The sequence below is a fragment of the Salvia splendens genome, chromosome 7 (genome assembly GCF_004379255.2).
Source record: "Salvia splendens isolate huo1 chromosome 7, SspV2, whole genome shotgun sequence".
NCBI lineage: Eukaryota > Viridiplantae > Streptophyta > Magnoliopsida > Lamiales > Lamiaceae > Salvia > Salvia splendens.
In genome coordinates this window covers 25,411,909-25,482,012 of record NC_056038.1, presented here as the reverse complement: position 1 = coordinate 25,482,012, position 70,104 = coordinate 25,411,909, and the positions used below count along the sequence as shown (strand labels likewise).

The following is a 70,104-nucleotide window of genomic DNA, read 5'->3' as shown; positions in this document are numbered from 1 at the left end:
GTTTTTCTTTTTAAGTTTCAGTTTTTCTTTTAACTTTTCGTATTGTTGTTATGAGTTGGTTTTTTGTTTAGGTAGTATAATTTTTGTTTGCGCGCAAACCCCACTTCATAACACTTAGCCTATTCCATAGTCTAAGTGTGAGAAGTTAAGGGTTTGTTTCTTTGGAGCATGTTTTCTTTGTTTTTGTTTGTTGTTTTCTATGTCGCATGCATGTTAGCTCACACTTAGCCCATTGCATGGTCTAAGTGTGAGGAGTTTGTATATATGTGTTTGTGGTTATGTTTTGTTGATCTCTGTATAGGTGATAAAACCTCTCTCACTTAGCCTATTCCATAGTCTAAGTGTGAGAAGTTTTTGTTTTAGTTTTGCTGTTTGTTGTCTGTGTGCCATCGTACTGGCCATTACCTTTTCCACTTCACAGCCTTATCTGAGGGCAGACACTTGTGAAGTGAGAGGGGGGACGCAATGGCCATTAGGATGTATGTTGTATGTATATATTGTAGTCTTTGTGTTTGTGCTTTTGTTTTGTTTTGTTAGTTCTAGTTTTATGTTGTGTGTGATTGGGCTTAAAACTCTACCGTCTTGAGCTGAAGGTGAGGGGAATTGAGGGAGATAGGACATGCTGGAAAACCTAAACCATCCCCGTTAGTACCTCCTAGTCAGGATAGATGAGGTGAGTATGAGAGAAAAGCCCATACTTAGAGCCAAACACGAAAGCCCTCTAAAAATGTGAGTTATAAGCCTTAAAGTGGAACCACTTTCCACATATATTGGAAAGAAAGAGAGGCTGCCACAATTCGCCTAGGGTGAAGTGATCACGGGTAGCAAATACTGAAGGCAGTAGGAACCCCCCCCCCCCCCGTTTTAAAAAAAAAAAAAACCGCCTTTTAAAAACCCTTTCTTCTTAACCTTTATATACCCAGATAACACCCCAGCCGACTGGGACTGTGTAAGGCATGAAACAAATGAGCTTACTGGCCAGGAAGAAGTGCGGAAAAGCAGAAACCAGCTGGGCGAAAAAGTTAGAAGAAAATCGACCAGGGAGTCATTCCCAGTCCAAAAAGAGAGAAGGAATAAGGGTGGCGAAGCCACGAAGGAACGAAAAAAAACAAAAGAGGAACCGAGAAAATGAAGAAAATGGTCAGAAAGATTTGACCACAAAAAAGAGATGAATGAAGGAATAAGGGTGGCGAAGCCACAAGATGCTACTGACCAGTGGAGACCAAAGCCAGAAGCGCCAACTAAAGAAAGCAACTGATCAAAGCCTATAGTAATACACAGTCCCCCCCCGCATAAATAAAAATAGAAATTTTGAACCTTAGAGCCTTAGGAACATCCCCGAAACATTACAAGCCAACAACCCCGTTACAAGCCTATAAGTCCTTCAGTAGCCGCTCGTGGAATCTAAGTCCGAAGCAATTGGTGTGTGCATAATGAGAATGCAGTCCTAACATTCCTTGGTGAGGTATGAGTGACTGAGCGAACCTAGTGTTGGGCGAGAGTGTGGGCGATCTTGACTTACAAACAGATATACTGACGTTGAAAGAAAAGGGGGGTGGCAGAAGTTCAAGGCTGTCTAAGGCCGGATGCACCTATCCAGAGGGGAGGGATGGTTGAAATATAGCCCCGATCTATGTGTTTTCAGTCCTTTTATTTGTTTATGTTTCTTCTGGTTTGTTTGTGTTTTCTTTGCGTCATAGTTTAGAGTCTAAGTTAAGTAGAGTCGGTCAGGGAGTAACCAAGCTATAATTCGACTTATTCTTTCTTTGTTTGTTCTTCACGCTTGAAGACAAGCCTGTGGTAATTGTGAGCATTTGATAAGTCGTATTCTAGGCCTTGGTTACGGGTCAGTATGATGTGCTTAATTGATTATATTTGCAAAACAGTTGTTTAAAGTGTGCAGGTTAAGCATTCTAGCCAGTAGGGAAGTTTCGGAATGTTCAGGTGAAGGAGGCGCCAGCATGATCTCATACTGATCAGTATTCGTGCTAAAACGGCTTGAGATGGAGAAGACGGATAGCTGGGACGGATTACCCACAATTAAGGGCAAAGAAGTCAAATTGCAACGAGGATTTACCCTAAAATCAAGGGTAGCCTCCCTATAAAAGGAAGCCAAATTGGAGAGAGAGATATACACATTCACTCATTCACCACCATCTTTAGGTAGAAAGTTTTCTCGGTAGTTTCAGTCTTTCAGCCGTGTCCCGCTTCTTGCCTCGCCGTAGCCATGATCACTTGACGTTCAGATGTTCCCAGAATTCCAGTCATCGTCCATTCCAGCCAGCAAGATCGTAGTTTAGAGTCTCATCGCCCGGAGTGGCAAAACACTTTTACATTGCTTTCGTAGTTTTAAATTTCTCGCTTTCCTTACGTTGGATCTTGTTTGCCTTTGGATATTTTCTGCTTTTGAAGTACTTTGTTGAAGATCCGAACGTGTTTATGCTATGAAGTTGATTTCGTTTCGTTTATTGTGGTGTTTCTTTATTTCCCTTGCCTAGTTAGCTTAGATCTAAAGTTTCTCGGTGTTTAAAGTGCTTGAATCTCTCAATTCCGTTTACGTAACAAATTTCTTAGGATAGATAAACAAGTACTGTTTGATCGGAAAGTAGATCGTTGCATGCAAAGCTTAGTTTTAATTTCTGAATCGTTCTTTCATGTTGACCAGTATGCAGAAGTCCAGTTTCAGTGTTTGATTTCAGATTTGATTTCTTAGTTTTGGATCTGTGTTTGTGAGTTGTTAATCTGAGTTTTCCGTGTTGAATCTGGAATTGTTATCTGAATTTTGGAAGTGTTTGTTGAAGAAGATGATGTCTATTTCAATTGGAGGGGACCACTTACTTTTCGAGATGCTTTTGCTTTTGTCCTTCACTTTTAGTTAAGCCCTGTCAGCCTAGTCATCAAACTTCCACTACACTCTGAATATTCTGTTTAGCCCAAAATAGAAACCCGTACCTTCCAAATATTTTCTGTTACAAAATTGTCTCCCCATTCCACGTACACAGTTACATTCCAAATGTTTTCCTTACCGTCTGACTAGTAGAACACCTCCTTTAAGTTCCAGCCTAGGTAGAAACTCAACCCAAGCGTGGTAGCTAACCAAATCTTCCAATTGTCACCGCGGTAGTTTAAGAACGCACCATCTCTGTGGGATTCGACCCTTACCACCACTATACTGATCAGTAGAAGTGGGTTGAGGAATCTTTGAAACCAAGGTCTAGGTTAGTTAGGATCTCTATCCTGATCAGTAGGATATATCCTTGCTTGAACGACACCTACGCACCCAGGTCCTTTCAAATGGCGCCGTTGCCGGGGATGGATAGCGTTATTTGCAATTACTGTGAGTGATACTTCGGTGTATATATTGTGCATAACCTTTCTTTTTTTTCTTTTCTTTTCAGTTTATGAGAAGCAGTTCGGCTCCTGACCAGTGGAGGCCGAAGATACTTCAGCGAGGATCGATACTCGTAACCACTCGATCCGGGTTGTCGACGGCTTTATCTGACTTAGGTTCGAGTAGCGACGAAGAGCAATACAACATAGAAGGACCAATACCAGAGGAGATACCACTGTTGGAAGGCATTCCAGTTCAGATGGCCGCCAACGGAGATGAGGATCCAGAGATCGATACCCTTAACGCGCATACCGAGGGAGAACCATCGCAAGCCATAGTCGTCACTCCAGGGCAAACCGCCTGCGATGTGAAGCCTCATGTGATCGCGATTCTGCCTACATACTGTGGGAAGAGCTATGAAGGGCCGTATGAGTTTCTGCATGAGTTTTGTAAAATTTGTAGGGCGCAGAGGAGACCAGCAGGAGCGAATGAGGATGATTATAGGTTGAAGGCCTTGCCATTTGTGCTCAAGGGGGAAGCCAACACCTGGTTCATGCGCCTGCCCCCCAACTCCATTGAGACTTGGGCCGATTTCAAGTCAGCATTCCTAGGCGAGTTTTTCCCGTCATCAAAGACAAGCGCGCTGAAAAGGGAAATAACTAATGTGAAGCAAGGGTATGATGAACCCTTGAGCGATTATTGGGCAAGATACATGGGTCTTTTGGAATCATGTCCCAACCATCGCATGGCGGACATTGAAGTGCATCATACTTTCTACGAAGGTATGAACGCGGTAACCAAGGATCTAGCAAATTCATCGTCAGGAGGAAGCTTCACACAATTACGGGTCAGCGAAGCGAAAGAGAGTCCTAAGGAAGCTACTGAATGCAAAGAAAGAGTATGACCATTCAAGGGAAGGATACAACCGAGAGCGGGCTGCTGTTGTCTCGTCTACTGATCAGGAAAATAAACTGGAGCAGAAAATGGACTTGAAGATGGATGAGCTGAAGAAGTCACTTCTGAGTGCGATCGAGAAAAGCACCCCACCACCTCCCCCAGCTGGGAATTACAAAGGTGCAGAACAGGGAAATCAAGGACCGAACTATGAACAGCCTAGTGACTACGTGAATATGGAACAGGTCAATGCTGCGGGGTACTTCAATTCCAGTGGGCATTGGATTCAGGGTAGACAACGGGATGCACCATGGAGGGATCATCCAAACTTTCGATGGGGAGACGGGGGCCAAAATCAGAACCAAGGACAGAACCAGTATAACCCCAATCCAAACCAAAACCCTAACCGTGGACTAGCAAACCCAGACTACCAGCCCAACTGGTCAGGAAGAAACCAACAAACCCAAAATCAAAGCCCACAAAGCCAAAACCCGAATCCTGTTTATGTACCACCCCACCAGAGAAACTTCCACAGTTTCCAAAATCAGCCAAATCATGGACCCCAACACCATCAGAACCAAAATCAGTTTCAAGCCCAGCACCAGAATCAATATCCTCAAGATCAGTACGTCCCTCCTGCCCAGTATAACCAATACCCGCCTAATCAAGGCCAGCAAAACTTCCAGAACTATCAACACCAAGGGCCGAATCATTTCCAAAATCCGAACAGGCCAAGGAGGTCCGTTGAGGACATGATGGGTGAAATGCTAGCGTCACAACAGAGCATCAAAGGAGACTTGCAATCCCATAACGAGGTCGTGCAGGGGATGCAAAATGCCCAGAAAGAACATAAGGCGAACATGGATATGATGAATAGGCAGTTAGCCCAACTGGCCAGTTCGGTGGGGGATTTGAAGGGAAATGCAGGTAAACTCCCATCTACAGTCCAAATGCCCGACAAGGCAAATGTGAGTAAGGTTACGTTGCGGACCGGAACTACTTATGACGCGCCTCAACCCAAACGACCTAGTGGAGGATCTAACGGAACGAAGATAGGAGGCGATACCGTTTCAGCGGAAGAACTAGGGAGGCCTATGCCTCAGATGCAGGATCCATTCTTCTTGGATGCTACACCAATTGTAGGAGATGAACCCGAAACCCTACTGACCAGGAAGGAACCTCATCGAGAGGAAGAGCCCAGAATGGAAGTCCAGACTCAGGAACTACCCCGGAAAGACTCCAAGAAGGTTGCTAAGGGACAAGTAGATGAGAAAAAAGGGAGAGAAACCATTCCCATTCCGATTTGTTACAAAGAGGAAGAAAGAGAACCCGGTTGACTATTTGTCGATTTTTGGGAAGTTGGATGTCACCATACCATTTCTCCAAGCCGTGAAACTATCCCCCTCTTGGGAAATTCATAAAGGACTTCATAGCCGGGAGAGCCCAGAAAGATGGCAAGATTATGGTGGAAGGGATAGCGTCAGCAATAGTGCAAGAGACGTTACCACCCAAGAGAGCCGACCCAGGTATGTTTACCTTACCAATAACTGTTGGAGATGTGAAGGTCGAACATGCAATGTGTGATTTGGGGGCGTCTATAAATGTCATGCCATTGTCTATCTATAACCGGTTGAAGGGAGTGAGGCTGTCAAGTACTAGAGTATTGATCCAACTGGCTGATAGGTCGTGCATAAGTCCGGAGGGAGTTTTAGAGAATGTATTAGTTAGAGTGCATGATTTTACATACCCTGCTGATTTTTATGTGATCAAAATGAGTGAGCATGAAGCGAGGGAGTCTAGTGGAGTCTTGTTAGGAAGACCATTTTTGAGAACGGCCAAGACGATCGTGGATATGGCTGAGGGGACTATTTGCATTGATTTTCATGGGGAGAAGTTTACCTTTGATATAAATGATGCCATGAAGAAACCTATTGATTCTGAAAATCTATGCTATGTTGATGTGATTGACCCTTTAGTCCAAGATTTTCTTGAGACCGAACTATTGCAGGAGAAACTCCAGGCTTTAGATGTTTATGAACAGGCTGACGTAGAAGCTGCTGCATGGTGTGATCTGATCAGTAGCCAGGGGTTGACCGATGAAGAAATTGAAGGAGCAATCAAGGATTTTTGTCAAAAGTCGGAGTTCATAGGAGCCGCAGGGGCTCAGCTACCAGTCAGTATAGAAGAACCATCAGAAGGAGATTTAGAAAAAGGGGAAGAGTCCGAGAAAAACCCCCTAACCGAAGACACACTTCCACCCCAAGTTGAGCTGAAGAAGTTACCCTCGAATTTGAAGTATGCCTTCCTCGGAGGTGAGAACTCTTATCCAGTGATCATCAGCAGCAGCCTTACGAAGGAACAAGAAGCTAGGCTACTGACCGTGCTGAGCAAGAACAAGAAGGCGATTGGATGGAGTCTTACAGATTTAGTTGGAATTAGCCCCGACGTCTGCATGCACCATATTAGGCTGGAAGAGGGAGCAAAGGCACATCGAGATGCCCAAAGGAAAGTAAACCCTAACATGCGAGAGGAAATATTGAAGGAAATCTTGAAGTTGTTGTCGCTAGGGATTATCTATTCAGTGCCAGACAGTGAGTGGGTCAGCCCGATCCACATGGTTCCAAAGAAGTCGGGAATCCAAGTCGTCCAAAATGAGAGGAATGAGCTGATTCCAACGAGGCTAGTCACGGGTTGGCGAATGTGCATCGATTACCGCAAGCTGAACAATGCAACAAGGAAGGATCACTTCCCTCTGCCTTTTATCGACCAGATGTTGGAGCGACTCGCTGGGAAGAAGTACTTTTGCTTCTTGGATGGGTACAGCGGATATTTCCAAATCTACGTGGATCCTGAAGACCAGGATAAGACCACCTTCACTTGCCCATTCGGAACTTATGCATACCGGCGCATGCCTTTCGGCCTATGCAACGCTCCAGGTACGTTTCAACGTTGCATGATGAGCATATTTTCTGATTTGATTGAGGATTGCATAGAGATATTCATGGATGACTTTACGGTCTACGGAGACTCGTTCGATTCTTGCCTTCATCATTTGGATATAGTTCTTGAGAGATGTCAAGCGAAGAGTTTGGTTTTGAACTTTGAGAAGTTCCATTTTATGGTCACCGAAGGGATTGTTCTGGACACGTGGTCTCGGAAAGGGGAATCCAGGTGGATCGAGCAAAGGTGGACGTTATATCTAAATTACCGTTCCCTACTGATCAGAAGGGGATTAGGGGTTTTCTGGGGCATGCCGATTTTATCGACGATTTATTAAGGATTTCTCCAAAATCGCCCAACCCCTTACCAGGCTACTTCAAAATGACGTGGAGTTCGTTTTTGATGAGCAATGCAAGGCTGCTTTCAATCTTCTCAAGGAAAAGCTGATATCCGCACCTATCATACGGGCTCCTGACTGGGACCATCCTTTCGAAGTAATGTGCGACGCCAGCGACTTTGCGGTAGGGGCCGTGCTGGGTCAGAAGATCGATGGGAAGAGGTACGTAATTTTTTATGCGTCCAAGACTTTGAATCAAGCCCAGCGGAATTACGATACCACTGAAAAGGAGATGCTGGCAGTGGTGTATTCTTTCGAGAAGTTCCGGCCATATTTGTTGGGATCCAAGGTCATAGTATATACTGACCATGCAGCCATTAAGTATCTGATTGCCAAGAAGGAATCCAAACCACGCTTGATCCGATGGGTACTCTTGTTACAAGAATTTGATTGGGAGGTGGAAGATAAGAGAGGAGTCGAGAACAAGGTGGCAGACCATTTGAGCAGAATAATGCAAGATGGAAACAGTGACGAAGTGCATGATAAGTTTCCAGAGGAACATTTATGTGAGGTGATTTTTGCGCCCAGGAAAATTGATTGGGAAGAAGTGTACAAACTTACTGGTCAGAATGATACAGCAAAAGGAAAGGAGAAGGTAGGGCAGGAGCCATGGTATGCGGACCTGGCCAACTACCTAGTAACTGGAGAACTTCCAGAAGCACCAAGTGTTACCAAGGCACAAAGAATGAAGATCAAGAGTGAAGCAAAATACTACTTTTGGGACGACCCCTACCTATGGAGGGTAGGATCCGATCAAGTGATAAGAAGGTGCATTCCTGACTGGGAGCAGCGGGATGTTCTAACCCACTGCCATTCGTTAGCATGCGGAGGACATTTCGGATCCAAGAAGACGGCAAGGAAGATTATGGATAGCGGCTTTTATTGGCCAACACTCAACAAAGATGCGTACGAGTTCTGCAGAAGTTGCGAGCGTTGCCAACTGACCGGTGGAATATCTGCCCGGGACGAAATGCCGCAGGTACCCATAATAGTTTGCGAGCTATTCGACATATGGGGAATGGATTTCATGGGGCCTTTTCCTTCGTCCTATGGCAATATGTATATCCTAGTCGCGGTAGATTACGTCTCCAAATGGGTAGAAGCCAAGGCCACAAGTACGTGTGAAGCAAAGGAGGTGGCCAAGTTCTTAAAGAGTCATATTTTCAGCCGGTTCGGAGTTCCAAGGGAGATCATATCAGATCAAGGTACACACTTCTGTAATCGCACAATTGAAGCCTTAATGAAGAAATACGGTGTGCACCATAGACTTTCCAGCCCGTACCATCCGCAAGCCAATGGTCAAGCGGAGATCTCTAACCGTGAGATAAAGAAGATTTTGGAGAAGACTGTGAACACTTCGAGGAAGAGACTGGAGTGTGAGGTTAGAGGATGCTCTCTGGGCGTATCGAACAACCTACAAAACCCCCATAGGCATGTCCCCTTACCGGATCGTTTTTGGGAAGATGTGCCATTTACCGGTTGGGATCGAGCATCGAGCATACTGGGCAGTACAGAAAGTGAATATGGATGCTACAGCCTGCGAAGAGGAAAGGAAGCTGCAGCTGCAGGAGCTTGAGGAACTTAGATTGGAGTCATTCGACTCAGCCATGTGGTACAAGGAGCGAACCAAACTGTGGCATGATCGAAATCTGAGAACTAAGGAGCTCCACGTTGGCCAGAAAGTACTACTCTTCCAGTCAAGATTGAAGCTTATGCCAGGGAAACTCAAGTCCAAATGGACAGGACCTTACATCATAACTGCACTCAGATCCAATGGAGCAGTAGAAATTTCAGGGAGTTTTCCTAACTCGGAACCTTTCATAGTAAATGGACATAGGTTGAAAATATTCAGGGAGAATAGCGAAGTGGGTGTAGTGGATGAAATTCCACTGCAAACACTTACATCGGTTTCATACTGATCAGTAAGATAGGAATTTGGAATTCCACATGGCTAGTTTCCATTTTGATAATTTTCTGAGTATACTGGCCAAGTAGGATTCCAAATTACCCAAGAAAGGTGTAAATATTGTAAATACGTAATTAGTCTTTGCATGTCAGATAATTTCTAAGAAAATCCAAAAATATTTTCGGGCCTTAAATTTAATTTGGAGTACACATTGACCAAGAGACTACCTATTTGGTGCTATTTCAATTCTAATTTAAGAGCCCATTTGAATTATTTCCCTTATTAGGCAAGTAATGGTAGGTTTCGAGAAAAGACGAAATTTTGAATTAAGACTTATGCAGCTTTTGCAGGGTGGCAGCGGCTGGAGTGGCGTGGAGCAGAGAGAGTAGACGCGATAGCCAATCAGAGGCCAGCATTCCTAACCGCCTTCCGTCCAAGCGTCGCGACCGGCAACTCCCTATAGCCGGTTGTAACCACCTGCAACTGCTATCTCTCGCCTAAATTAAACGACCGTCCCAAACTTTATCCCTCACAAACCCTCATTTTCAAATTCCCTTTTTTTCAAGAGATATTATCCCATACTCTCTCAAGAAAGCGTAAATCACAAACCCTCATTTTCTTCCATTTTCTCCCAGATATCAAGACCAAATTCCACTCTTTACAAGCCCTAATTTTCAGCCATGGGGAAGAAAGCATTTGCTACCAAAATCAAACCGCCCTCAAAGAAAACCAGTGAGGAAGGAAACCTTGAAATACCACCACCACTAAACCCACAACGTCCCGCGCCAACACAACAAGCCCCGCCGATGGTCTCTCTGGATGCAATGGCGGAGTTTCTCCGATTGCAGGATCCGAATAGGAATTGGGCAGCGGAGTTAGAGTATTTTAACCAAGGTAGAGGGCAAGGGAGCGGAGCCGGAGCAACTCATGCGGCAACCATGCCAGTAACCACTACGCAACCCTTGACCCCTATTTCATCTACATTGCCGATTCCGTCGATGATTCCCCAAGAAAGCAACCCCCCAACTGAAGCCGAAATGACAGAGACGGAAGGAATTTTTCCGACGACCCAGGAAGCCGAACTTGAGGATCTCGAGGCCATTGCGGCTTATTATGCCTCTGATGAAGAAGAAAGAGCGGAAAGGCTGAGAAGGGAGCAACAAGACCAGGAAGGGGGAGAAGGAATTGAGGAGACGCCAGAAGTGGAAGCGGTTCGCCAAGAAGTAATTAGGGAGGAGATCTGCCTGAATAAGTCAGCCCAAAAGCGCGGCCTCATGACGGAAACGGAGTTTGAATCAATAGTGGAAGAGGTGAATCGCAGGGAAGATACTGCTCTAATGGCTGAGGGTCTAGACCTCGCATCGAGGGCAGTAGGAGAGGATGAACTAGCTTTTACAGAACCCATACCGAAGGATAAGGCATCCCAGTCAGTAGGGGAAGAGGAGAGGGAAGAACAGAGTGAAGAGAAAGGGCCAGAGCCAGTTGATACCCAAGTGGAAGCAGGGGATGATCGAATGCAAGTAGATGAGGAGAGACCAACCGTAGACACTCAAGTACCGGAAGCTGTGGCGCCTCCCGTCTTAAAACCCCACCCAGTGAAGCGGCAATTGGTTCTGAAGATGCGGGTATCTCAGCGATGCCTGGGCAAAAGAGCAGCCAGCAAGGCCAAGACAAGCACGGCTGAGAACCCAGTAGAGATCGAGAGCGAGGAAGAACAAGCCACTCCAACGAAGGCAGGGGGTGAACCTGCACAGCCTACTGCTCAGGAGGAAGAAGCACAATATCAGCGAGCCAGAAAGAGGAAAGGGAAGGCTCCAATCCAGAAGAAAGCAGTAACAAAGAGGTCCAGGGCAGCAAACACAGGAATTGTGATTACCGAAGCTTCTCAGAGGATCCCATCGAGCCGGCAAGAGCAGAGTGATAGTGAGTATGAGATTAGTGAGGAGTCTGCATCGGATAGTGATGAGTCCGTGGAAGAAGAGGAATATGGGGAACAGTCGCTCCCAGGTGATCACCGAGAGCTTGTCCACCCACCAGTGGAGAGGCTCCGATATAGAAGATGGACCATGGATTTCACAAATGAGATCGCCGAGGAGATGAAACTCTTCGAGAAGCAGAAACTGAAGGATACCTTCGAGAGTCTGGACGATGGCAGCAAGGAAATTAAGTGCGACAAGGTAATACACTACCCTTCTCTGGATGAACTAGGTGTTCGTGACCAATTCCTTACTTATATAAATGCTTTGGGTTTTGAGTGGCTACTGCAAAATGGGGATCCACGTATCAGTGTGAGATTAGCGAAGGAGTTCTTCACTACCTTTCGGTTTAAGGTGACAACGGACCTGGATGAAGTGTCAATTAGTTTTAGATTGTTTGCGGCAGAGTTTAGTATGAACTTGATAGAGTGGACATGTCGGATGGGCATGTGTACATTGGAAGAAGCGATCAGTTCTGAGTGGAGAGACAGGGAGAGGGGTATCCCTCGTAGGCACGTGGATTTTGATCAACAGGAGGCCTGGGCTGAACTTACTCACCCCGGCGCTGGAGAATTCGCGTCCACTGTTTCCCATTCCATCCATTTCAATGATCCAGTTCTGCGACTAATACAGCTCCACCTTGATGCCAACCTGCTGGGCCAATCTAACTCAGTCGTCCGCACTTCAATGACGGAGGTGTATCTCCTTTGGTGCGCAAGACAGGGACGCAAGCTGCATCTTGGATTTTGGACGGCATATCAGTGCCACTTGATCGCTACGCACCCTGCCAGAAACCTCACTCTTTGCCACATTTTGGGAGCTTTCGTAGGCAACAACCTCATTATCACTGAGGCTGAAGACTTGTCTCCGCTGCCCATGGTACGGCCACCGGGATTATTCGACATACCTTACTTCGTTAGGACAAATGCGGTCTACATGAGGGTGGGACGACCGCAATTTTATGCAATGGGTGAGGAAGCCACGGCAGGAGGAAGAGTCGCGTTATTGGAAAGGACTGTTACTGAATTGGCGGAGGAGAGCAGACAGATGAGGGCAGAAATGATCCGATTGGCATCAGTAGTGGAACAGGTGTTGAAGGAATCTGCGGAGCAGAGGATACTGACCCAGAGGCAAGCGTCTATGGAAGTGATCGTGACTAATTTAGGAGAGGAGAACCACAAGATACAGACGGAGATGAATAGGATGTTGTCCATGATCGACAATATCCTAGAGGAGGTGAGCCACCAGAGGGCGGCTGAAGCTATGAGAGTAAGGGGCAGTGTAGCCCAGGATACCGGACCAAGCGGCCATGCTGGCCAGGATGTTGAACCACAAGTCCCAGAGACCGTAGTGAAGGAGCAAGAGGAAGAGAAAGCCGAGGTGCCGGCAACTGCCGAGGAGCCGGCAAAGGATGATGAGAACCAAGCTGGAATGGAGACAGACCAACCGGAGGACCAACCGATAGAACGACCTGCACCACCTGCCCCACGAAGGAGCAGGAGACTCCGATAGACCCCCCCCTACTGACCAAGTTAGTTTTTCTTTTTAAGTTTCAGTTTTTCTTTTAACTTTTCGTATTGTTGTTATGAGTTGGTTTTTGTTTAGGTAGTATAATTTGTGTTTGCGCGCAAACCCCACTTCATAACACTTAGCCTATTCCATAGTCTAAGTGTGAGAAGTTAAGGGTTTGTTTCTTTGGAGCATGTTTTCTTTGTTTTGTTTGTTTTGTTTTCTATGTCGCATGCATGTTAGCTCACACTTAGCCCATTGCATGGTCTAAGTGTGAGGAGTTTGTATATATGTGTTTGTGGTTATGTTTTGTTGATCTCTGTATAGGTGATAAAACCTCTCTCACTTAGCCTATTCCATAGTCTAAGTGTGAGAAGTTTTTGTTTTAGTTTTGCTGTTTGTTGTCTGTGTGCCATCGTACTGGCCATTACCTTTTCCACTTCACAGCCTTATCTGAGGGCAGACACTTGTGAAGTGAGAGGGGGGACGCAATGGCCAGTAGGATGTATGTATATATGTGTAGTCTTTGTGTTTGTGCTTTTGTTTTGTTTTGTTAGGTCTAGTTTTATGTTGTGTGTGATTGGGCTTAAAACTCAACCGTCTTGAGCTGAAGGTGAGGGGAATTGAGGGAGATAGGACATGCTGGAAAACCTAAACCATCCTCGTTAGTACCTCCTAGTCAGGATAGATGAGGTGAGTATGAGAGAAAAGCCCATACTTAGAGCCAAACACGAAAGCCCTCTAAAAATGTGAGTTATAAGCCTTAAAGTGGAACCACTTTCCACATATATTGGAAAGAAAAGAGAGGCTGCCACAATTCGCCTAGGGTGAAGTGATCACGGGTAGCAAATACTGAAGGCAGTAGGAACCCCCCCCCCGTTTTAAAAAAAAAAAAAAAACCGCCTTTAGAACCCTTTCTTCTTAACCTTTTATATACCCAGATAAACACCCCAGCCGACTGGGACTGTGTAAGGCATGAAACAAATGGAGCTTACTGGCCAGGAAGAAGTGCGGAAAAGCAGAAACCAGCTGGGCGAAAAAGTTAGAAGAAAATCGACCAGGGAGTCATTCCCAGTCCAAAAAAAGAAGAAGGAATAAGGGTGGCGAAGCCACGAAGGAACGAAAAAAAAAAAAGAGGGAACCGAGAAAATGAAGAAAATGGTCAGAAAGATTTGACCACAAAAAAGAGATGAATGAAGGAATAAGGGTGGCGAAGCCACAAGATGCTACTGACCAGTGGAGACCAAAGCCAGAAGCGCCAACTAAAGAAAGCAACTGATCAGAAGCCTAATATACACAGTCCCCCCCCCCCGCATAAATAAAAATAGAAATTTTGAACCTTAGAGCCTTAGGAACATCCACCGAAAACATTACAAGCCAACAACCCCGTTACAAGCCTATAAGTCCTTCAGTAGCCGCTCGTGGAATCTAAGTCCGAAGCAATTGTGGTGTGCATAATGAGAGAATGCAGTCCTAACATTCCTGGTGAGGTATGAGTGACTGAGCGAACCTAGTGTTGGGCCGAGAGTGTGGGCGATCTTGACAAACAGATATACTGACTGGAAGAGAAAAGGGGGGTGGCAGAAGTTCAAGGCTGTCTAAGGCCGGATTGCACCTGATCCAGAGGGGAGGGATGGTTGAAAATATAGCCCGATCTATGTGTTTTCAGTCTTTTATGTGTTTATGTTTCTCTGTGTTTGTTTGTGTTTTTCTTTGCGTCATAGTTTAGAGTCTAAGTTAAGTAGAGTCGGTCAGGGGAGTAACCAGGCTAGAATTCGACTTATTCTTTTCTTTGTTTGTTCTTCACGCTTGAGGACAAGCCTGTGGTAAGTGTGAGCAGTTTGATAAGTCGTATTCTAGGCCTTGGTTACGGGTCAGTATGATGTGCTTAATTGATTATATTTGCAAAACAGTTGTTTAAAGTGTGCAGGTTAAGCATTCTAGCCAGTAGGGAAGTTTCGGAATGTTCAGGTGAAGGAGGCGCCAGCATGATCTCATACTGATCAGTATTCGTGCTAAAACGGCTTGAGATGGAGAAGACGGATAGCTGGGACGGATTACCCACAATTAAGGGCAAAGAAGTCAAATTGCAACGAGGATTTACCCTAAAATCAAGGGTAGCCTCCCTATAAAAGGAAGCCAAATTGGAGAGAGAGATATACACATTCACTCATTCACCACCATCTTTAGGTAGAAAGTTTTCTCGGTAGTTTCAGTCTTTCAGCCGTGACCCGCTTCTTGCCTCGCCGTAGCCATGATCACTTGACGTTCAGATGTTCCCAGAATTCCAGTCATCGTCCATTCCAGCCAGCAAGATCGTAGTTTAGAGTCTCATCGCCCGGAGCGGCAAAACACTTTTACATTGCTTTCGTAGTTTTAAATTTCTCGCTTTCCTTACGTTGGATCTTGTTTGCCTTTGGATATTTTCTGCTTTTGAAGTACTTTGTTGAAGATCCGAACGTGTTTATGCTATGAAGTTGATTTTCGTTTCGTTTATTGTGGTGTTTCTTTATTTCCCTTGCCTAGTTAGCTTAGATCTAAAGTTTCTCGGTGTTTAAAGTGTTGAATCTCTCAATTCCGTTTACGTAACAAATTTCTTTAGGATAGATAAACAAGTACTGTTTGATCGGAAAGTAGATCGTTGCATGCAAAGCTTAGTTTTAATTTCTGAATCGTTCTTTCATGTTGACCAGTATGCAGAAGTCCAGTTTCAGTGTTTGATTTCAGATTTGATTTCTTAGTTTTGGATCTGTGTTTGTGAGTTGTTAATCTGAGTTTTCCGTGTTGAATCTGGAATTGTTATCTGAATTTTGGAAGTGTTTGTTGAAGAAGATGATGTCTATTTCAATTGGAGGGGACCACTTACTTTTCGAGATGCTTTTGCTTTTGTCCTTCACTTTTAGTTAAGCCCTGTCAGCCTAGTCATCAAACTTCCACTACACTCTGAATATTCTGTTTAGCCCAAAATAGAAACCCGTACCTTCCAAATATTTTCTGTTACAAAATTGTCTCCCCATTCCACGTACACAGTTACATTCCAAATGTTTTCCTTACCGTCTGACTAGTAGAACACCTCCTTTAAGTTCCAGCCTAGGTAGAAACTCAACCCAAGCGTGGTAGCTAACCAAATCTTCCAATTGTCACCGCGGTAGTTTAAGAACGCACCATCTCTGTGGGATTCGACCCTTACCACCACTATACTGATCAGTAGAAGTGGGTTGAGGAATCTTTGAAACCAAGGTCTAGGTTAGTTAGGATCTCTATCCTGATCAGTAGGATATATCCTTGCTTGAACGACACCTACGCACCCAGGTCCTTTCAATAGGCACGCTTCTATATTTGAAATTTGGGTACTTGAGACGTTTCTTTTCGGCACGAGATTTAAGAAAGTTGTGTTTAGTGAGTTAAATAAACTAGAAAAGAGAATAAAGTAAGAGAGATGAGAGAGGGTAAAGTTAAAGAAAGAATAAAGTAAGTGTGAGTAGATGTTTTATTTTTAGTAAAAAAAAGAACTGACTCAAATAACTTGGGACAATCCAAAATGAAATACGACTCAAGTAACTTGGGATGGAGGGAGTACTATAAAACAAACATCTATTTGGGCACTCTAATAATCTATCTTTATTTCCGAAAATAAAAACAATCAGAATCGGATGTGCTATGCTTTATGTTTAGACTATAAAAAAAGGACGAATAGTAATTATATTTATGGCATTTTGCCTACTTTTATTGAAAGAGTAACCCAAAAGATAGTGGAGATAGTTTGTGTGATCTGGATCGATTTTGAAGTAAGCTACTCATATTCCACTAACTTTCAACCCACTTTTTTTCTACCTTTCTTAAAGCTCATATTAGAATCAAAATGGACAATTAATGGAAGAAGTAATTACAAATATTAACAAAATCTAGTTGCAAGTTCTAATAGTAGTATCAATTAAAACTATTTCATTCTTCCACAATTACAAGGTCAAGTTCGACCCGACACGAGTTTTAAAATATACTTCCTCCATCTCAAGGAAGATGACCCATTTCCTTGGGCAGCACGGGAAATTATGCAATTTTATTTTGTATGTTTAGTGGATAGAATAGAATAACAAAAATGGAATAAAGTAGAAATAAAAGTATTTCTATTTTAAGTATTGAGTCATTGAAAGGTCTCAGGATGCGTAGGTGTCGTTCAAGCAAGGATTTATCCTACTGGTCAGGATAGAGATCCTAACTAAGCCTAGACCCTGGTTTCAAAGATTCCTCAACCCACTCCTACTGATCAGTATAGTGGTGGTAAGGGTCGAATCCCACAGAGATGGTGCGTTAAAACTATTGTGGTGATATTCTGGATGGTTTGGTTAGCTACCACGCTCGGGTTGAGTCTCTACCTAGGCAAGAACTTAAAGGTAATCTCCTACCGACTAGAATGGGGAAAGAAGTGTAGAGGTGCAGCTGTGTACGTGGAAAGGGGGAGACATTTTTGTAACAGAAAATATTTAGAAGGTACGGGTTTCTATTTTGGGCTAGACAGAATATTCAGAGGGTAGTGGTGGTTATGGTGACTAGGCTGACAGATCTGCAGGGTACAAACTAAAGGTGAAGGACAAAAGGCAAAAACATCTAAAAAGCAAAAGTGGTCCCCAACTATTGACATGGACATCATCTTCTTTAACAAACATATCCAACATTCAGATAATAATTCCAGATTCAACACGGAAACACAGATTATTAACTCGCGAACACAGATCCACAAATAAGAACACCAAATCTGAAATAAAAAAACAGAAACTGCAACTCCGCATACTGGTCAACAGGAAAACGAAACGAACTCAAACTAGACTTCACATGCAGCGATTCACTCACGATCAAACAGTTCCACGTTTAACTAAAGGAATTGTGACGGAAACAAGGACCAATAATTTCACGCTGAAAACAACCAGAAACACTAGATCTAAGCTAACTAGGCGGAATAGGAAGGAAAAGAAATCAACACAAATAACGAACGGAAATCAACTTCATAGCATAAACACGTTCGGATCTTCAACAAGTACTTCAAAAGCAGGAAATATCTAAAAGCAACAAAGATCCAACGTAAAGAAAGCAAGTAAATTAAACTACGAAAGCGAATAAAAGTGTTTTGCCACTCCGGGCGATGGAATCTCTAACTACGGTCTTGCTGGCTGGAACGGACGATTTGGAACTCCAGGAACATCTAGATTCTTCAAGTGACCATGGCAGTGGCGAGGAACGAGATTCAGGACTGGGCTGAAGGACTGAATTCCGAGAGAATTCTACCTAAGAGTGATGATGATTTCTTTCTCTCTCCAAGTGGCTTCCTTTTATAGGGAGGCTTACCCTTGATTTTTAGGGTAAGACCTTGTGAGATGACTTCTTTGCCCTTAATTGTGATTGATCAGTCCCAGCTATCCTCCTTCTCCATCTCGAGCCATTTTTGCATGTATACTGGTCAGTACGTGATCGTCCTGACGCCCTTTTTACTTGAAGTATCTGAAACTCTGCCTACTGGCTAGAACGCTTACCCTGCACGCTTAAGCAACTAATTTTGCAGATATAATTCAATTATGCACATCATACTGACCTGTAACCTAGGCCTAGAATACGACTTATCAGTCATCTTAATTGAGACAAAGTAAAAATGAAAGGTAGTCATCTTTAATGGGACGGAGGATATATAGTAAAAAAGTGAATGTAAAAGATTAGTGAAAATTGGCTCTACTCTTACATACTCCCTCCATCCCATTAAATATGATACTACATTTGATTTTCGACACGAGATTTTGTGTAGTGTTATTTTCTGAGTTAATGAAGAGAGATGAAAAAATAAGGATGATGTTGTTTCCAGTTTAAACATTTTATATCTAATTGGACAACATAAAAAGAAAAACATTTCATTTTTAATAGGACATGACTATTAGTTTATAGTGATATGTGAGAGAAATAAAGTTAGTATAATTCGGGATCCATTATCAAAAGTAGCAAAAAAACAAATGAGACATAATAGATGGACGAAAATGACAAAATAAGACAATTAATGTGGTGGATGGACGGAGTGGTTTCGGATTAGATGTATTTCGACCTACGACCCAAATTGTTTTAATCCGGCCCAACTCAATTTGCCGATTGCGGCAGAATAACTCCCGCCAAAATAATTTGCCGATTGCGGCAACATATTCAAAATCCTCGCTCCATTAATTCTCGATACAAATGTGGCAATCCGCGCCAATCAGAATTCACCATTGATCTCTATATAAACTCGTGTCCCTCAGAGCATCCACAATGGTTTTAGGCTAGCCACAACTCCTCCTGCCACATCATCAGCACTAAAAACTCCTCCTGCCACATCATTAGGACAAGCAATAGGCTAGCCACAATAAACAAAATTATAAAAAACAAATAATTAACAATCACACAAAATACGGAATTAAATTTACGACACAGATACGGGAAAATTCAATAATAATAGTAAAATTAAAAAAAAGTCCATTAATTAAAAAAATTACATTAATATAAAAAAAATTACATTAATTTTAAAAAAAACCCCTCTTCCACACACGAGACCCCGCCTCCGCCTCACTCCTAGTGGTCGTCGCCGTTGTCGCCGCTATCCAGGACCCCCACCTCTGCGGCATCTGAGCCCCCCAACCGTGCCGCGGCGACATCCAAATCGACCCGCATACTCTCGAGCATTGAGTGAAGAAACCTCTTCTCCACGGGGTCAGTTGTCGCCCTCCATTCAACTAAGATCTTGTGCATCTGAGCCCGTATTTGTTGATGCGCGAAGAAGGCGAGCTCGGTTGGCGACGAGCCAACAGGGGGGATGCCCACTGGACCTCCTGGGACCCCTGGGCGACCCTCCTCGCTACCCGTTGCACCCGCCTTTGCCCAACCGGGCGAGAGCGGTGAGTAAACGATGGAGGGGATGGGAACTCCTGAACATCTTCGGGGAGGTCGTGGGAACCGCCGCTGCTGCCGCTGTAATCACCGGCATAGTTTAGTCGCTTCTTCTTCGGCCAGCCAGCATCGACACCTGCCCGAAACTTCTCGGAGTCCATCAGGACCTCATAGAAGTTCCAGTAGGTGAACTCCTTATAAAGCTCGAGCACGGGGAAGGCTTTCTCCGCTATCCTCCTGCAGTCCTCGTCAGTTTGACCACTGGTCTGCATGCGGAGGGCGTTGGTCTACAAGCCCAAAAATCGGGAGACCGCAGCCCTGATTCAGTCCCACCCCTTCCGGTACTCCTCCCCGCCGTGTGGCCACCCCTCCGGGCAAAATGCCTTGTAAGCTGTTGATATTTTAGCCCACAAGTTGACGATCCTCTGATTATTCGAATGGAGGGGATCATCGCAAACACTCACCCAAGCCTTGGACAGCGCGACGTTCTCCGCATCCGTCCACTTCCTCCGTGCCGGGCTGTCGTCATCAGCCGGCTGCGACGACTCGCTGATTTTTCGCCGATTTGGCACTAGCCGACTCCAATGGTTCGGCGAGCGAATCGGCTAGCCGCCATTGGAGATGCTCTCACGCTTTCAATCATTCGTCACTCTCCAAAATCCCTCAATTCAGTCCAAGGGTTTCCAAGCTACCAATCAACTAGGGGTGGGTCGATACGAGATATCGTATCGAAAACGATGTATCGTATATCGTATCGAAAATATCGATATGAAAGAATTTCATATCGTTATCGTATCGAAAGTTTCGATATATCGAATTTCAATATATCGAACTTTCGATATGGATAATATCAATATCGTTATTGTATCGATATTTCGATATATCGTACCGAAATTCAATATATCGATATATCGAATTTCGGTACGATATATCGATATCGTATCGAATACCTGTATATCGAAAATTATAATTTCAAAACTTAAAATTCACACAAAAATTAATAAAACTTCAACACAACAAAATTAATAGTGTTCTTATCTCCATAATCAAAATACAACAAAACCAAGTACAATTAAATAGATTTATATATTTATAATTTTAAATTTTAATATGTATTGAATTTCAATATGTTTCGATATATACGATATACATCGTATATTCGATATAAAACGATATATCGAAAATATCGATATATATCGTATATTCGATATAAAACGATATATCGCGATATAAGGAAATTCATATCGTTATCGTATCGAAAACTTACGATACGGTATCGTATCGTATCGAAAATTACGATATATCAAAAATTCGATAATTTTTCGATATTTTTCAATACGATACCAGCAATATATCATTTTTTCGATATTTTTCCCAGCCCTACAATCAACCGCTTCACTGATAATGAGTTCCAACGCCACATCTACCACCAAGGGCGGAAGAGGCAAGCCCAAGGTGTTGCATCTTTTTTCTATTATCAGAGTAATAACCACAAGACGAACTCCAATCGATCACCACCTCCATGATTTGATGCAACTTAACCCAAAATCAAAGATACAAATCGATAGAACAAATGAATAGGAACTGCATTGATGATGAGAGTTACACAAATGGAAACTTCAAATGTAAATGAAAACAAAAGATACAATGATAAGATGAACACGATACATTCAACGGAGAATCACCGGATCACCGGATTCTCACGATGACCACAGCTCGCAAGCTCACACAATTTTCATGAATGAAATGAACAAAGCTACTACTTCTATTTATATTCTCAGCTCAACCGTTCCCTCTCTCTGTTCCTTCCCTTCTCTCTCTTAAGTTGTTTCAACAGCTACGCATAGCTGTCCCTATGACGTGGCCTCATATCCTTGCTATCCCCACATTACGAAATCGACTTCACGATTCTTAAGCTGGCTCGCTTCTCTTCCACTCTTATTGAAACGACGTCACATGCAACCAACACATGGGTTACTTACTTAGCTAGAAAATACTTGCAACACAAGGCAGCCAAATTCGTCTCTCGCTCCTCCAAAGCCGGTCTCCAGTTTCGCGTCTGCAGAATCGCACGTTTCCTCAAGGCCAGTAAATACGCCGAGCGCGTCGGAGCCGGCGCCCCCGTCAATATCTCCGCTGTCCTCGAGTACCTCGCCGCTGAGGTAATTATCGTTTAGATCTGCTGCATTCGCTTTACCGATTGCATCAAATCTTGTCAATTGAGTGGTGCAATTTTTCGATTCATCAAAAATGTGATATCCTAGATTTGTACTACAGTTCCGATTGCATCAAATCGCGTCAATTGAGTGTTGCATATTTTTCGATTCATCAAAAATGTGATATCCTAGATTTGTCGGATTTAATATCTGTTACTGCAGTGTTGAAATGTGTGTTTTCCCCTAAATTTTCTATTGAATTTGTGAATAATCCAATCTATTGATTTGTGTAGGTGTTGGAACTTGCTGGAAATGCTGCTAGAGACATTAAGAAAAACAGGATTGTTCCCCGTCACATACAGCTGGCAGTGAGGAACGATGAAGAGTTGAGCAAGCTGACGTTGGTTCAATTTAATTACTAAAAAGTTAATTGGTGGGCGAGGCTATATTCAAAACTTTTCACAGATTTGACCCCAATAATAACTTAATATAAATAGGAGAATATGTGAGACAAAAAACACAATTATTATTTTTCCTAGAACATTTTGGCCCTCTCTAATTAATGAAGGAGACAATTTTTTCTTCGGTTCTCGTCCGTGAAGAATTTCTGTCTTCTTTATTCGATTCAAGGCGCGAGCAATCGACGATTATTTTGAGAATAAAATCGGTAACTCTAAATCGTAAAATTCATGTTTTAGGATTTATTTTCTTTGAACATGAATTATTTGCGTTTTAGAATGCAACTATCTATTTAACATGCGAATTGATTAATCGCATAATCATCTTTATCTGATTTATTTGTTTTGTACAAGTCTTCTGCTGTGCAAGGGGCACCAAACCCTAACAGGTTCGACGTTGATCACGACTAATTGATGTTGGAGGGCTTCAATCGTCTAGTCATGCACAACTTGTTTTTACCAATGTTAGTATTGAGTGTCTGGAGCAAATATCTGAATAAAATATTTGGAGGAGCTTGACTTGGGTCTGTCCTCGTCTGCGGCTGCTTTCATTGCCTTCACCCTAGGTAGATGACGTCGCGAACCAATTCCAGACGTAGGAACCATCCATTGTATAAATGAAATTTCATGTTCCATTATTATATCTTTTGTTAGTAACTTTTGTAAGACTACTTCAATTAGTAACAAAAAAAGACAAAAATAGCAATAAATAAAAATAATTCTAAAATCAATTACTCCAACCCCTATTGTTTGGTGTTACCCTATCTACCCATAGAAAAAGTGGGGATCAAGTCCGCATGTCTTATTTTTAGTGGTTGAACATTAAAATGTTTTACTCCTTACTTTTATTTATTATTATTTTTTTATTCAATGGTTATTATTCTTCCAAAAAAATCATGTGAATTTGATGCATATTTTAGAGTCTCAAATTCAGTTCATACATTATATCAAGTTTAATTAATTAACTCTAATAATACTAAGATAGTACAAGATTACAACGTCATTAGTAGTATTTCAAATGTCGATCCACAGGGAGATAGAAGATTGTTTAAAACTTAAAAACTTAAAAAGATGTACCATAAAGATTTGATTTTTGGTTTTGAAAAATGTTGACAAAGTATAGTAAATGATTAACTAATGAAAGACTTTTCAAACGGGAAAATATGTCACTCCAAGTTGCTCAATAGACTTGCATATTTCTACACCTATCAAAAGCACAATTTTTGGGATTAATTCATAAACCTAATCACTTACACTGAACATGTTTGCGACGTATAGTTCACAGTCAGCTGAACATTTGTTCCATGAACTAATTTTCAAAGATATTAAATTCTTGTGGAAGCGCAGGAATAAAAGATCATCTACTATATAAACTTACCTAATCCGTTGTCAAATTATCCCCTAAACAATTCAAATTCAACAACACATCAATTGAATATTCCATCCAAGTCTATGTTAAAGACACGATAAACAAGGATTATACATCTATAACAATAGACGCCTCTAAAGTGATAGAATCTAACATTAAAACACATCAACGATGTCAAAACATGAATTCAAAGGTGTAGAAACATTCAAACAAGCCTAAATCACAACTTGGAGCAACATTGAGAGCTTAGCCTAAACACATGGTAAAAATCACAATGAAACCATAGGAAGCATGCTCTCGTTGAGTGTAATTGAGATTTGGAGACGGATCGTCGGAATGTTAGTCAGAATTTCTTCCTTCTCTTCTTCCTCTTCTCTTTCTCTCTCTCTTTGTTCCATCCAAATCTCTCTGAATAAACTCCCCAAAACTGCCACCAAACTATTTGAAAACTGAATTTGGAAGTTACTGCGTCTTCGTACCTGGCCGGGTGAATTATTGGACATAAAATTCACCCGGCCGGGTGCATCATTTTAAGCACATTCTGGACTCGCGACACAGACTGTGCAGTCTGCACAACCTTTTTTTCAATGACCTTGTTTTCAATCCGGACTTCATTCCTTGTCCCGTTTCACCATCCATTCCGCTTCCTACACCATAAAACATACTTTTGCAAGCATCAAACCATATAAATCATGTAAAGCTATGAGAATAAAAATGTACAATTTCATTCACATCAGAATTATTCTTTCAAAAAATCATGTGAACCACGCTTCCAAAAAATAACGTGAACTACTTCATTTTTTTATTTATGCTTAATTTATTATTTTTTTATTATTTGTTACTATATTGTGCTTCATTTTTCTATATATATCCCACTGAACATGTAGAACTCATCACAAGCAAACCAAATTTATCAAACAAAATTTCCTTTCATTATTGTTTTGATAAATTTGGTTTTATGGATCCAAATCATCCAAATTATCGCCCTTGTTTATCAACCTATCAAAATTCCCAAAATTATCAACAATCATCAGAATATCCAAATTCGCAAAATTTTTTAAATTTTGCACCACCTTATCACAATCGTCAAATTTTTTCAAATCCAGTGTGAACCTTGAATTATCTCCAAATCTAATTCAAATTCCTACATCTACTAAAATTCCCACATCAAAAAATATCACCTTGTCACGACCGCACTTCCTAAGGATAGGAAACACGGGGAAACGTGACTAGTGGGGGAACTAAGAAGCGGGGAAGAAGGGGGAATAATCAATTCAAGGCAATACAACTTAACAATCAAAGAGGAAATTCCATTTAAATCGATCAACGTTTCACAACCCAAGTCTCATAATGAAAGATAACAGAGTTCAACCATAAAGGAAGTAACAGAGTTCAACAGTTCAAAGAAAATAACAGAAATTCTGAAAACATTGAGTAGCGGAAGCAAATTTTGAGAGTGTAGCTACTACTATGTATGAAGACATAATAGTAACCGGAACAGTGATTTGATACGTTCTTGGATCATCGCTCAACATCCTCCGCCTCCCGACCTCGCTCAACCTGCACATAGGGAAAACATATGCAGGGGCTGAGTACTTAATGCACCCAGTGAACTCATGCCCAAAAACATTCACCGTTAAGATATGTCAAGCCATCGTCGAGTGAATCCCGGGTTTTACTTTAAAAAAGGCCGAGAGACACTAAAGTTCATTTCCTTAAAAAGTGTCCGCGCGGACTAACATCATCCTCCATCATATACCATATCTGAACCATCATGTGAAACGAGACTGTGGCCACAATCTCGATCACTGGACCGGCCGACCTAGGGGACGGCTCACGGTCCCCATCAGTGCACTAGTCTAAGTAGGGCGTAGACCCTAGTTAGACCCGAATTCGTTTACCATCAAAGTCTAGTAGAGTTTTATTCTAGTAGACAATCAGATAGGCAGTTTCAAAACATAAACACGGCATGACATACTTATAGAAACATCCTTATAACATCGTAAGCATATTGATTCAAAATAAACGTTAAAGAATAAAGCCCACCTCAAAAGCTTAGGATTTCCGTAAAATTCCTCGTTCCGACTTTTAGCGTGCGTGCGAACCACCTTTTCGGAAAACACATAAAATTCATATCAAACCTCTGTAACGACGATAATTAGAATGCATGCACTCTAATTAAAATCTTTTAATTCTCTTTCTCGATTTTCGCGCATTTTCGGTTATTCGGCGGCCGCCCAAGGCGTCGCGTGCGACGCCGGTCGGCCGCTTACGCTCGTTCTTTCCTCCGTTGGCTCCTCGTATTTTCCATAACGTCGAAAATAACTTCTATAAATTATTTACGCGCATACTTTAATTTCCGTAATTATTTACCATTGAAAAAGTATTACTTCATACTTAGGTAAATTATTCTTCTTCAAAAAGTCTTCCGGAAATTACTGAAATAATTTTCCCTGATTAAATTTTAATTATCGGCTCAAGCGATTAAATTTCTTAGCCACCTTATTCCTCCAAAATTACATAATGAGCCCCATCAATTAAAGAGGCCCAACTATAATTATACTTCCAATTACTTATTAAAAGGCCCCAACAAAAATTAAACAAAGGCCCAACCTCCTCAAAAAAAAAAAAAAACAAAAGAGGCCCAAACTTCATTACTCTCCTACCCCACTTCTCTCTCTCTCCTCTTATCTTCCCTCTCTCTCTCCCCGTCCCTCTCTCTCGGCCTGCTGCACTTCACACCGCAGAGCCGCCGCCGCTCGTCGCCGGGAGAGCTGCTGCCCGCCGGAAGACACTGCTGCCGCCAGGAGCTGCTGCCGTCGCCGAGGGTGCTGCTGTCGTCGCTGCCATTTGATCGTCGCCGTCGCAGACCGCAGGGGAGGAGCCGCTGCTGTCTCGTCGGGGAGCCGCTGCTGCGGGAAGGGTCGCACGACGCCGCTGCCACGGGGGAAAGCTCCTGCCGTCGGAAGCTGTCGCCCGCCCCGAATCGTCGAGCACGGCTGTCCGCCGCTGCCCGCCGCCGGCGGTGGATTTTCCTCCACCGAAACCATTCCGAACCCGCCCGGAAACACTCCGCAAGGACTCGCAACACGTGTTATTAACATAAAGCTAAGTTCTTTCTAAGCTTCGGCAATGTACGGCGATCGTTCGGAGGGTTCCACGTTGAATTCTACTTAGTTTGATTATGGAAGAAAAGCTATGGAACAAGGATGTATATCATGTATGCAAAGCTAGTAAACGACTCATGCTTTGAGGATGGAAGAAATGGTATACCTCAAGAGCTTAAATTTTACGGTGGTTGAACGAAAATGGTGGAACCAACTCCTTCTTCTCCCTCCTTCCTCTCGGCTATCTCTCGCCGCTTCTTCTTCTCCTTCTTCTCTCTTCTCTCTTCTTTTTTTTTCTTTTGCCAAGTGAAAGTGGTGAGTGGGTTAGAGTGGTTTGAGGAGGGTGTAGGTATTGATGAGGGAAGTGGAGGGGTGGAAAAAAAACCGATCGGTCAACATGGGGGGAAAAACCGATCGGTCAACATGGGGGGAGAAACCGTCGACGTGGGGGGGGGGAGAAGGAGGAAATTAATTTGGCTTAGTTAAATTAAATCTATACTTGGGCTTCCATGATTTAATTTCAATTGGGCCAAAATCAACAATTAAATCACAAGCCCAATTAGAAAGGATTTAAAGAGTTATTAAAATTCAAGTTATTTCATATTTAATTGGACTTCAAATTTATTTTGGAAAGTCCAAAATAAATTCATACATTTATATATGTTTCGTATTTTCCTTCATCAATTAAAATTCACGGTCCTTTATTAAATTTTGTTATCTCATTCTTCTTAACCAAAAATTTAAAGTACGAGAAATCGTACATAATTTATATTTGGTGTTGTTCCAAATATAATATTCATTCAACCGTTCCTTGCTTTACGCGCGTCGTTATCCATAAAACATATATTTCTTTCCGTTTAATTCATTCGTCTTGCTAAAGAATAGCAATTTCATCATCGACCTTTCAACGAGACCTTAAACATGTCTCCCAACGTTCATTTTTAAAAAGAAAACACATTCCTTTTTCCCATCAAACCCATAAACTATAATTTTTCTCATAACACATCTATCGAGAAGCATAGCATTTCGAAATAATTTTATCAATTATTCCGTTACATAAAAGTAAATTTCAAACTTAAGGTACGGGTGTTACATTCTACCCACCTTAACAGAAATTTCGTCCCGAAATTTACTCATTTCTAACGAAAAGTTCCGGGTATTTCTCTTTCATTTTATCCTCGAGTTCCCAAGTAGCCTCCTCGTGGCTATGGTGTTTCCAAAGTACTTTCACGGACGCGATCGATTTGTTCCTCAACTCTTGTACTTTCCTGTCCAGAATAGCTTCGGGCTTCTCCTCGTAACTCAAGTCAGGATTCAGAATCATTTCCTCCTGATGCACCACGTGTTTAGGATCGAACACGTACTTTCGTAATTGTGACACATGGAAAACATTGTGCACAGTCCCAAAACTTGGTGGTAGTGCCAACCTATACGCTACGGGTCCCACCTTCTCAAGGATTTCATAAGGCCCTACGTATCGTGGCTTCAACTTCCCCTTTACACCGAACCTCGTTATCCCCTTCGACGGAGACACTTTCAAGAACACCTTATCTCCCATATTGAACTGTAAATCCGTACGCCGGACATCGGCATACGACTTCTGTCGGTCTTGAACTTCCTTTATCCTTTGTCGAATTTGTCGCACGATCTCTATCATTTCTTCGACCGAATCTGGCCCGAGTATTCTTCTTTCACCAACCTCATCCCAGTAAAGTGGTGATCTACATTTCCTCCCATACAATGCTTCATATGGGGCCATATTTATTGTCGCTTGGAAACTGTTGTTATAGGCAAACTCGATCAAAGGTAGTACTACTTCCCAATTTTCTCCTCTGTCGAGCACCACAGCTCTTAGCATGTCCTCAAGAGTTTGAATCGTTCTCTCGGACTGTCCATCGGTTTGTGGATGGAAAGCAGTACTAAAATTCAGTCGTGTACCAAGCTCCCGTTGCAGACTTATCCAAATCCTTGAAGTAAACCTTGTATCCCGGTCTGACGTGATTGTTACTGGCACTCCATGTAGCCGAATGATTTCTTTCACATAAATCCGAGCTAGCTTGTCGGATCCATGAGTTATAGGGATAGGTATAAAATGCGCACTCTTGGTGAGGCGGTCTATGATTACCCAAATGGCCGTATTCCCTTGCCGGGTCTTTGGTAAACCTGTCACAAAATCCATGGCGATGTGTTCCCATTTCCACTCCGGAATCTCCAACGGTTGCAACTTCCCATAGGGTCGTTGATGTAAAGCTTTTACTTGTTGACATGCCAAACATCTTTCCACAAACAAAGCTATGTCCCTCTTCATTCCATCCCACCAGAATGATCCCTTCAAGTCCTGGTACATCTTCGTACTTCCAGGATGAGGGTGTATGGAGTCTCGTGTGCTTCGGTCAAAATTTCGTTTCGAAGTCCTTCGTCGCCTGGCACACATAGTCTCCCCTCGTAGGTGAGAGCATTATCAGCCTCTTCTCGAAACTTCTCTTGTTCGCCCTTCCTCACCTTTAGTCGAATTTTCTCCAAATTTTCATCGTTGCGTTGCCCTTCTATTATCCTTGTTCGTAGATCGGATGCAATTACCAAGGGGGCAATCTTTCCCTTCACAGTTTTCGGAGCTCTCACCACCTCCAATCGCATCCTGCTTAAATCGCGAATCAACTCCGCTTCCTGAGTGAGAAAAGTAGCCAACTGCGGTTGAGCTTTCCGGCTCAAAGCATCCGCCACCACGTTTGCTTTACCCGGATGATAGTTAACACCACAATCATAATCCTTGACTAGCTCGAGCCATCTGCGTTGCCTCATGTTCAAATCTTTCTGCTCAAAGAAGTACTTCAGACTCTTATGGTCGGTAAAAATCTCACACCGAACTCCATAGAGGTGGTGCCTCCAAATCTTAAATGCGTGCACAACAGCCGCTAGTTCTAAGTCATGAGTAGGGTAGTTCAACTCGTGTGGTCTCAACTGCCGCGAAGCGTAGGCAATCACCTTATCATTCTGCATCAGAACACACCTCAGTCCAATCTTCGATGCATCAGTGTAAACCACATAGTCTACTTCCAGTTCCGGCACGGCTAGAACAGGTGCGGTGGTCAATTTCTCTTTCAACAACTGGAAGCTAGCCTCACACTCCGGTGTCCAATTGACCTTGGTCCCCTTCTTCAATTGTTGAGTCATTGGTCTTGCGATTTTAGAAAATCCTTCAATAAATCTTCGGTAGTATCCCGCCAGACCAAGGAAACTCCGAATCTCGTTTGGGGTCTTTGGCGCCTTCCACTGTTGTACGGCCTCCACCTTTGCGGGGTCAACTCGAATCCCTTCGGCTGTCACAACATGCCCCAGAAAATTCACTTCCTTTAGCCAGAATTCACACTTACTGAATTTGGCGTATAACTTTTCTGTTCGGAGTGTTTCCAGTGTGATCCTTAGATGCTCCTCATATTCCTTTTCATCCTTCGAGTAAACTAGCACATCATCTATGAATACTAGGACGAACTTGTCCAAGTATGGATGGAATACTCGATTCATTAAGTCCATAAATACCGCCGGTGCATTTGTCAGTCCAAACGGCATTACTACAAACTCATAATGCCCATACCTCGTTCGGAAAGCCGTCTTGGGTATGTCCTCCCTTCGTACCCTCAACTGATGATATCCCGACCTTAAATCCATCTTCGAAAATACTCCCGCTCCCCTGAGTTGGTGGAACAGGTCGTCTATTCTCGGTAGAGGATACTTATTCTTGAGAGTCAACTTGTTCAATTCCCGATAGTCTATGCACATTCTCAGTGTCCCGTCTTTCTTCTTCACAAACAGCACCGGTGCTCCCCACGGCGACACACTCGGTCGGATAAAACCCAAGTCCAGTAATTCTTGTAGCTGGATTTTGAGTTCTTCCAACTCCTTCGGCGCCATCCTATAGGGTGCTTTCGACACTGGTGCGGCTCCTGGTTCCAGATCGATAGTAAACTCTAACTGTCGGTCAGGAGGAGGGCCTGGCAACGCATCGGGAAATACGTCGGGAAACTCACGTACCACTGCCACATCTTCAACTTTCCTCTCTTTCTTGTCATGTCCTTGTAGATACACGAGATAGGCCGGACGCCCCTTTCTAATCATCGTGGTTGCTTGAAGTGCTGATATTACACAAGTTCGTTGATTCATCGAAATTTCCGTGGAAGGTAGAGGGCTCCTTCCCCGGGGTTTGTAACGAGATTTGCCTCTCTTGGCATCGGATAGTGGCATAGTTTTCAGCTAGCCAGTCCATCCCCAGAATAATGTCCACATTATCCATCGGCATAACGTGCAAGTTGTGCGCCACTAAACTAAGTTCTCCCACCATGAGTTCTATGTTCGAGCAAGATTGTGAAATTTCTACAAGGCCTCCTACCGGTGAGTTCACATTCATCTCATGTTCAAGTTCATCACCAGGCTGTCTTAAAGCATTCACGCAGGAGTGCGATATAAAATAGTGCGACGCACCCGTATCAAACATAACAGCAACAGGCATGTCAAGTAATGTTCCCATACCTGCCAGATTATCTTGCTTTGGCTCTCCCTGTGGGGCTATTGCTTGATTGCGTCCCAGGGCATAGGCCCTGGCTTGAGTCGGGTACGGTTGGCGACGCTGCTGCTGCTGCTGCGGAGGTGGTGTAGGATTCCCTCGAGGTCCGTTCGGCTTTCCCCCACCTCCAGTATTGTTGTTGCTCGTGCACTCTTTGGCGAAGTGTCCGACTCCACCACACTTGTAGCACACGTTGGTCCCGACTCTGCACTCTCCCATGTGGTTCTTCTGACATTTGGCACAAGGAGGTGCTCTCTGACGGAAATCTCCACTTTGGAATGGAGCAGCTTGCTTTCCTTTTCCCTGGAAAGAGTTTGGGGTACTCTGGAACCTCTTGTTGTCGAAGGGTGCGCGGTTCCCATCCCATTTCCTCTTATCCCGGAAATTCTGCTGTGAGGTCGGCGGTGTTGGAGTAGTGGGTGTAACCGTCCTTTCCCGTGGCATCGCTTCCTCCACGTCCAATGCACGAGATAATGACTCGGCATACGAGAGTCTGCCACGGCATGCCAAAGCCATCCTGATTTTGTGCCTCAGACCGGCACAAAACTTCTCCGCCATCTTCTCGTCGGTGTTTACTTGCTCGGGTGCATATCGAGACATGTCACATAGGGCACGGTCATATTCTGTCACAGTCATCCGCCCCTACTTTAAATTGTAGAACTCGGCCTCCTTTGCCTTACGGTAGCTCCTTGGAATGTATTTGTCATACAGTTCCTCCTTAAAGTCTTCCCACGTCAGGGTGTCTAACTGTTCCTGCGTCATTGTCCGTTGCTTAGTCTCCCACCAGAATTATGCGGACCCGGTGAGCTGATAAGTCACGCACGATAGGCGCTCCTGGTCAGTGCACCTCAAGAACTTAAAGATGCGTTCTATGGCCCGAATCCAGGTCTCGGCCTTGGTTGGATCTCTCATTCCATCGAACACGGGAGGACGTTCCTTTTGGAACTCTTTCTCGATGTTCCGTTCCGGCTGTGGCGGTGGTGGAGGTGGTGGTGGTGGTTGTCCTTCAGGACCCACACTGCTTTGGGTCTCGTTGCTTGCCCCATTCTCGTGGTGAACTGCGGCACGTCGGGGAGGCATTCTGTTCAACACATGCATTAGTATAAAAACCAACTTTACCATCACCACTCCACACAACCTTTCCAAAGCGATAACACAACTTTCCATACACAACATGGTAAAACGAACACAACGATAAAACAACGGAAACTTAATTATCTTAAAACCAACAAGTACGTGTTTCACAAGGTCTTTGAAACAGGGAAGGAAAAACAACGGCAAAAGAAACTACTATATAGTTCGTCAAAACAAAACATTCGAAACTAACAAAACAGCAACAGAAACACTACTCCTCGGGAGCTCTCTCGTAATTCGCCCCTTCCTCGCTATCAACTTCAACCTCTCTCGCAAGGGGCTCTTCTTCGGGGTCTTCCTCATCCTCCATGGGATCCTCCTCGTCTTCAAGGGGATCTTCTTCCTCTTCCTCATCACTCTCCCGCACATCAGTAGCGTCGTCGATATGCTCATCAACCACAAGGACTTCCGTCGCGGGAGGTGCGGAGGTACGCATCCCAAGCCTTCTCCTCTTAGGGCAGTTTGGTTGCGGCGTCTCACTCTCGTATCGACCCACGCTGTAGGGACTGCGGCTCGATGAGGACGCCTCCTTCCTAGGAGGAGCATAGGGTGGCGGTCCACCACGAGCATCGACCAGTGCTTCCAAGAGAACCTTCACAAAACCATGCATGTCTCCCTGCATGCTGTAGTCGGGAAGCTTATGCCAGATGTATGACCGTGAAGCCTCGTCGGCCCACCTATTCCAAGGTGTCGGTAGTCCATCAATCAATCTCTTGATTCCCTCATAGTGCCTCACTCCACAGCCATGAGCATCCCGCCATAAGGTCAAGTAATCAGCGACATAAGATATCAAAGGGGCCCTCGCGTCCCTCTCGAACTCGCGATACATTTTCACCGCCCGCAATCCATTCTTGACGTACCTTCCCCTTAGCGGTGCGTGGATCGTGATCGCCATCTACAAAAAGTAAGTTCCCTTAGCAACCACTCGCAGAAAAAAAGAAAAAAAAAGAAAAAAAAAACAAAAAGGGCGAGGTAGAAAAAAATATATATAAAACGTATAGAGAACGTCATCCGTGTTACCGTGCATATACCTGTCGATTTCTATAAGGAAAAAGTCATAGCAATTCTTTTCTTGTTAAGTTATCATCTAAGGATAGATGTTTCGTATTTTATAAACGTGGTACTATTACAATTTCATCAATCCTTCGATCTAACGCTAATCGCGCTTCACAAGGTTTTCCCTCGTCTCGTCATCTCATCATTCCTTGGAATTCGCGCCTTTCTGCGCTCCATTCATTCTTTTAATTCTAATATGCTTTGTTTCAAACTTTTGCCTTATTTCATGTTGAGCGCGGCGAGACGGAGTGTTGAGCTTTAAACGGATACTCTTTTAGTCTAGCGAAACGAGTCTAGACTAGATTGAATAAACGACTCTCGGTCCAGAGCGGAAGGAAAAACCTGGCTCTGATACCATTCTGTCACGACCGCACTTCCTAAGGATAGGAAACACGGGAAAACGTGACTAGTGGGGGAACTAAGAAGCGGGAAAGAAGGGGGAATAATCAATTCAAGGCAATACAACTTAACAATCAAAGAGGAAATTCCATTTAAATCGATCAACGTTTCACAACCCAAGTCTCATAATGAAAGATAACAGAGTTCAACCATAAAGGAAGTAACAGAGTTCAACAGTTCAAAGAAAATAACAGAAATTCTGAAAACATTGAGTAGCGGAAGCAAATTTTGAGAGTGTAGCTACTACTACGTATGAAGACATAATAGTAACCGGAACAGTGATTTGATACGTTCTTGGATCATCGCTCAACATCCTCCGCCTCCCGACCTCGCTCAACCTGCACATAGGGAAAACATATGCAGGGGCTGAGTACTTAGTGCACCCAGTGAACTCATGCCCAAAAACATTCACCGTTAAGATATGTCAAGCCATCGTCGAGTGAATCCCGGGTTTTACTTTAAAAAAGGCCGAGAGACACTAAAGTTCATTTCCTTAAAAAGTGTCCGCGCGGACTAACATCATCCTCCATCATATACCATATCTGAACCATCATGTGAAACGAGACTGTGGCCACAATCTCGATCACTGGACCGGCCGACCTAGGGGACGGCTCACGGTCCCCATCAGTGCACTAGTCTAAGTAGGGCGTAGACCCTAGTTAGACCCGAATTCGTTTACCATCAAATTCTAGTAGAGTTTTATTCTAGTAGACAATCAGATAGGCAGTTTCAAAACATAAACACGACATGACATACTTATAGAAACATCCTTATAACATCGTAAGCATATTGATTCAAAATAAACGTTAAAGAATAAAGCCCACCTCAAAAGCTTAGGATTTCCGTAAAATTCCTCGTTCCGACTTTTAGCGTGCGTGCGAACCACCTTTTCGGAAAACACATAAAATTCATATCAAACCTCTGTAACGACGATAATTAGAATGCATGCACTCTAATTAAATTCTTTTAATTCTCTTTCTCGATTTTCGCGCATTTTCGGTTATTCGGCGGCTGCCCAAGGCGTCGCGTGCGACGCCGGTCGGCCGCTTACACTCGTTCTTTCCTCCGTTGGCTCCTCGTATTTTCCATAACGTCGAAAATAACTTCTATAAATTATTTACGCGCATACTTTAATTTCCGTAATTATTTACCGTTGAAAAAGTATTACTTCATACTTAGGTAAATTATTCTTCTTCAAAAAGTCTTCCGGAAATTACTGAAATAATTTCCCCCGATTAAATTTTAATTATCGGCCCAAGCGATTAAATTTCTTAGTCACCTTATTCCTCCAAAATTACATAATGAGCCCCATCAATTAAAGAGGCCCAACTATAATTATACTTCCAATTACTTATTAAAAGGCCCCAACAAAAATTAAACAAAGGCCCAAACTCCTCAAAAAAAAAAACAAAAGAGGCCCAAACTTCATTACTCTCCTACCCCACTTCTCTCTCTCTCCTCTTATCTTCCCTCTCTCTCTCCCCGTCCCTCTCTCTCGGCCTGCTGCACTTCACACCGCAGAGCCGCCGCCGCTCGTCGTCGGGAGAGCTGCTGCCCGCCGGAAGACACTGCTGCCGCCAGGAGCTGCTGCCGTCGCCGAGGGTGCTGCAGTCGTCGCTGCCATTTGATCGTCGCCGTCGCAGACCGCAGGGGAGGAGCCGCTGCTGTCTCGTCGGGGAGCCGCTGCTGCGGGAAGGGTCGCACGACGCCGCTGCCGCAGGGGAAAGCTCCTGCCGTCGGAAGCCGTCGCCCGCCCCGGATCGTCGAGCACGGCTGTCCGCCGCTGCCCGCCGCCGGCGGTGGATTTTCCTCCACCGAAACCATTCCGAACCCGCCCGGAAACACTCCGCAAGGACTCGCAACACGTGTTATTAACATAAAGCTAAGTTCTTTCTAAGATTCGACAATGTACGGTGATCGTTCGGAGGGTTCCACGTTGAATTCTACTTAGTTTGATTATGGAAGAAAAGCTATGGAACAAGGATGTATATCATGTATGCAAAGCTAGTAAACGACTCATGCTTTGAGGATGGAAGAAATGGTATACCTCAAGAGCTTAAATTTTACGGTGGTTGAACGAAAATGGTGGAACCAACTCCTTCTTCTCCCTCCTTCCTCTCGGCTATCTCTCGCCGCTTCTTCTTCTCCTTCTTCTCTCTTCTCTCTTCTTTTTTTTTTCTTTTGCCAAGTGAAAGTGGTGAGTGGGTTAGAGGGGTTTGAGGAGGGTATAGGTATTGATGAGGGAAGTGGAGAGGTGGAAAAAAAAACCGATCGGTCATCATGGGGGGAGAAACCGTCGACGTGGGGGGAGAAGGAGGAAATTAATTTGGCTTAGTTAAATTAAATCTATACTTGGGCTTCCATGATTTAATTTCAATTGGGCCAAAATCAACAATTAAATCACAAGCTCAATTAGAAAGGATTTAAAGAGTTATTAAAATTCAAGTTATTTCATATTTAATTGGACTTCAAATTTATTTTGGAAAGTCCAAAATAAATTCATACATTTATATATTTTTCATATTTTCCTTCATCAATTAAAATTCACGGTCCTTTATTAAATTTTGTTATCTCATTCTTCATAACCAAAAATTTAAAGTACGAGAAATCGTACATAATTTATATTTGGTGTTGTTCCAAATATAATATTCATTCAACCGTTCCTTGCTTTACGCGCGTCGTTATCCATAAAACATATATTTCTTTCCGTTTAATTCATTCGTCTTGCTAAAGAATAGCAATTTCATCATCGACCTTTCAACGAGACCTTAAACATGTCTCCCAACGTTCATTTTTAAAAAGAAAACACATTCCTTTTTCCCATCAAACCCATAAACCATAATTTTTCCCATAACACATCTATCGAGAAGCATAGCATTTCGAAATAATTTTATCAATTATTCCGTTACATAAAAGTAAATTTCAAACTTAAGGTTCGGGTGTTACACACCTGCAACTTGTTCGGAGATGCCCAACAAGCAAACAAAAAATATAAGTTGGGATGTGAAAGAAGATTTAGCACTTATGTCTTCTTGGGTCTATGCAAGCATAGATAGTGTGCGTGGTAAAAATCAGAAGGGAGAAGCACTATGGTTATGTGTGCAAAATTTGTATCACGTAAGTCAAGCAGAAAATCCAGATGAAATTAACAAAAGAAACTTAGAGTCTATGAAGTGTCTGATGGAAACATACTTAACGAAAATGCTAAAAAAATGGGTGGCTGCTTGCAGAGAAGCAAACGCGCGAAGGAAGAGTGAAATGAGCGACCAAAATGTTGAGAATGAAGCTCATAGCATCTACCAAGCAGCAGGCGGCAACAAATTTCATAATTTGATAGTGTTTAATGAAGTTATGAGCAAACATCCGAAGTGGAGTATTCATGATACAACACAGGTATTTCCTAATAATGAAAATGTTGCTTATGAACAAGATGGTAGCAACTCAAAGAGGACAAAGACTTCTGAATCTGGCGAGTATACTATCCCTTCAAATCCGGAAACTCCTACATCTGGACATTCAACTAGTTCTCGGCCTATAGGCAGAGACAAGGCAAAAAGAAAAGGAATAATTAAGGTAACACAATCTGATTATATTAATGTCAAGTTGCTACAGAACTTCATGCACTAAGGATAGCTAAAGATAATGAGAACGAACTAGTGAAGACTCAACTGTAGATAGAACGTGAAAAGCTGAAAAAGCCCAAAAAATGTTGATTAAGTTGTTGGACAAAGAGCACTTGTCCCTAGAAAATCAAGAGATGAAACACGGACTAATGGAGATTGTGTTTGGAAAATGAATGATTTTAGTTTGATATGAGTTTGGTGTATCAATAAGTTATGTGAGTATTAGTTTGGTGTGACATTAGTTTAAGTAATACTCCCCCCGTCCCATTAAATATGCAACATTTGCTTTTCGGCACGAGATTTTATGTAGTGTTGTTTTGTGAGTTAATAAAGAGAGAGTAAAGTAAGATAGAAAAAAAAGTAGAGAGAGTATTGTTTCCATTTTTAGAAACGTTTCATTTTTAATGGGACAAACCAAAAAGGAAAACGTTTCATTTCTAATGGGACAGAGGGAGTATTAGTTTGGTGTGCTTTTTTAATTATGTAATGTTAGTTTTGTGTAATCTTAATTTGCTTATGTTGGTGTGATCTTTGTTTGTACTTTATGTAATATTAATTTTGTGTGATATAAATTGGTGTCACATGCATTTTTCTGCAAAAGCAATTGAGATGTCATAAACATTATTTCTTTATCACATGCATTTGTAGATATGATTTTTGTGACACATGCATTTTCCTGCAAAAGTAATTGAGATGTCACAAGCATAATTTCTTTATCACATGCATTTGCAGATATGAGTTTTGGTGTCACATGCATTTTCCTACAAAAGTAATTAAGATGTCACAAACATCAGTTCTTTATCACATGTATTTGCAGATATAAATTTGGCCACATGCATTTTTTTGCAAAAGCAATTGAGATGTCACAAACATTATTTCTTTGTCACAACATTAGTTCTTTATCACATGTATTTGCAAATATAAATTTGGTCACATGCATTTTCCTGCAAAAGCAATTGAGATGTCACAAGCATCAGTTCTTTATTGCATGCATTTGCAGATATGAGTTTGGTGCTACATGCATTATCTTACAAAAGTTTTTGAAATGTCACATGCATCACTGTAAGTGTTTATCACATGTTTTGGTGAAAAATTGATTTCCGTATCGCATGCATTATCCTGCAAAAATTATTGATATGTCATATGTTTTACTGCAAGTGTGTCTCATATGTCTTGGTTTAGTATCACATTCAAATATATTTAGTTTATAAATAGCTCGTGGAAATTTTTTGAAGATAACACCAACTACACATTCCACATCCAAAACAATATCTTCCAGTGAAAACTCATCACTTTCATCAGATTCAAGTTCTGATGATTCAAATACCATAGCACTCAATTAATGGGAGGAACGAGTTTCTCAGCAAAATCATTAAATATATACAATTGTTGAGAACATGTTATCCACCAATCCCAATCAAACTATACGGACCAGAGGTCTTCCGACGCCGATTTCGCATGCACAAATTCGTATTCCTTCGGATAGTGGATAGTAGATAGTAGAAGCTATTACTGCTAATGATGGGTATTTTCAAGAGAGATGCGGTGCTACAGGGAGACAAAGTTTGTCATCGTTACAAAAATGTACAGGAGCTATGCGGGTGTTGGCATATGGGACATCATCCGATGTCGTTGATGAAAATTTGCGGATGAGTTCAACGGTGACGAGAGATTCTCTAATACATTTTGTTGAAGGTGTTATTTCATGTTTTGGTGCCACATATCTTAGAAGACCTACTGAACAAGATCTGGCTAGACTTCTATATGTAGCAAATCAACGTGGTTTTCCATGCATGATTGGGAGTATAGACTGCATGCATTGGGAATGAAAGAATTGTCTTAACGCATGGGCTGGACAATATACAGGGAGAAGTGGAAAACCAATGATCATTTTGGAAGTTGTAGCAACATACGACTTATGGATATGGCATGCATTCTTTGGAACTCCAGGTTCGTGCAATGATATAAATGTACTCCATAGGTCTCATGTTTTTGATGATGTCTTAGAAGGTCGAGCACCATATGTTAATTACGTAGTAAATGGTCATCAGTATAATAGGGCATATTATCTTACTGATGGCATATACCATGCATGAGCTGCATTTGTCAAGTCAATCACTTCTCCACAAACTCAAAAGCATAAGTTGACTGCTCAATTCCAAGAGTCTATCAGAAAAGATGTTGAACGAGCATTTGGAGTCCTACAAGCACGTTTTGCTTTTTTACGAAGGCCATGCCTTATCTAGGACAAGATGTTGATGGAAAAAAATTATGATTGCTTGTATCATCATGCATAATATGATAGTAGAAGATGAACGTGATACATATCAAAATTATTATGATACTACTGAGTTTTTTGAAGATACACCTACAAGAGCACAAAAAGGAAATGCTGAAGCTTTTTGCTACTCTACTCAACGGATCGAGAGTTTGTTTTCTTATATAACAAATCGAGATCAACTCCGCAATAGAGAAGCTCATATTGTCCTTCGAGATGATTTGATTGAGCACATTTGAGTAAATTTTGGCAAATAATTGAACGTGTAATGTTTATCTTTTTTTTTAGTTATCTTTCTTATTTTTCACTTTAGTTTGTAGTCTGGTTTATTTATTTTCTATTATTGTACTGTGTTTCTTTTATTTGTGCATTTTTATTATGTTGTACTTCAATTATATATGAATGTGTAATAATTCTTATTATAAATTTGAATCACAAAATAATTTATATAATTTTTATATGAGTGTTTAAAATATATTTGAATAAAATTATAAAATTTATATTGATTAAAAGTATATGAAAAAGAAACTATGTATTGGGGTTGAGTTGGAGTCATTGATGGAAGTAAAAGTTTTAATAAGTTGGGAGGTTGTATATGTGGATGAAAAAGATGAATATTTTATTTAAAAAGTTGATTGGGGTTGGGTTAAGTGAGAGTCACTGATGACGATAGTCTAATAGAGCTACTTGTGATTATTCCAATTAATTATATTTACTAATTTACTACTATTACTTATACATTGAGAATTATGATTTCTAGTTATTTGCCATTTCATTTATTTAAAACCTAACATACAGTTGGTTATGATTGAGATCTACTTTGATGTCAAAACCTTTATCATAATAAAGTGAGTCACACATTAATTTAAAATTTCAAAATCCATAATATATTTATGCTCATATTTGTATGTATACTACTTCACCTGTTAAGATAAATATGAACAATTTTTTGTAGTGCGTTATTGAAAATCATGAACTTTTGAATTTAGAAAATATTTGAGTAATACATTACCCCTATATAATGTAACGTGGACCTCATTATCGGCTAACATTGCTTTTGTTATCTTTTTTTTTCCATATTTCTTAATTTACCAATTTTGCATTAAAATCAGTGCACCACCAAAAGTCAGTATTTATTAGGGACGAAGGGAGTATAATAATATTAAAAAAGGTCTTTTACAATTTTTTTAGATACTCAAATTGAATCGAATTGAATATTGATATTTTTGAAAAAAATGAAACAGAATGGACCGAAATGTGAATAAAATCGAACAAAACTTTAAAATTCAATTTGATTCGTTCAAATATTCATCTTTTGGATTTTTTTTTCTCACTCCTACATGAAATATATGAACATAACAAGTTTGATAAAATGATTGAATAAATTTGTTGTGGGTATATTCTTTTCGTTTGAATTAAGGTGATAAATATCATTCCGTATTTCGTATTTTTACAGAAAATCCCTCAATTTTTCCAAAAATATTTAATACATTTAAGAAATCATTAGGAAATTATAAAAGATGATTCACAGTTATTTTTGTTCTTGTTTCCCAAAAGTAATTCGAATAGCAATTTGTTGTTATTCGTTCATAACATGTTCAATAATTTCTGGGAATAATTTGGTTTTCAATTTATTGGTTTGAATAATTTGTCAGAATACGTAAGAGCTTAGTTTTGATCAACATTTAATTTGAACGAATAATTTAGAGGATTTATGATGATTTATAATATTTTCAAGAAAAATGTAATTCTTTTTTCCAAATCTGCAATATTTATCTTGAAAATTTAAATTTTTTCCTAATTAATGAAATTTTTTTATATTTGTGTCCAATTAATAATAGCGTGTGTATTTGAAAATATATCCAACATATTTTTTTTTCAAATTTGAATATTCCAAGAATTGACAAACTATGAAAAAACGGTTGACTGGCGAGTGGGCTTTCCTCATTTCTTGCCAAAAAATCTTCCGATTATCAGCTGTCAATCTTAAACTCCATTAATCAGTCCATGAAAGTATGAAACCCTTTTTCTAATTTCACAGTTTTGAAGTATTTATCAGTAATACAATCCGAATCCATGTATAAAAAACGGTTCTTTGCCTTTCGAAAAATTGAACTTGAATTATCTGGCAACCTCTCTCAGTGAAGGAGAGTCCATTTTGCTGCTTAATCAGCTCTAGGGTTCCAATTTCGTGGATTTCTTGAGCTATTTCGCTCAATTACGCGTTGATTTTTTTTTATCCAGCGTTTCTGCTGAGTTGATTGATTTGTGAATGGGGTCGAAGCCGTGGCTGCATCCTGCGCCGGAATATCGGTATTTAGAGAGCTATTGGGACACTGATGAGAACGCGCCGGGCCCCCGCTGTAGCCACACTCTCACCGCCGTCGCGGCGACGAAAACCCATGGTCCCCGCCTCATTTTGTTCGGTGGCGCCACCGCCATTGACAGTGGCAACGGTGGCATTCGTAATATTCTCTCTTTTGATTTCTGTTTTCTGATTTTTGTTTTGTTTGGAACTGATTAGTTGTTGAAATTGTAAGCTAATGTATTTTTTAGGGTTGGATGGAGTGACGAATTCTGTACATTCTTACTGTGTACTTACTAGAAAATGGACCAGGTTTGTCTTCCTTTTTGTGTGTGTGTTGTTGAAGTTGAATTCCAAAGAAGGATTTTAGTTTCTACTTTTCTTGGTGCTTATTTGTTACATTAATGATTTGATCAGGCTTCGACCAGCAGGAGAGCCACCATCACCTAGAGCTGCACACGCTGCCGCAGCTGTTGGCACCATGGTGGTGTTTCAGGTGATTGGAGTTTGGAGTTTCTCATGGTTGAAAAACTATGCTTTGTTAAATTTAGATTTTGTTTACTTAGGGTCTGTCCTTTGCCAGGGCGGGATAGGTCCTGCTGGGCATTCGACAGATGACCTTTATGTGCTTGATTTGACAAACGACAAGTTCAAGTGGCATCGGTAAAGATAACGTTGTTGCATATTCCCTTTATCTGGTTTTTGAGTACATGAGCTTTGTTTGATTTGTAACTCTGTTTTCTGGGAGGCAGTGTGGTAGTTCAAGGACAGGGGCCTGGGCCTAGATACGGACATGTCATGGACTTGGTCGCACAACGATATCTTGTCACCGTTAGTGGCAATGATGGTGAGTGCTAGCAAGCCTTCTGTTATACAAAAAATACACATTATGATATTTGATTGAATGATATGTTAGGAGTTATTTTCACTTCAGAATGAGGGATATTACTGCATCGATAGCAGTGAAGAAAATAGTCTTTCTAATAATCTGAAAAGATACCGGATGTTATTGCAAGCTTCAATTGAAAATTTTGTTAATTTTTGGGATATTGTCTAGTGGTTTCTGTTAATTAAGTGAACTTCTGCCTTAGCTGCCGTAGGCATTGTGAATTCCAGTGGCACACTATATCACTTATGCCAAATTCACTTGTTCGGTCTGGCTTGGATTAATTTAAGCCTTTTGTGTATGGTAAATCCACGAGTTTTCCTCCATTTCTCTGCCAGTGGCTTTTCCTCCTATGAATCTGAAGTTACTGGAAGTTATTAGCTCTCTCGTTTTGAATATACAACGGAGAATTTGGTTGACAAATTGATATGAAGATGGGTGAGAGAATTTGGACTACACATGACTGAACTAAAGATTCCAATGCAACAGACTTTTTGTTCAAATTTTCAATATCTTGTGCTTTTTATCTGGCACCAACTGACCAAGATCTACTATTTTACAGGTAAAAGAGTGCTTTCAGATGCTTGGGCTTTCGATACTGCACAGAAACCATATGTGTGGCAGAGGCTTGATCCAGAAGGTGACAAACCTTCTGCAAGGATGTAAGTAGTGTTGCTAATGTTATTATTTAGTACACACTACAATGTGTAGATTAAATTCGTATCTTTGAAATCATACATTTTCTTGATTTGTAAGTTGTATCCATGGCTATTGTGTAAGTAATATTAATATTACAATGGTTTTGTGATGAAATTGCCTGCTAAGAGAGGGATGGCTTTTCAATTTCATGAAGACTTTTGTCCAGAAACAGATGTTTAGCTGTCTTTATGTATGAACTGGTTCACTAGCGGGGGGTGTGGGGGCTTAAGTATTTAATGAACAATTTTTCATATCTTCTGTTGTTTAATTGAATCTCTTAGATTATCATGTTTACAAAAAATATTCCTGTCATTATATAGTGAAATAAGCATTTTACTGGAACAATTGACTGTGTTTATAGGTACGCAACAGCTAGTACTCGGAGAGATGGAATGTTTCTGCTTTGTGGTGGAAGAGATGCTTCTGGCACGGTATGCTTATTTCTCATGATGATATAAGCCATTCATTTGTCATGATTCTTTTGTTAAACCACAAGATGTTTCCAAGTCCAGTTACAAAAATGGCTTTAAATTGCTAGCTCTCCGGTGGATGATTTCATTTATTATCTTCACGAATTTCTTTTGGGAAAGAGAGTGGAATACTTATATCTCTGAACTTCTTTTGGCAAGAGAAATATTTTGTGCTATTGAGTTGGTACTGTTTCTGCTTTTTCTCAGTTAACTGAAAAAACAAAATAAAAAATTAATAAAAGTTTAGATATTTATATGGTCGGTTAATTTGCACACTGATGAGCTGCTTGATCGGCATTTTAGTTTTTACCAATAATGTGCTTATTCTTCCCCTGTAATGATTGGGGTACTTTTGTAATTGAGGAATATTACTTGGGCTGTAGCCGCTGTACATTACTAATGTATTAGTTGCATGTGGTCTGTGTAGCCACTGGCAGATGCCTATGGATTGCTTATGCATCGGAATGGCCTCTGGGAATGGACACTTGCTCCAGGAGTGTCGCCTTCGCCCAGGTACCAGCATGCTGCGGTAAGTCATAGATCTAGTTATTTTTTCTTTGCTATTTTACAAATTAGATGGCATTCTTATATGGAATTGTCTTATGTGCTCATTTAAAACCATGAGTTTGAATCTATAACACCGGCTGATTTATCTAATACTGTAGTATATGAATGTATACTAGCATTTTATATGACTAGGGTTTCTTTTGCTAATGTATACTGAATGAGGTTGGGTTATCTTTTCCTGACTAATCTCATTCATCTGGCCTTACTTATAGAGCAATGGGTTGACAGTGGAAGACTCGTAGATGCCAATATACTTTGTAGCATTCCAGATTCTGCACCAGAAAAAGCTATTATCTTGCTTTTTTTAGTTCGATTGTTTGAGGTTGGAGGTCATACAATTCTATAGGAGAAGCTTAGGGATGTTGTATCACTAGTCAATAACAACATGCCTTATCTATTTGCTACCTCTACTTTATGATTTGTGAATAATGCTCTTTACCAGGTCTTTGTAGGTGCTAGATTGCATGTAACTGGAGGTGTTGTCAGAGGTGGTCGATCAGTAGAAGGTGACGCTGTAATTTCAGGTACCATTTAATGTTGTTTTAAGTTGGTTGACTGGAAATTGTTGCAAGTCTTGATGTTTGTTTCCAGTGAAGAGTATCTTGATGTTATTGTTGTTCTGTTTGAAGCATTGGATACTGCTGCTGGAGTTTGGCTTGATAGAAAAGGGCTGGTCACTTCACGAGGAAACAAAGCACAGAGTGACCTTGATCCTTCTCTGGAGATTATGCGGCGATGTCGCCATGCAGCTGCATCTGTTGGTTTCCGAATATATGTTCATGGTGGTTTGAAAGGAGGTGAAGTCTGCCTTTAAGCCACACGAGCTTATCATCTTTTTTAAATAATTTATGCAAACATATTCTTAGTTATTTTAAAGGAGGTAGATTTACACTTAGCTGCATGACCTGTCCTTATCTATCATGTTATTTTATCAAGATCACAATAGGAAGAAATTGCAGATAATTTTCTGATATAAGTTTCTCACACTTTTGGGATGTGAATGTGATTATGGATGTAGTTTGAGATGCTCTCTGTGCTCGTACATGTTCTTATTACATATGAGCCCATAACACTAAGTGTACATGTAATACTTATTTTTGCATTTCATATAGATAATTTTAATTCGAACTAGAATTCAGAAAGGGAAATTAGCTCTGATTGTAGGAATTCATCTAGATATTTTGAGTTACTCTCTCTTGCTCTTACTGCATACCAGCCCATAAAACTAAAAGTGTACATGAAAAACTCCGTTTTTGCATTTCATCCAAATGATTTCAGCTTAGTACTACTAGAGTCCAGAAAAGGGAATTAGCTCTGATGAGTGGGAACATTGAGCTGACAACTTCACTCTATCCCAATTTAATTTTTAGGCAAACGGCAGAATTTGAATGATCCTTAAATCTAAAGATGGGGTTTCTTGAACTGCTTAAAGATCTTTTATTTTTTGCACTGCAGATACTTTGCTAGATGATTTTCTTGTGGCAGAGAACTCTCAATATCAATCTGAAATCAATCCACCATTATCCCCTAACAGAGCCTCAATGACTTCTAGCCCAAGGTCAAACAATACTACTTTTGCTCCATTTTCCGCTGGATCAACCCCAGATTGCGGGTCTGAAACACCTTCATCTGGAAATTTTGGGTCTGCTGATTTTGTCCATTATGAGTTCTTCTGTTGTCCAGACAAGCTACTTTAGTAACCTGTAACCTCTCTCTCTTCCGTTGGTTTCTATAGAATGGACAGACACTCCTTGAAGAAACTCGCAGAGGCATCTGCCGCTGAAGCTGAGGTTGCCTGTGCTGTCTGGCAATCAGCTCAGGCTGCTTCAGCCATCCCCGAGGAAGCTTCGTTGTCAGATGTCAATTCGCAGTCTGTGGAGACCACTTCTGAGGGTAGTGACACTGAAGTTGATGTCCGCCTTCATCCTAGAGCCGTAAGATTTGCTCTTGTTTTTTCTGCAGCAGTATATTGTATAGGGATGCTGGGAATAACAAAAGCTTATATTCTCCAATATTGCAGGTTGTAATTGCAAAAGAAACTGTAGGAAACTTGGGGGGTATGGTACGACAATTATCCTTGGATCAATTTGAAAATGAAAGTAGGCGAATGCTACCATCACATAATGACCTATCAAATCCTACTAAAAAGTTTGCAAGGCAGAGGTCACCTCAAGGCTTGCATAAAAAGGCAAGCTTCACTGGGTTCAGTTATCTTCTGTCTGTTGAAAGTAAAAGTTTCTCAACATGCAAAAATGTCATCCAATGCTTATTTGATTAACGTTTATGCAGATCATATCAACTTTGTTGAGGCCGCAGAACTGGAAGCCTCCTGTGAATAGGAAGTTCTTTTTGGACTCTTACGAAGTCGGTGAGCTTTGTTTTGCTGCTGAGCAGATTTTCATGCAAGAGCAAACAGTGCTCCAATTGAAAGCTCCTGTAAAAGTTTTCGGTGACCTTCATGGACAGTTTTGTGATCTGATGCGGCTTTTTGACGAATATGGATTTCCTTCAACTGCTGGAGACATTACGCAAGTTTCTTGTTGTACCTTGTGGAGGCTGTGCCTCTTTCACTCTGCAAATGACACGTTCTTCATTTACTCTGACATTAATTTGTAGCTTTTCCGTTTCAGTTACATAGACTATTTATTCTTGGGAGATTATGTCGATCGCGGACAGCACAGCTTGGAAACTATAACTTTGCTCCTTGCTCTTAAGGCAAGATTTTAACTAATAACTGAATGTTTTCGTCAATTGCATATTCGCTTTTTTGCCTATCCTAACTGTTGCTTACATGGGCCTTAGATCGAATACCCAGAGAATGTTCACTTGATAAGAGGAAATCATGAAACTGCAGACGTCAATGCACTTTTTGGTTTTCGCATTGAATGTATTGAAAGAATGGTATATATCTCAATTTTACAAAATATTCCCCATTGCAAGTTTTTGATAAAGGCTAATTGACATTCTTGCAGGGGGAAAGTGATGGGATTTGGGCTTGGACGCGATTCAACCAGTTGTTCAATTATCTCCCACTTGCTGCGTTAATTGAGAAAAAGATCATTTGCATGCATGGTGGCATAGGGAGGTCGATAAATTCAGTCGAACAGATAGAGAATCTGCAGAGGCCCATAACAATGGACGGTGGTTCGATAGTGCTAATGGATTTGTTATGGTATATTTTACTTCACTACCCTATTCAGCTTATATCCAGTGCCATCTTGTGCTTATCATATTTCTCCTCAGGTCGGATCCGACTGAAAATGATAGCGTTGAGGGCTTGAGACCAAATGCTAGAGGACCTGGACTTGTGACATTTGGGGTATGCTTCTGATGACATATCTTAAACGATGATGATTAGCTTATTTCACGATTTCATCACGGCATTCTATTTCTTGTCACTATTTACCAAGTGCATGGAAATGAAAATTGCTTATGTAGTTATATGAATCTCCAGAATTTTAGATTGTCGTACTGTTTGCTTATCTTTTTATTTCCTACAGCCTGACCGGGTCACAGATTTCTGTAAGAAGAACAAGTTGCAGCTTATCATAAGAGCTCACGAGTGTGTGATGGATGGATTCGAACGATTTGCCCACGGCCAGTTGATCACCCTTTTCTCTGCAACCAATTATTGTGGTATGCTTTCAGTGATTCAAGTTATCCCCATATTACCGTTCCAGATAGGAGGCGTTTATTTTGGCTGATAGATTAAATTCGACAATCGATAGGATTGAGTATTTGAATGATCTCATAATAAAAAGAGCTCAAAATTGCCCAATCCATCAAAGCATGTGGTGGAATAGCTGAAGTGCATGCCTATCTGATTTACATAACCGTGTTTCAGGAACGGCAAACAATGCTGGAGCAATATTGGTCATTGGCAGGGAATTGGTCATCGTCTCGAAATTGATTCATCCACTTCCACCGCCTTTCCACTCCCCAGAAACTTCCCCAGAACGTGTGACAGAGGAGACGTGGATGCAGGTATGTCGATTCGCGATATATCCAAGTTGTGGTGCTGTTTTTGTTTAGTAGAAGATAATCTTGACTTTTGATTTCTTTAGGAGCTTAACATCCAAAGACCTCCAACTCCGACAAGAGGACGCCCGCAGCCTGACCTCGACCGAGGCTCACTCGCCTATATATAATATTGCTTGTTGATTTTTGCACGCATCGATGTTTCTCCAGTGCTGCTGCCATGGGACGGAGCAGTTGGCTCTGCTATCGTGGTACGATTTCTACCGAGGACTGCTGTACTTCACACAGATGCCGTAGATGAGAATAGGATTATTGGTGTATAGAAGAGAAATACAAAGATTGAGAAGAAATTGTCACATTTTTTCTGTTTTGTCATTGTGTGGTAAGTAAAAAAAGGAATACTTACGATAAGTTAATGGTAGATATATGTGTATGTAGAAGAGTGTGCTACTGAGTTCCATATATCAAGTGTAATTAGCAGATTCACATTGGTTTTGCAAATTTATCTATTTTGTGTAGAGAAAGAAAGAGCAGACAGACAATGAGGCATGAACCTTTTTTCTTAAATCTCTCTGAATGCGTTGCATATTGAATTTGTTTATTTACTCATAAAAGAATGGTTTTCTATTATGTTTTCCAATAAATAATACTCCTTATATAAAAAAAAGATGTTGGAGTGTAATAATAAAGAAAGAAATATGTAATTAGATATAGTATTAATGATGATTCACTATTTTTTAAAATAGAAATATGACATAGTATTTTCTAAGACAACATAATAAAGAAATGTAATATTGGGATGAAGAGAATAAATACTCTCTTCGTTTGCCATTTTTTGTCCTAGTTTCTGTTATTCTCCGTCCATAAATACTTGTCACACTTATTTTTTATTTTACTACTTTTGGTAATGTACTTCACATTCCAATAACACATTCACACTCCATTTTATTACTCCACCTATCTCACAAAAATATGCATTTTTTTTCTTTTTAGTCTGTCCCACAAGAATATGTATTTTTTTAATTTGGGAAAATCTTTTATCTCTAATAAGGTGAAACTCATTCTCTACTAACAATACTTTAATTATTTTTTCTTTCTATCTCTCTCTTTTACATTAAAACCCGTGCCAAACTTAAAGTGCATATTCTTTGGAGACGAATGAAGTCTAAAATTAATATTATATAAAAGTAGGACTCATATTCCACTGATTTTTCAATACATTTTTTATTACGTATATTTCTAAAAAACGTTTGTCAGCTCAAAGTGTGACATTTATTGTCGAGAGAATAATAAAGTGTTCACCATACAGATGTTACTTTCTTTCTTTGTCACGCTGCTCTCTTTGTTTAAATTGTTCACGTAATTAGAAAATCATGTTTACATCAAGCACATAAGAACACTCACAATGCAGCCCCCTGGCCGCCGCCCGATGGGGTTGCATGCACTTCCAATTTCCATTGGCCGCCCGGCTGCACGAAGGGGGTATATTTATGCTTATCCAATTACTTTTATGACACAATTTACTCTCTTGGTCCCATTCTTTTTTTAGTCAGTCCCACAAGAATATGCACTTTCTAATTTTAGAAAGTCTTTTTTCATTCTTCACTAACAATACTGTAATTATTTTTATAACCACTCTCTTACTAAATTAATTATGCAATAAAACTCGTATCCAGCCAAAAGTGCATACTCTTGCGGACGAAAGAGAGTACTATTTTCATGATAACATGGTACTCTCTTTATCCCATATTAATAAGTCATTTGAGATTAGAGAATGACATGTGTTTTAATGTGTAATGGATAAAGTAAGAGAAAAAACAGTTGAAATAATATAGTAAATGATGGGACCATATATAATACTCCCTCCGTCCGTGAAATATTGTCCAGTTTTTGCTATTTTGGTCCGTCCATGGAAAATTGTCCACTTTCTTTTTTTTTCTATTTTTGGTAAATGGATCTCACTTTTCACTAACTTTTTACACTCAAATTCTATTATAAAACTAATATATAAATGTGGGGCCCTTATTCCACTAACTTTTTCAACTCACCTTTTTTCACATTTCTTAAAGCCCGTACTGAGTCAAACTTGGACAATACTTCATGGACGGAGAGATTAATGTACTAAAAGAGAAGAAAAAAATATTTCCATAAATAGCTTTAGACTATTACTATGGAACGTATTTCCTTTTTAGCAAAAAATAAAACAACAAATCACTCCTACCATATTTCCTTTCCTACTTTACATTTATGGGGAGCAAAAAAACTGAAAACCGAATATCCAAACCAAACCAAACCGAAATTTTAAAATTCGGTTCGGTTTTTTTTGGTTTTTCGGTTCGGTTCGATTTTAAAAATAAAAAATTTCTATTTTTCAGTTCGGTTCGGTTAGGGCAAAAAAAACCCGAAAAAACTGAATTATATTTTAAATATAATATTATATATATTTATTCTATTAATTTAATATATTATATCATATGGAAGTGTTATATTTCTAACTCAATACTTAATTGCTAACTACAATTAAATAATAGCCATTAGATATTCAAATCAAGGGTCTAGATCATCAGTCCCAGAATGCCAATACGATCAACAAAAACGTCAATAAGGGTATTAAGGTAAATTTACCACAAATTAGTTGTAAATAACTTTTAAAAAATATCTCATAACTTTAAAACTCATATAACTTTCTCGATTTAAATTATTTTCTCGCACAACATATATCCAATTAAAGATAATTTCATAAGGATCCTAACGAGATCTCACTTGCATATGTTCCGATTTCAAAATTTGAAAAAAAATTTAAAAATTTTTAATTTTTTCGTACAACAACAAATGTCAACATATTATATAAAATATGTTAATATGATATAAGCAATGTGTTAACATTCTCAAAGCATCGTGTTGATATTTTCGAAATACTATATAGACATTTTCATCCAAAACCCTAATTTGGTAGTTTTTTTTATCTTTTTCGATTCAATTAATAAAAATGAAAATTACACGTGGCAAATTTTAGACCACAAGATTTCTAAAATCCTATGGTTTTAAATTAGTTGTAGTTAGCAATTAAGTGATGAATTAGCAATTGATCACTTCCCATTTTATATAATACTATGTATTATATATTAATTTTATATTATATATATTTATATTCTATTAGTATATACTCCATATGTTTTTCGGTTTTTCGATTTTTTGATTTTTCGGGTTCAGTTCGGTTTGGTTTTTGAACTAAATTCGGTTTTTCGGGTTTGGTTCGGTTTGGCAAAAAATCGAACTGAAACCCGAAAGCTCACCCCTATTTACATTCTCTTATTTTTAATATAATTTAATTTAAGCAATTTAACATAACTTTTAAATTTATGTGCCTAAAAAATTGAGGTACATTCTCTTATTTATAATTTAATTTTTAATTAATTTAACATAACTTTTAAATCTATGTGCCCAAAAAATGGAGTAGGAGTAACTCAATTTAGTTGTGAGGCCATCCACAATGGGGCGGATGATAGCGCGCCCGATGCATTGAGCGCGCTATCGTCCGCCACTGTGGCACCGCGGACGACGGACGATGCGTCTTCCGCGCCCGACGCTTAGTCCGTGGACGAAGCGCGGATGATAGGGCATCGTCCGCGTCATCGTCCGCCCACTGTGGGCGACGCGGCCGATGTAACGCGTTTTAGTTTTTTTTTTTTTAATTCGAAAAGTTTGTTATATATATACCCCGACTTCACTTTTCATTTGTAACTTTTCGATTAACTTTTAAACTCTCAAATTACGCTATAAAATGGATTCCGGTGGATGCTCAAGTCCTAATAGCCCGATGTTTGGAGATGGCGCACGGTGGTCGGGTACACAACCTGTCGAATATCGGTCGTTCGACGCCAACACGTAGTACGATCCGGACTTCAGTACTGATTCGTGCGGTCTCTCCGACATGGAGCCGTCTCCAACTCGCCCTGCCGCCGCTGACGCCGCCCAGAGGTTGAGCGATGAGTTGAGTCGGAAGTTGGTGCTTCTGTAGGATAGTCATTTTTTTTATTTCTAACTCATGTAACTTTGTTTTTAAATCAATGAAATTTTTGACGTTCTTTTAGTTAATCGTTGTGTTTTTTAATAAGTTTGCATTCATATATTTGAAAATATTTAAGTTAAATAACAAAACAATAGTAAAAATGCTTAGGGTGCCCCTCAGGGCAAGCCACTGCAGGTGGAAGGGCAAGAGGATAAAATGATGACGTGGCGGTGCATGGGGCGCCCCCACTGGATGGCAAATTGTGAGTAGAAGTACTTTATCAAACAGTGACCAGGGTATATATATGAGGTCATAAACCCTATTTCCTCTTTGAGCAGCAATCCTTCTCCAATTCCCTAAAACCCTAATAGCCCGCCGTTCAACAATGGCGGAATCCTTCCCTGTTAAGCCGAAGCTCCGCCCCACCTCCAGCAAACTCACTCCCACCCCGGAGGCCAAGTACTGGCGATCCTTCAAAATCCCTAAAGATATCGAAACCACACCATCCAAATCCTTCACTTTCCCAATAAATTCCATCGCCTTTTCACCGACAGCCCCTCACGATTTCGTCGCCACACATTCCGCCAGCGTCTCCATCTTCTCCGCCAAAACTCTCGAGCCTAAACCCCCAATCTCCTCCTTCTCCGACACCGCCGCCGCCGTCTCCTTCCGCTGCGACGGAAAACTCCTCGCCGCCGGAGACTTGACCGGCACCGTCCACGTGTTCGACGCAAAGTCCCGCAGCCACCTTCGCCGTCTCAAGGGCCACGCCGCCGCCGTCCGGTCAGTAAATTACCCTCGCGCCGCAGATAAGCTCCACCTCTTTTCCGGCGGAGACGATTCCGTTGTTAAGTATTGGGATGTCACAACTGAGAAATGCGTGTTTAATCTGTTAGGGCACAAGGATTATGTGCGCTGCGGCGATACTTCCCCGATTAGTGATGAAATGTTCGTTTCCGGATCGTACGATCATAGGGTTAGGGTTTGGGATGTGCGAGTCTCGAATTCGGGCTCTGTGTTGGAATTGAATCACGAGAAGCCTGTGGAGAGTGTGATTTACCTCCCCTCCGGAGGCCTAATCGCCACGGCCGGTGGGAATTTCGTTAAGATATGGGATGTTATTGGTGGTGGGAAGCTGCTGTATTCGATGGAGAGCCATATCAAGACTGTTACCGCCCTTTGTATGGGGAAGGTCACGCGAGGGAGCGGAGAGGAAGAAGAGGGGAATAGGATATTGAGTGTTGCATTGGATGGATATATGAAGGTGTTTAACTATGCCAAATTGAAGATCACTCACTCCATGAGGTTCCTGGAGCCACTTCTCTCAGTTGGATTTTCGCCCGATTGCTCCACTCGCGTTATAGGGACATCCAAAGGGAACTTGTATATCGGTAGAAGGAAGGCGAAGGTGGAGAGTGAGGAAGTGGGAGTTACTAATTTGCAGTGGAAAATTGTGGATGATGAGCCGGGCAGGAAGGTTCTAAGGCCTTCGTATTTTAGGTACTTCCAACGAGGGCAGAACTTGAAGCCCTCGGAAGGGGATTACTTGATCAAGAGGCCGAAGAAGGTGAAGATGGCCGAGTTTGATAAGCTGTTGAAGAAGTTTAGGCACAGGGAGGCGCTGGTAGCTGCTTTGAATAAGAGAAATCCGGAGATTGTGGTGGCTGTGATGGAGGAGTTGGTGGCGCGTAGGAAGTTGATGAAATGTGTATCCAATTTGGACATGGAGGAGCTCGGGTTGCTGTTGGCGTTTCTGCAGAAGTATTCCACCATGCCGAGATATGCAGGGCTGCTGACGAGATTGGCGAATAAGGTTGTAGAGTCGAGGGCGGAGGATATTAGGTCTTCAGATCAACTAAGAAATTGTATTAGGAATCTGAAGAGAGATGTTGAGGAGGAGATCAGAATACAGCAGTCTTTGCTAGAAATACAGGGGATAATTTCACCGATGCTGATGATTGCTGCTAGAAGGTGAAGTTAGTGAGATGAGTTGTGTTTGATCTATCAAGATTTTGTTGGAGTTGGGAGAATGCTTGTCATGTTTTTGATAGGATTGATCTCTATTGTATTGTTGTTTGTTTTGGCTTTATGATGCCAAGGTCAAAATTTTGTTGAAATAGAATCATTTCTGGTTCACATAGTAAAAGCAGTTTTAACTTTCATCTTCCCATTCTCTATCTATTTAATTTTTTTCCCTTCAAGTGTTTCTTGGATTCAATTTCTTGTCATTAGAGAAACAATTCGATTGTGTTCCTAGATGTGTTTAACATTCATTTTGGATGAGTTCAGAGTGGTGTATAGAGAGTAGAGCATATGATTCCATGTCAGCCAATAAATTGTTATAAAGTTGTCATAAGCATTTGAGTATTGGACAGAAATGGCTCCATTTCTTGCCAAATTCAATTCACAAAAGGCTAGCAGGAGAAGATTATGACTCCTAGAATTGGATGTGTAGTTACAATTATGCCCCTCTCATGTCCGTTTCCACCTCTGTCAGTGCAAACCCAAATCTACCGTAGACGCCACCGCACGCACTGCATCTGCCAAGCTCCATCCAATTAGCGGAGTGTGAGATCGAGATGGAAAAACGTGAGAAATATGAGAGGTCTCAAGCATTTCACTTGGCCAAGACTTTTGGCTTTTCACTCCTAAGGTAACCTCCAAAATGTTTATGAGGTGCCTTAATGCCGAGACCTCTTATGTGGCCTCTTCTATCCTATAAATATGTGGAGTTTGGGAGAGGAGAATACACTAACAAATCATTCTCTCTTCTCTCCTGCTCTCAAAGCATTCTAGTTCGCATATAGGAGCATTGCATTGCTTGGTTCTCAACTCCAATTCAAATTCGTCGGTGCCTACGAGTTTGGGGTGTTTCAACTCGGTAGGAGGAAAGTTGTTCCATCTTTGGGGATGTTGCGCCAATCCTTGAGCACTGGACGGGGCATATCTCTTCTTGCGGAGAGAGATATACCTCGACTTGAAGAGGACAACAGTTTGCATCTTGTTAATTTCTTTGTATTTACTCTATTATATTTACTTCTAGTTTTTTTGTTATTTTGTAATAGTAAGAGTTTGCCATGGGCTATAATATTTCCAACCAGCGCAAGACGAGATATTGTACTCTTGCCATCATCTAGTTGCCATTAAACTCCGCCAGCTACACCCCATTGTCGACCTATCGTCGAGTTCAACGATTCCACCATCGGCAACCATCATTTTCGAACACGAGCAGCAGAAAAATCAACGAGTTCCATCCAATTCGGAGTATGTAATCGACTCGTATTGTTGTTTTCATTTGCCACAACTCTTGGAGGTTGAATGGTATGGCGTGGAATTACAAAAATATTTGAAGGTTCTTCTCGTCTTTCTTGCATCAAGAGACGGACCTGGTTTCTAATTTTGGAACCGAACGCATATATATATATATATATATATATATATATATATATATATATATATATATATATGTATATATATATATAGGGTAGTGTTAATCTCCTTTTCTCCCCTTAGATTTAAGTTCCTTCTCAATATAGAGCGTTGGATTAGATTGATGGACGCTCCGGATTATAAGCCTAGATATGATCCCGTAGGTTCATTATTTGGTGCATTTCGTGCATCATGGGGGTGAATTAGTAAATTTATACACTCAAAAACTCCCGAAAACGGCATGTGCGAGATTTAAGCGGGATATACCCACGACCTTCCATCTACTCTACACATCATTCACGCCAAACGTATTAACGAATCAATCTCTCTACCCGCTTCTTCCCCCCAATTTCCATCCCCTTTCAAAACCCTAGCCGCCTTTTCTCAAGGTTCAGTCGTTCTCTCTGAACTTCAATCGATGTCGGATTTACTGTCCAACAACCCTTCCGGTTTTGTGCAAGTTTCTTCTGCGGGTCGACGAGGAGGTAGGGTTTTTCGAACTTTAATTTACTGGTTTACTTTCTGAGTTCCATCAAGCGTTATCCCTGATTTTCCCATCATAACACACCACCCGCACGACGATTCAACCGTTTTTCACCATTCAGTTGTAGTGAGGGATTTTGTAGATGAAATCTTATAGGGTTATGTTTATTTGGTGTCTTTCGCAGATTTAAAATTTCTAAAAGAGGACGTCCGTCAATTTCACAACAATCGCAGAAGGAGGGTGAGCAAACAATTTCATTTGCATTTTGAATACATGGACTATTGAACTGATTCTGTGCTTGATGTATTGGGTTTATATCAAATTTCATATGTGCATTTTTTAATCGCGTTTGTACAGACTGTTGGACTGATTCTGTGCTTGATGTATTGGGTTTATATCAAACTTCATATGCACATTTTTTAATCGCGTTTATACATTATTTACCTAATTGTGTGCATTAATAACCCTTAAGTAGCCATTATGTGTCTGCTGCTGGAAATTAGTCTATGAGTGAATGCAATATTAGTGTGTTCATTACTCTAATGGATCTGCACATTATATCAGTATTTATATGCATTACAGTATCATGTATCATGCATCATGTAACTGCTGTTTTTAATTGTCGAAGATTTAATGGAATATGTGTATGTGCATTACTTGTTGTAATCTCTGCATTATATACCTATATGAATGCATTATATTCACTGGTACAACCTTCAACCAACTGTCGTTGGTCATTGGTTAAGTAGTGAATGCAATAGTTTTATGCTCATTAATTCAATGAGTCTGCTCATTAATTGCCTATTTTTATGCATTATATATCATGTATCATGCATCATGTCACTGATGTTTTATATTGTCAAAGAGTACATGGAATATTTGTTTGGTCATTACCTGATATAATCTCTGCATTATTTGCCTATATCGCATTATGTTCGCTGGTAGAACCATCAAGTGACTGCTGTTGGTATGCATTATATTTCATGTTTCATGATGCATGTTGCTGTTGTTGTATAAGGTCAAAGAGTCAATGGACTATTTGTATGTTTATTACCTGATTTGCAAAGTGCATTGTTTGCCTGTTTGAGTGCATGCATTATTTGTTTGATGTGAGACATTATTAACCAGATTATTGCAGGACCCTGTTTTGGCATATTTCAAAATTTGCAGTATAATAACTACTGTTTGATGATTGAGGTCTTGTTCTTGCAATCTGAGTCCATTATTTCTGTTGTATTGTTGCATTATTTGGTTGGTGTGGTACATTATTGTAGTATGAGCGAAGGCTGAATGTTTATTTTCTAAATGTACATTACTGGGTTAATGTTATGCATTATTAGGTTGATGTTGTGCATTTTTTTAACTATTTCTATGCATTATATACATATTTCATGCATCTAGTGTCTACTGTTGTACATGAGTTAAAGAGTGAATGGAATATTTTTTATGTTCATAACTAGCCTGAATCTGTACATTATGTAGCTATTTCTATGTATTATTTATCTTGTTTTATGCATCATTTGACTGCTGTTGTACATGAGTCTAAGAGTGAATGGAATATTTTTATATGTTCATTACTTGAGTGATTTTGTTCATTATTTGGCTATTTGAATGCATTTTTTATCCTGTTTTATGCATCATGTGACTACTGTTGTACATGGGTCAAAGAGTGAATGGAATATTTGTATGTTCATTACTTGACCGGATATGTATATTATTTAGTTATTTTAGTGCATTATTTATCATGGTTTATGCTTTATGTGACTGTTGTTGGACATGAGACAATGGGTGATTGCAATATTCATGGTGCATTTGTTGATTTATTCTGAACATTATTTGATTATTAAAATGCATTATGTATCAGTTTTTAGGCATTATTTTGATGCTTCTGTACAATAGTGTATAAGTGAATGCAGTATAATTGTCCACATTATTTTATTCAGTTTGTATATTATGTAACTAATTATATGTTATTATTCTGTATGTTATACAACATCAAAGCAGCTAAGATTGGACATCGACGAGGTGGTCGATGATATACTGCCAGTAGGAATTGCCCAGAAATTTCGGGAGCGAGTATCAGAGGCCGGGACTAGTACAGCTCCGAAAGAGACGGAAGATAGGAAACCAAGGGGTAGGAACGTCGACCATCTGTATTTTCGACGAACCCCTACCGAGTTTCTGAATTGTATAAAGAGTTTAACTCCTCGGCAGAAGGAAGCCGTCACGGAACTTGTACATGAGTCTAACAGTGAATGCAATATTTGTACATTATTTAGCTATTTCTATGCATTATTTATCATGTTTTATGCATCATTAGATTGCTGTTGTACATGAGTCTAAGAATGAATGCAATATTTATATGTTCATTACTTGAGTGATTCTGTACATTATTTGGCTATTTGAATGCATTATTTATCTTGTTTTATGCATCACGTGGTTGCTGTTGTACGTACTAGACCATAGCCCCTAGGCTTGTTAAACCCTTAGGGAAAACAAGAAACGTGCGCCAAACATCGAAACACGGCACACCTTAAATGAAACGGGGCAGGATAAATGTTCATTACATATCACAAATAATGCATTACAGAAACTAAAACTATGCATTACACTACATAATATGTACATAATATATCTGTTTTAAAAAATACCTACGCGTTATGCATGTGCAACCCCAGACGAATTACTGCAGCTCGTGTGTTTGGACAACGTTTTTTAGACTTAGAACATACTACACCCTAGCCCCTAGGCTTGTTAAACCCTTAGGAAAAACAAGAAACGTGCGTAAAACATCGAATCACGGCACAACCTAAATTAAACGGGTAAGGATAAATGTTCATTACATACCACAAACAATGCATTACAGAAACTAAACTACGCATTATACTACACAATATGTACATAATGTATATCTATTTTAAAATATACCCACGCGTTATGCATGTGCAACCCCAGACGAATTACTCCAACTCGTGTATTTGGACAACGTTTTTTAGACTTAGAACATACTACACCCTAGCCTCTAGGCTTGTCAAACCCTTAGGGAAAACAAGAAACGTTCGCCAAACAACGACACACGGCACAACTTAAATTAAACGGGTCAGGATAAATGTTCATTACATATCACAAATAATGCATTACAGAAACTAAACTACGCATTATACTATACAATATGTACATTATGTGTACATTATGTGGATCGGCGACCGAGTTCACGTTCACCAGCACTTCAAAGTCCCCGAGTTGAACTATTCAACTCACCAGCGCAACCTCTTCTACCGCTGTGTTTCGCTCTACCTCACCTCCCTCCCGTCGCTCGAGGACTCCGATTTCACCAACCTCTCCGTCGGCAAAAAATCAAACGACATTGTTTTATCGCTCGACGACAATCGGACGATCCACGACGATTTCCTCGGTGCAAGAGTCTGGTGGCTGAATCGCTGCAACCCAAGACGAATTTCCTGCTAAACAACGTTTCGGATCGGCGACTGATCTGAAAATAATTTACAAAATAAAACGTAGACTAATGGAGAAAGAATGAAACGAAATCTGATGAAAATTTGTTGAAAACCCGCAGAGATCCTCAACGGAGGAAATCATGGACCATTTACAAAATAAAACGTGGACTGATGGAGAAGGAATGGAACGAAATTTGAAGAAAATTTGTGGAAAATTGATAATCGAAGTCGAAATATGGAAAATTGAAAATTTGTGGAAAAAACTTGAAAACATCCAAATCAACAAACATGGGCGTAAATTACCTTCTTCCATTGATAATCGAAATATGGTGGAAAATCAAAATCAGTATGCGTTTGATTCAGATACGATGAAGCTGTGAAAAACGAATTTATCGTCGTGTGATCGAAGCAAAATAAATCGCAGCATGATGGAGACGATGAAGCTGTGAAAAACTAATTTATCTCCGTGTGATCGAAGCAAAATAAATCGCGTACTGATGGAGACGATAAATCGCGGACTTATGGAGAAAGAATAAAACGAAATGTTAAGAAAATTTGTTGAAAAACTGGAGAGATCCTCAATCGGAGGAAATCATGGACCATTCCATAACTAACTCCAATAGTGATTCTCTATTTTGCCCTTTTGACGTAAAAAATTGATTCAATTTGATAAATTTAGCCAAATATTTAAACCATTGGATCATCATAAATCAACGCATGAGATTAAGAAGGAGCAAGGATTAGTAAGGGGAAAAGGATTTGAATACAACTCTATAGATATATATATATATATATATAGAGTAGTGATCTATGGCAAACACCTCTTAACCATATAACTAGAGAACAAATAATAGCCACAAGATCAAAAAAATCAAGGGCTAATATAATTTTCGAATTTAATGAGATATTAGCTCCCTCAATCACAAATTTACTCCATAATAACAAGTCAGGGGTATTATTGTCATTACACCATCGAATTAAATCCAAAATTGTGTTAGTCATTCAGAAATTCGCGCCGATTCAGTTCGTCTCTCTCGTTCTCCTCTGTTCAATCCGAATCGCCGACTCAACCGCATTCAAGCCGTCGCCGTCGCCGTCGCCGATTAAACCGAATTCAACTCGTCAGCATCATCTACTTTGTCAAACAAATGGATACAAATCAAAAGGATTTTTCGAAAAGTAAGTTTCCTACTGATTAACAATCATTTCTAGGTTTTATTTTAGATCTGATTTAGATTTGTATTCTTTGTAGCTTTCGAACGAACAAAGAAAAAAACAACCGGAAGTTCCGTTTCACTTCACTCAGGCTCGAACCGTGAGTCATTCCTACTATTTATTAATTTTAATATACAATATCTTCGTTTGCTGTGAATATGAAAACCGTAGTTTCTGTGTTTAGATTTATAGTTGTTTCACTGATGTTAAGTGATTATGAAAACCGTAGTTTCTGTAGTAAGATTTATAGTTGTTTCACTGATGTTTAGTGATTATGAAAACCATATGGCCTTTGTATTACGTTTACATGGTTAGATTTATAGTTGTTCTGCAAAAAAGAGTGAAGTGTTTCCTGAACAAGAGTGAAGTGTTTTCTGAACAAGAGTGATGTGTTTTGTGAACAAGAGTGAAGTGTTTTCTGAACAATAGTGAAGTTTTTCCTGAACAAGAGTGATGCCTTTTGTAAACAAGAATGATGCGTTTTCTGAACAAGAGTGAAGTGTTTTGTGAACAAGAGTGAAGTGTTTCCTGAACAAGAGTGAAGTGTTTTCTGAACAAGAGTGATGTGTTTTGTGAACAAGAGTGAAGTGTTTTCTGAACAATAGTGAAGTTTTTTCTGAACAAGAGTGATGCCTTTTGTAAACAAGAATGATGCGTTTTCTGAACAAGAGTGAAGTGTTTTGTGAACAAGAGTGAAGTGTTTTATGAACAAAAGTGAAGTGAAATCAGAATAAGAGTGATGTGTTTTTGTAACAAGAGTGATGTGTTTTCTGAACAATAGTGAAGTTTTTCCTGAACAAGAGTGTAGTCTTTTCTGAACAAGAGTGATGCCTTTTGTAAACAAGAATGATGCGTTTTCTGAACAAGAGTGAAGTGTTTTGTGAACAAGAGTGAAGTGTTTTATGAACAAAAGTGAAGTGAAATCAGAATAAGAGTGATGTGTTTTGTGAACAAGTGTGATGTGTCTGATTTTTTGCTATATTGATTTTTTTCCTCATATCCATGAAGTTGCTGCAGCCGAAAAAAGGTCTAAGATGCGTGAAGATAGACTGCAACAAAGTGCTGCACGTACAACTGAAATAAGCACAATAAATCAACAGGATGTTCTTCGAACAACAACTTCTGCCGAAATAAGGTCAAAAAAGAAAAATGATATGCAGAAACCAGAGAGTGAGTTATGTAATTATTTATGTATTGGGCATAGTTATTAATGTATAATTTTGAGCTATATTAAGTGTGTATTCACGAATTTGATCAAAAATCTTGTATGTATTTAGCCTCAAAGCGTGGGAGGTCACAATGCATCGACAAACCAGAAATGCCTGCCAGAAAGAAACAGGCTAAAGCAAAGAGTGACAAAGCTATTACTTGTAAAATCAGAAGACCTAAATTGGTCATTAAGATAGGGGTGAAAGTTTTGGTTGATGCCATTGAGAAAATGAACTCCAAACAAAAGCTGCTCTGGAAGAGATGGGTTTCGGACAGCTTGTGCATTTGAAGATACGATGTATTCCTGCTGACATGGCATTTTCACTACTTGAAAATTTTAATCATGACAACTGCTCCAGAATAAAACTTGTTGATGATCAACCATTACACATCACTGAGGAGGATGTGTATGCTACGTTGGGACTGCCAAGAGGAGAGTTGATGATTAAAAGAGAAAAGAAGCATGAAATGAATGATGTGATGAAGACCATTGTCAATGCTAAGAAGAACAAAGCAATAACCCCAGCTGATTTGCAAGAGCAGCTTGATAGTGATCTAGAAGGTGGTGAGTGGTTTAAGAAAATATTTCTTATTCTGTTGGACAATGTTCTGATCTCACCAACTGCCAACGGAAAATGTCTTGGCCGTATCTTGGACGATATTGGCAACATTTCAAATGTGAGGCAGTACAATTGGTGCAGCTACGTGTTGGATACGCTAATCACAGCACATGATAGCTGGAAACTCAAGAACAAATCCACCCCATTCACTGGACCAATCACTTTCCTCTTGGTGAGTTTTCTATTTTAACCACTCCTTTATAGTGAAGTAAAAACATGCTTAGAGTGAAGTAAAATCAAATTTAGAGTGATGTTTTTCACGGTTAAGTAGTAAATGCATGGTTAGAGTGATGTGTTTTTTATACATGAGTGAAATCAGAATAAGAGTGATGTGTTTTGTAAACAAGAGTGAAGTAAAATGTGAATAAGAGTGAAGTGTTTTGTGAACAAGAGTGAAGTAAAATCAGAACAAGAGTGAAGTGTTTTGTGAACAAGAGTGATGTGTTTTGTGAACAAGAGTGAAGTAAAATGAGAATAAGAGTGATGTGTTTTGTGAACAAGAGTGAAGTAAATGAGAATAAGAGTGAAGTGTTTTGTAAACAAGAGTGAAGTAAAATCAGAATAAGAGTGATGTGTTTTGCGAGTGAAGTAAAATGTGAATAAGAGTGAAGTGTTTTGTGAACAAGAGTGAAGTAAAATCAGAACAAGAGTGAAGTGTTTTGTGAACAAGAGTGAAGTGTTTTGTGAACAAGAGTGAAGTAAAATGAGAATAAGAGTGAAGTTTTTTGTGAACAAGAGTGAAGTAAAATGAGAATAAGAGTGAAGTGTTTTGTAAACAAGAGTGAAGTAAAATCAGAATAAGAGTGAAGTCCTTGTAATGCATTTTATTATTGATCTGTTTTTGCAGGCATGCTATGTAGATAGGGTTGTCTACAGAACAAGACTGGTGGTTAGAAGATTCCCAACTGTCCGTAACTGGACAGAATTCATTCTTAAGGAGAGAGGACAGATGGAATTTGATAATGGAGGCACCATTGGAAGAGGAAGGATAGAAAGTATCATTGATCCTGTCTCCATTGAATCTTTATATGCCAACAAGGATTCAATAACTGTCACTACCTCTTTCCCTTCAACTGATGAAGCAACTTTACGTGTTGAAGCCCCCCCTTCAACTGATGATGCCCCCCCTTCAACTGATGATGCCCCCCCTTCAACTGATCAAGTTCCTTCGTCTGATGAAATTAAAAGTTCAATTAGGGAGGCTGCAGATGCAATTAGTAAAATGATGAGGTATATAAAGGTTGCTCTAGCAAATACCAATGACATCAATTGCTTCAAAGTTGCAGCTATAAATGCACTAAAGATGGTTGGTGTGGAGGTTGATCAAGGGGACCAAGCTGTTTCTAAGCCAATTGAAAACATGACACAAGCTATGGAAGAGGATCAAGAAGATGATCCAGAATGGATTCAGCTTGTGGAAAAACTGATGGAAATCCATGATGAAAAATGCAAATTAGTGAATGAAGGCACAACAATTTTCCCTGATATTAACTTGGGAAAGAAACCAGTAAGTTCAAGATTTGGAATAGAAACCATGGATATTTTAAACAATTTGATTGTGGTCTGTTGAACTTTAACACTTGACATTTGATTCAGAGTGAACTAAAAACAATTTGTATTATGTTCTGTACTAATGCATAATATTTATTTACTTTTTTGACTTTTTATTCTTATGTTATATCGCATTTCACTATTTGCAGGAGACAAATGAATTTTATGAAGATGTAGCTAAAGCAACATCACAAAACACACAGATGAAGGTATAAAAAAGTGCTTCGAGTGATGTGTTCCATTGTTAAGTGAGGATTCTGTGTTGCATGTGTATAGTGATGTGTTTGTTAACAAGAGTGAAGTGAATTCAGAATAAGAGTGATGTGTTTTGTGAACAAGAGTGAAGTGTTTTCTGAAAAGAGTGATGTGTTTTGTGAACAAGAGTGAAGTGTTTTCTGAATAAGAGTGATGTGATTTGTTAACAAGAGTGAAGTGAAATAAGAATAATATTGATTTGTTTTGTGAACAAGAGTGAAGTAAAATCGAAGTAAGAATGATGTGTGTTATGAACAAGAGTGAAGTGATTTCTGAACAAGAGTGATGTGTTTTGTGAACAAGAGTGAAGTGTTTTGTGAACAAGAGTGAAGTGAAATATCAATAAGAGTGATGTGTTTTGTAAACAAGTGTGAAGTAAAAATCGTGTTGATAGTGATGTGTTTTCATTTCTTATTATGAAAATAGGACGACATTGTGGATGCCCAAATTGCATCTGCAATAGAAGCATGCATGGAGATATATGCTGATGATGATTGTGTTCAATCAGAGTTAAATGTATCTGGCAAAAATCCTTCAACCGAAATAGTAGTTTACAATCCAGACATTGTAAGTGTTAAACAATCATATATCTCATCCATTCACCAACACTTTTAACAAACATCAAGTGAACTATATGTCTTATATAGTGATGTTTTCATATCATTCTTGCCCTGACAGGAAACTGCTAGGATTGAACAAATGGAGATACGCTCAAAAGCTGAGAAGAAAATATCAGCTGCATTGAAATCTCCATTTCATGAAAGAGTGGTTAAGGCTAAAACCAAGTTTACCTTGAAAGAGTCACAAGTCTTTTTGTGGATTATGACAACAAATGAATTAAATGAGTAAGATTTATATTATAGTTCTGATTTAGAAAAAAAACATACAAAAGATGTGCTAACACACACACATGTTTGAACAGGGACACCATAGTGTATGATGATGATGTCATAATGGTAACAAAAAGAGAATTATGTTCACTGTTGCCACATACGCTAATAGAAGTGGGTGTGATAAGTGCATGGGCTTCTTATTTAAATAACATGGAAGAATACAGGTCCCTATCTTCATCGAGGCGCCTCTTTTTCACAACATACCCAACGGTAAGAATAGAATAAATTTTGAACAGTATTGTGATTATGAAAACCGCAGTTTCTGTGGTAAGATTTATAGTTGTTTCATTGATTTTAAGTGATTATGAAAACCGTATGGCCTTTGTATTATGTTTACATGGTTAGATTTACGAGTGAAGTGTTTTGTGAACAAGAGTGAAGTAAAATCAAAGTAAGAGTGATGTGTTTTGTGAACAAGGGTGAAGTAAAACAAAGTGAATTATTTCAATCCAGATTTAACTTGTCTCATTTTTCAGCTGTATACAGTTGTTCACCGGCCTGATGGGGTCGACCTCATGACCATAATTGATAGATTCTGTGACAATTTACAAACTGAGGTTGAACAAATTCCGTATTTCAAATGGGCCGACGTAGATTTGGTAAATACTGAACACAATTGATTCTTTATTATATTCTCTAGTTGTTTTTATTCTGAAATTATTATTATTATCTATGTAGGTGTTCTTTCCAATTTGTGCTGCGGAACATTACTATACCATATGCTTCAGATTTAGTACTAACAGTATAGTGCTGATTGACAATTCAAAGAATGCTGACGATGTGGACATAACAGTCAAATATGGTGGCATACCTGAAAATGTGGTAAGTATACACGATATACAGTGCAGTATTTTTGTGATTACAATGAATTATAGTTCTCTTTATAGTGAACTACATCTGATATTCATGATGATATATTGCAGAAATTATATTTTTGTCATTATTTGACAAAAATGGGGCATCACAACCAAACCAAATCAATAAAGGATGTGAGTATAATAAGGCTCAAAATGCCTTGGAGAACAACATCAAATGTAGAAGATTGCGGAGTTTTTTTGATGCGACATTTGGAATGTTATCATGGTGAGCGCGAACAAGATTGGAAGTGTGGATTAACTACAAGAAGCAAAGGAATACTCCAAAGACTGAGAGCAAAGTATTGCAGCGCATTATTATTGTCGGAAAAAAACCATCAGTCACTGAATATGTTGTCAGTAACATCAAAGCATTATGAAGAATATGGGAAAACCAATAACATAGATGTGGAAAAAATGATTGTAAACTTCAAGCGTTCATGAACTATTGTAGAAAACTTCATAAGTGAATTAACAAGTACTTATTTTACATTAATATCTTGTTTACTATTTAATTCACTGTTGTGTTTTGTAAACCACTAAATGATGTGTTTCGTGAAGAAGAGTGAAGTAAACTCAGAATAAGAGTGAAGTCTTTCGTGAAGAAGAGTGAAGTAAAATCAGAATAAGAGTGATGTGTTTTGTGAACAAGAGTGTAACAAAATCAGAATAAGAGTGATGTGTTTTGTGAACACGAGTGAAGTAAAATCAGAGTAAGAGTGATGTGTCTTGTGAACTAGAGTGAAGTAAAATGACAGTAAGAGTGATGCGTTTGTGAACAAGACTAAAGTAAAATGACAGTAAGAGTGATGCGTTTGTGAACAAGAGTGAAGTAAAATCAGAGTAAGAGTGAGGTGTTTAATGAACAAGAGTGAAGTAAAATCAAAGTAAGAGTGATGTGTTTTGTGAACAAGAGTGAAGTAAAATCAGAGTAAGAGTGATGTGTTTTGTGAACAAGAGTGAAGTAAAATCAAAGTAAGAGTGATGTGTTTTGTGAACAAGAGTGAAGTAAAATGACAGTAAGAGTGATGCGTTCTGTGAACAAGAGTGATGAACTTACTGGCACTTGAGCATTAGTACTCTAAAAATTCGCATTGAGATAAAATTCACTCAAAAGTGTAATAAAATGAATCATTAGTACTCTAAAAATACTACAATGTGAACTATTTCTATACAAATCCTCATTGCCTCTGATTTGACTTCTCATTAACCTTTTTGCAGTTCCTAGAATCATGGTGTCCAATCTCATGACAGTTTCCACACTTTCGGCCTGGTTTCATTGCTAACTTTATTGCTGACTCCCTCTTCGATTTCTTCCTACTTCCACTTCCCTTTGTACTAACAACCTCAGGAGGATGAACTTCAATATTGTTCGGGACATGTGAGCCATAGAAGTTCTCAATCATTGCTCTCTTCTGTGTGGAAGACAGAACAACATCTTCGCCAAGAAGCTGCTTCCTACCTTCTTCAATAATTGCAGCGAATGCATTGATTTGATCAATGTTCCCTTCTTTGTGCTGTTTCAATGAATAATCCGTACAAGTTTTTAAATGCAATCTTCTTCTTGTCCACAGCAAGGTGTATTTCTTGATCATCACAAAAACCTCCATGTATTGGCTTCACAAACTGTGACTTCAACCATCTTCCTCCATGCAACTTCTCGGGTATCAACTTAACAAAATTATGTTTCAACACACAAAATATATGGCTGCACAATAGACCAAGTCTTTCAAATTTTTTGCATCCACACAAATAGGTGTCATCACCAATGGAGTAAGTCACTGTCCATGAGTTTGAATCCTTGTCATTTATGTCATATACTTCAATATCTGTATTGGTAGACACTCCTAGAGTTGCACAAGACAAAGAGAAACATGCATATACTATCTCTTCTTGAATTTCAGTATAAGCACTACCACTATATATCGTCGATGCATGTTTCTCGATTTCCAATCCTGTTCGCAAAATAGGTACTTTTGTTGAATCATAGTATTCAAGCTTTGCACTATTACTTCTTTGAGTCTCCAGAGCATGATTATAGTTCATATAAAATTGCATAAGGTTAGCCCGAGACTTTGAGTACCTTTTGAAGAAGTTATTCTGTGATTCAGATATAGAAGTTGTCTTTATCAACGAACTCATCGAAAAATCACGGAAAAAGGCTGGAACCCAAAATTTTCTGGATGCAAACATTGATGAAAACCAGACATTATTGGTCAGCCCATATCTTTCCATTATAGCATGCCAAGTTTCCTCAAATGCATCAGGTTCTATCAACTCTGACCATACACATGCATTCAGTTCCTTCTTTAATTGGTCACTACCAAGCATGTTCTTTGGCAATTTGTCAGCAACTTTATTCATAACGTGCCACATACACCACCGGTGTCTTGTATTGACAAGGACCTCCTCAACAGCAACTTTCATTCCTAAGTCTTGGTCGGTTACAATGAGTTTGGGAGCCACACCCATACACTTTACAAATTAGTTAAATAACCATGAAAAGGAGTAGGCATTTTCCTTGGACAAAAGGCCAGCAGCAAATGTCACAGGGCGACCATGATTATCCTTGCCCGTAAAAGGAGCAAATATCATACAGTATCTGAAATGAAAAACAATTCACTATAAGCATGCAGAAAACACATCACTCTTTTTCACAAAATACGTCACTCTTGTTCAGTCAATACTTCACTCTTTTTCACAAAACACTTCACTCTTGTTATGATTTCAGAAAACACATCAATATAAGCATGCAGAAAAATACATCACTCTTTTTCACAAAACACGTCACTCTTGTTCAGACAATACTTCACTCTTTTTCACAAAACACTTCACTCTTGTTATGATTTCAGAAAACACATCAATATAAGCATGCAGAAAAATACATCACTCTTTTTCACAAAACACATTACTCTTGTTAAGAAAACACTTCACTCTTGTTCACAAAACACTTCACTCTTTTTCAGAAACACATCACTCATGTTATGATTTCAGAAAACAATTTAACAAAAGAGTAATTAGTGTGCACATACCTGTTTGTGGAGTATGTCGTATCAAACGAAACAATATCTCCATACAAATGGTAGTTTCTTCTGGCAGTAGGATCACACCAACACAATCGTGTCATCCTATCCTTTGAGTTGACCTCATACTCATATGTAAATTCACTACACAACTCCTTCTTCCTTCGCAACTCATTCAATAACATTTGTGCATCAGCTCCTT

The 70,104-nt window shown here is 40.0% G+C and overlaps 4 protein-coding genes across 6 annotated transcripts; 3 read left to right on the top strand and 1 right to left on the bottom strand.

Annotated features, from left to right (window-relative positions):
* Positions 1-41,898: 41,898 nt before the first annotated feature.
* Positions 41,899-49,466, top strand: LOC121741689 (serine/threonine-protein phosphatase BSL1-like). 3 transcript variants are annotated; one of them, XM_042134570.1, is made up of 22 exons: positions 41,899-42,007; positions 42,239-42,459; positions 42,551-42,611; positions 42,717-42,795; positions 42,883-42,962; positions 43,052-43,146; positions 43,748-43,847; positions 44,246-44,315; positions 44,782-44,883; positions 45,364-45,445; positions 45,551-45,718; positions 46,377-46,563; positions 46,657-46,855; positions 46,942-47,109; positions 47,211-47,449; positions 47,552-47,636; positions 47,724-47,822; positions 47,894-48,093; positions 48,165-48,240; positions 48,422-48,557; positions 48,766-48,905; positions 48,986-49,466. In XM_042134570.1, the coding sequence occupies exons 2-22, from the start codon at positions 42,267-42,269 to the stop codon at positions 49,067-49,069; spliced, it is 2,643 nt and encodes an 880-aa protein (XP_041990504.1). In that variant the 5' UTR covers positions 41,899-42,007; positions 42,239-42,266; the 3' UTR covers positions 49,070-49,466. The 3 variants fall into 3 exon arrangements, with proteins under 3 accessions (XP_041990504.1, XP_041990503.1, XP_041990505.1); XM_042134569.1 differs by having other exon boundaries at positions 41,925-42,459; XM_042134571.1 differs by having other exon boundaries at positions 41,926-42,459; positions 46,377-46,479.
* Positions 49,467-53,245: 3,779 nt separating this feature from the next.
* On the top strand, positions 53,246-55,081 carry LOC121742201 (protein SLOW WALKER 1-like). Its single transcript, XM_042135278.1, has one exon. It carries the CDS (start codon positions 53,297-53,299, stop codon positions 54,884-54,886), a length of 1,590 nt encoding a protein of 529 aa, XP_041991212.1. The 5' UTR covers positions 53,246-53,296; the 3' UTR covers positions 54,887-55,081.
* A 6,338-nt stretch (positions 55,082-61,419) lies between these two features.
* On the top strand, positions 61,420-62,995 carry LOC121810618. The gene is made up of 4 exons (XM_042211379.1): positions 61,420-61,461; positions 61,535-61,597; positions 62,506-62,667; positions 62,775-62,995. Exons 1-4 carry the CDS (start codon positions 61,431-61,433, stop codon positions 62,993-62,995), a joined length of 477 nt encoding a protein of 158 aa, XP_042067313.1. The 5' UTR covers positions 61,420-61,430.
* A 5,065-nt stretch (positions 62,996-68,060) lies between these two features.
* Positions 68,061-69,351, bottom strand: LOC121810617 (protein FAR1-RELATED SEQUENCE 5-like). The gene is made up of 2 exons (XM_042211378.1): positions 68,452-69,351; positions 68,061-68,396 (listed from the first exon to the last, which is right to left on the bottom strand). The coding sequence occupies exons 1-2, from the start codon at positions 69,349-69,351 to the stop codon at positions 68,061-68,063; spliced, it is 1,236 nt and encodes a 411-aa protein (XP_042067312.1).
* Positions 69,352-70,104: the final 753 nt, after the last annotated feature.

Bases quoted from the DNA above. Each gene is read 5' to 3' on its own strand.
- LOC121741689 (XM_042134570.1), top strand. From the start codon at position 42,267: ATGGGGTCGAAGCCGTGGCTGCATCCTGCGCCGGAATATCGGTATTTA. The intron at 43,848-44,245 runs GTAAGTAGTGTT...CTGTGTTTATAG, and splicing joins GACAAACCTTCTGCAAGGAT to GTACGCAACAGCTAGTACTC. The intron at 47,110-47,210 runs GCAAGCTTCACT...ACGTTTATGCAG, and splicing joins CTCAAGGCTTGCATAAAAAG to ATCATATCAACTTTGTTGAG.
- LOC121742201 (XM_042135278.1), top strand. From the start codon at position 53,297: ATGGCGGAATCCTTCCCTGTTAAGCCGAAGCTCCGCCCCACCTCCAGC.
- LOC121810618 (XM_042211379.1), top strand. From the start codon at position 61,431: ATGGATACAAATCAAAAGGATTTTTCGAAAA. The intron at 61,462-61,534 runs GTAAGTTTCCTA...TATTCTTTGTAG, and splicing joins TCAAAAGGATTTTTCGAAAA to CTTTCGAACGAACAAAGAAA. The intron at 61,598-62,505 runs GTGAGTCATTCC...ATATCCATGAAG, and splicing joins ACTTCACTCAGGCTCGAACC to TTGCTGCAGCCGAAAAAAGG.
- LOC121810617 (XM_042211378.1), bottom strand. From the start codon at position 69,351: ATGGGTGTGGCTCCCAAACTCATTGTAACCGACCAAGACTTAGGAATG. The intron at 68,397-68,451 runs GTGGACAAGAAG...TCATTGAAACAG, and splicing joins ATCAAGAAATACACCTTGCT to CACAAAGAAGGGAACATTGA.